The sequence below is a fragment of the Salvelinus alpinus genome, chromosome 4 (assembly GCF_045679555.1).
Source record: "Salvelinus alpinus chromosome 4, SLU_Salpinus.1, whole genome shotgun sequence".
Taxonomy (NCBI): domain Eukaryota; kingdom Metazoa; phylum Chordata; class Actinopteri; order Salmoniformes; family Salmonidae; genus Salvelinus; species Salvelinus alpinus.
In genome coordinates, this window is record NC_092089.1 from 28351065 (window position 1) to 28412012 (window position 60948).

The 60948-nt window shown below is 42.3% G+C and overlaps 6 protein-coding genes across 12 annotated transcripts; 3 read left to right on the plus strand and 3 right to left on the minus strand.

Annotated features, from left to right (window-relative positions):
• Window positions 1–7043: 7043 nt before the first annotated feature.
• On the minus strand, window positions 7044–9746 carry LOC139573216 (histone H1.3-like). Its single transcript, XM_071396433.1, has 5 exons — window positions 9447–9746; window positions 9309–9363; window positions 8322–8436; window positions 7949–8193; window positions 7044–7505 (listed from the first exon to the last, which is right to left on the minus strand). The coding sequence occupies exons 1-4, from the start codon at window positions 9744–9746 to the stop codon at window positions 7959–7961; spliced, it is 705 nt and encodes a 234-aa protein (XP_071252534.1). The 3' UTR covers window positions 7044–7505; window positions 7949–7958.
• Window positions 9747–10125: 379 nt separating this feature from the next.
• LOC139573217 (probable DNA double-strand break repair Rad50 ATPase) lies at window positions 10126–16951 on the plus strand. Of its 2 annotated transcripts, none has more exons than XM_071396434.1 (5): window positions 10126–10332; window positions 12575–12875; window positions 15040–15094; window positions 15538–15655; window positions 15844–16951. In XM_071396434.1, exons 1-5 carry the CDS (start codon window positions 10280–10282, stop codon window positions 15875–15877), a joined length of 561 nt encoding a protein of 186 aa, XP_071252535.1. In that variant the 5' UTR covers window positions 10126–10279; the 3' UTR covers window positions 15878–16951. The 2 variants fall into 2 exon arrangements, with proteins under 2 accessions (XP_071252535.1, XP_071252536.1); XM_071396435.1 differs by having other exon boundaries at window positions 10191–10332; window positions 12578–12875.
• A 1004-nt stretch (window positions 16952–17955) lies between these two features.
• Window positions 17956–20662, minus strand: LOC139573214 (putative nuclease HARBI1). 2 transcript variants are annotated; one of them, XM_071396428.1, is made up of 7 exons: window positions 20520–20662; window positions 20351–20437; window positions 19986–20263; window positions 19218–19906; window positions 19033–19148; window positions 18825–18936; window positions 17956–18730 (listed from the first exon to the last, which is right to left on the minus strand). In XM_071396428.1, exons 4-7 carry the CDS (start codon window positions 19687–19689, stop codon window positions 18360–18362), a joined length of 1071 nt encoding a protein of 356 aa, XP_071252529.1. In that variant the 5' UTR covers window positions 19690–19906; window positions 19986–20263; window positions 20351–20437; window positions 20520–20662; the 3' UTR covers window positions 17956–18359. The 2 variants fall into 2 exon arrangements, with proteins under 2 accessions (XP_071252529.1, XP_071252530.1); XM_071396429.1 differs by lacking the exons at window positions 19986–20263; window positions 20351–20437; window positions 20520–20662 and having other exon boundaries at window positions 19218–19772; window positions 19871–19985.
• A 1835-nt stretch (window positions 20663–22497) lies between these two features.
• On the minus strand, window positions 22498–26866 carry LOC139573218 (cilia- and flagella-associated protein 141-like). Of its 2 annotated transcripts, none has more exons than XM_071396437.1 (4): window positions 26637–26866; window positions 26493–26529; window positions 26239–26365; window positions 22498–22965 (listed from the first exon to the last, which is right to left on the minus strand). In XM_071396437.1, exons 2-4 carry the CDS (start codon window positions 26519–26521, stop codon window positions 22864–22866), a joined length of 258 nt encoding a protein of 85 aa, XP_071252538.1. In that variant the 5' UTR covers window positions 26522–26529; window positions 26637–26866; the 3' UTR covers window positions 22498–22863. The 2 variants fall into 2 exon arrangements, with proteins under 2 accessions (XP_071252538.1, XP_071252537.1); XM_071396436.1 differs by having other exon boundaries at window positions 26493–26533; window positions 26637–26863.
• Window positions 26867–26960: 94 nt separating this feature from the next.
• LOC139573215 (acyl-coenzyme A thioesterase THEM4-like) lies at window positions 26961–30166 on the plus strand. Of its 2 annotated transcripts, XM_071396430.1 has the most exons (7): window positions 26961–27050; window positions 27300–27448; window positions 27794–27983; window positions 28202–28364; window positions 28530–28640; window positions 28817–28941; window positions 29101–30166. In XM_071396430.1, the coding sequence occupies exons 2-7, from the start codon at window positions 27311–27313 to the stop codon at window positions 29142–29144; spliced, it is 771 nt and encodes a 256-aa protein (XP_071252531.1). In that variant the 5' UTR covers window positions 26961–27050; window positions 27300–27310; the 3' UTR covers window positions 29145–30166. The 2 variants fall into 2 exon arrangements, with proteins under 2 accessions (XP_071252531.1, XP_071252532.1); XM_071396431.1 differs by having other exon boundaries at window positions 26977–27448.
• A 3102-nt stretch (window positions 30167–33268) lies between these two features.
• LOC139573219 (nuclear receptor ROR-gamma-like) lies at window positions 33269–59538 on the plus strand. 3 transcript variants are annotated; one of them, XM_071396438.1, is made up of 11 exons: window positions 33270–33914; window positions 38775–38804; window positions 52903–52988; window positions 53112–53253; window positions 53429–53749; window positions 53853–54082; window positions 56098–56230; window positions 56371–56478; window positions 57128–57238; window positions 57499–57608; window positions 58410–59538. In XM_071396438.1, exons 1-11 carry the CDS (start codon window positions 33854–33856, stop codon window positions 58566–58568), a joined length of 1491 nt encoding a protein of 496 aa, XP_071252539.1. In that variant the 5' UTR covers window positions 33270–33853; the 3' UTR covers window positions 58569–59538. The 3 variants fall into 3 exon arrangements, with proteins under 3 accessions (XP_071252540.1, XP_071252539.1, XP_071252541.1); XM_071396439.1 differs by lacking the exon at window positions 38775–38804 and having other exon boundaries at window positions 33269–33914; XM_071396440.1 differs by lacking the exons at window positions 33270–33914; window positions 38775–38804 and adding an exon at window positions 39538–39897.
• Window positions 59539–60948: the final 1410 nt, after the last annotated feature.

Genomic DNA, 60948 nt, shown 5'->3' on the forward strand with positions numbered 1-60948 from the left:
TCCAGACACCAAAAAGAACAATTTACATTTTGAATGCTTAGCAGGAAAGAAAAATGGTCCAATCACACACTTATCAAGAGAACATCCCTGGTTATTCCTACTGACTGATCTGGGGGACTCACTAAGCACAAATGCTTCGTTTGTAAATTATATCTCGAATGTTGGAGTGTGTCCCTGGCTATCCGTAAATAAAATAAAAACGAAATTGTGCCGTTTGCTTAATATAAGCAATTTGAAATTATTCATACTTTTACTTTTGATAGTTAAGTATATTTATGCAATAAAATTTACTTTTAATACTTAAGTATATTTGAAACTAAATAATTGTTTACTTTTACTCAAGTAGTACTTTACCAGGTGACTTTCACTTTTACTTGTCATTTTTTATTAAGGTATCTTTACTTTTACTCAAGTATGACAATTGTATATTTTTTCCACCACTGCATGTATACATCACACACATGATGATATTACTCATTATCCTTAATCATATTAGCCGTTGCTTAGTGACTAGCACAAACTGTTAGTGTCTGGAAGTAATGTGGAAAGTTTCTCATTCCCAAACTAAGTCAAAGATATGATAATTAAAATATAAAAATAGCCTGCCGAAGACTTCTCGCAATATCTCTGCATAGGTAATACTGTTGAGCGACATGGATTCAGAGAGGGGTGAGTAAGGGAGAGAAGAGGGAGAGAGGGTGAGGGAGAAAAAGAGAACAACAGAGAGAGCAAGTGGGGAAGAGAGGAAGAAAGAGTGAGGGAGGGAGGAAGACAGCTAGGGAGGAAGACAGCTAGGGAGGGAGGGATGGAGGGGAAATGAGACAACGAGAGAGGAAAATATCTCAGTTTTACAGTCTCCGTGAGGTTTGATAATTTGATGTGGAGTTTTTGGAAGGCCAATCCACGTGCATCCTCTTAAATGTAGAGGCAACATCAGCACTTCCTATCTGTGGGACTGGGATGGACTGCTCTGGCCATGGACCACTTCCTATCTGTGGGACTGGGATGGGCTGCTATGGCCATGGACCACTTCCTATCTGTGGGACTGGGATGGGCTGCTATGGCACTGGACCACTTCCTATCTGTGGGACTGGGATGGGCTGCTATGGCACTGGACCACTTCCTATCTGTGGGACTGGGATGGGCTGCTATGGCACTGGACATTTACATTTAAGTCATTTACATTTAAGTCATTTAGCAGACGCTCTTATCCAGAGCGACTTACAAATTGGTGCATTCACCTTATGACATCCAGTGGAACAGCCACTTTACAATAGTGCATCTAAATCTTTTAAGGGGGGGGGGGGTGAGAAGGATTACTTTATCCTATCCTAGGTATTCCTTAAAGAGGTGGGGTTTACCTAGGATAGGATAAAGTAATCCTTCTCACCCCCCCCCCCCCTTAAAAGATTTAGATGCACTATTGTAAAGTGGACCACTTCCTATCTGTGGGACTGGGATGGGCTGCTATGGCCATGGACCACTTCCTATCTGTGGGACTGGGATGGGCTGCTATGGCCTTGGACCACTTCCTATCTGTGGGACTGGGATGGGCTGCTATGGCCATGGACCACTTCCTATCTGTGGGACTGGGATGGGCTGCTATGGCCATGGACCACTTCCTATCTGTGGGACTGGGATGGGCTGCTATGGCCATGGACCACTTCCTATCTGTGGGACTGGGATGAGCTGCTATGGCACTGGACCACTTCCTATCTGTGGGACTGGGATGGGCTGCTATGGCACTGGACCACTTCCTATCTGTGGGACTGCGATGGGCTGCTATGGCCATGGACCACTTCCTATCTGTGGGACTGGGATGGGCTGCTATGGCCATGGATCACTTCCTATCTGTGGGACTGGGATGGGCTGCTATGGCACTGGACCACTTCCTATCTGTGGGACTGCGATGGGCTGCTATGGCCATGGACCACTTCCTATCTGTGGGACTGGGATGGGCTGCTATGGCCATGGACCACTTCCTATTTGTGGGACTGGGATGGGCTGCTATGACCATGGACCACTTCCTATCTGTGGGACTGGGATGGGCTGCTATGGCCATGGCTCATAACTGTACTAAGGTGCCATTATAATTAGCCTACTGTTCACTTCTGATTAGTGCACATCGGATAACACAATCTTTGTGTAAATGCATCAGTCCCAATTTAGATATCCACAGCGGATTTGGTATATCTGCGCCTGATATCTATATAATAGTTATAAACTATTGCAGTTAGTAAAAGTCAACTGTACCCTCAGTGACCTGACAACCAGATACAATTCGCTGTACTGCCCATAAAAAGGTACATTTGCATTTGTTAATGAACAAACCGTAGTGAACTGTAAATGGTTGTTTGTTTAGTGGGCGGAGTCTGTTGGCAGCTGCCAAACTGGAGGTGCAAATATTGCGAAAGAGATGATGGATTCCCTACACACCAATACTCTGACATCAAACGTCATTAACCCTCACACCTCCGCACTTCTCATTTGTTCAATGTTTTCTGTATACACAGCAGACACGGATCTTATCTCTTAAAACACTGTGGCAACATTTTCCAATCAGTCTTTTCCAGGTTTAACCGTCTTTATTCAAAGTAGATGCAATAGCAAAGACAATATATATTTTTTTTTAACGAAATCTAAGCAGCCAAATACTACATTACATTACCTGAATGTTGTCAATTGGTTATTTTAATAATGTTAAGAGATATAAAATAGAAATGTTTGTTTCATTTTCATTTACAATATAGTCGTCCATGCTCGTCTATTCAAAAACTGGATAACTCTTTAGAATAAAGTCAAATAATAGCTCATGAATAAAGCATTTTAAAAATGATTTACAAACAATACAAACCCTGATTATCTGACTCGACTGGCCTGTTAGTATCCAGGGTCTGTAGATGTGTGCCAGGCTCTGTAGGAATATGTCTGATATTTAGTTGACTTGATTACGCAGGAGAACAACCGAATATCAAACATATCACACAGCCCCTGGCCAAACAGGACCCCGTGCAGCCATCCTGTCTTCTGTCTGAAAAGAGACAGATATGGGTGGGTTTTTAGGACAGATCATTTGTGTGCGTGTTAAGAGTTAGAGAGATGATGAAAAAGAAACATCAGGAAAAGGTGAATTTGGACATCAACATGAACAATTTATTTAAAAAATAAAAAACGGTGGTATAAACTGGTTTAAGACATTTGATGTAAGTGCACATTTAACATGTTATTTAGTTTCATAGGGAGAGGACCAGACATGAATGATATCCAGAGTTCCACCTACAGCAAAGTAACAGAGCAGAGGGAAGAGCCCTTTGTGGGGAGAGAGTAAAGGTGGGTTGGGAGGGACAGACGAAACAGATGAAAGACAGGAAACCAACTGATCCAACAGTCCTACAGAGCAAGAGAGAGAGAGAGTCTTATACTTACAATGTTTTCTATGTCCCAATAGCATAGTCCTCTTTATCTTGGTCCAGTATGTGTGTGTCATATCCATTGCCCATGTTCTGGGTTGTTGACATGAAGAGCAACAGCCGTTCAATGCATGTCCCATTCACACATCTACTCTAGTTACAAAGGTGTTAGGTCTCAGCATGTGGGTGCGTAGGTTTGTGAAGTTTCCGTAAAGTATGTAAGTACAAGTCTATGTCTTTTTAAAGTGCTGGGGTATTTGAGAACATATGTGTGTGTGTAGCTGTGTGGTGTGTAGCTATGTGTCAGTGTGTGGTATGGTTGTGGTCTGTGTGTAGGAGTTTGTGTGAGTTCCCTGTGGGACGGGGTATATATACACCCCTGTATATTTGGGGGGCTCCACACACACCCATACATAATTAGGAGTGTATTGATTGCTGTGGCCTAGGGCCCTTCCTCCCTGCATTAGCTGGATCAATACATCAGACTTTCACCCAGCTGTGAGTTCACACACTCACACACCCACATGGTCATAGACTAAAGTCAATTAACTCCATGTTTGAATATGTGTTCATAGCTGTAACTATGGCTATAACGTCACTGTAACTATGGCTAGAATGTCACATACAGCCTTATAAGTGGACTATCTTTGTGAGTTTAGTAGATAGGAAAGTTGTTTGGATTGATTGTTGCTCTCTCCAGCAGTGGCCCTGGGGTGGGCCTACTGTGCATGGATGTACTGTAGACAAGATATAAATAACCTGTTTTCTCCTTACAGCCTTTTTCTTTATTTTCAACCACCCCCTGTCATCAAGGAGCCCTGGTTGTCAAGGTGACCCTTGGTTGTCAAGGTGAACCTAGTCGTCATGTTGACCTTAGTCATCAAGGTGACCTCTGGTTGTCAATGGAACCCCATGGTGGCTTGTGATGTCATCTGGTGAGATGCTGCCGTGTGTCTGTGTATCTCTCACTGAATGCAGGTCAAGGGTCAACACTCTTGATGCGTGAAGGGCTCAATGAGAGCAGAGCAACACTTCTCTGGGTGGTATGAACCCACACCTTTAGGGGTAGAATGAGGGAGGAATCTGAAAAGGGAAAATCAACCAGTTCAACAAGGGGGTTGGTGTTGTGTCATGTGAAGGGATTCACAGTCTTATTTCACAATCATCCAAATATTCTGTTTACTTCCCTTCATTCAATCATGAGCCTGCCTCACATGTGCCATCTACTGGGTTCCTGTAGGACAAAAAGGGTACAAAGGATATTATAAAGTAAATATGAACAACAAAAAATCTGACTGTTTTCCAGCAAAACCGACCAACAGAGGGTTATTTTTTTTTAATATGAGACTCCAACTACATATACTTAAACAACATTATACAAAATGTTATCATACATTTACAATACAATTTAAAGTCTAAATGAAGTCTGGTTCAGCTTTGCAGCATGATTAAGTCTAATAGCAACGATTCTATTTATCTGTTGAGGATTTGTCATCTGTTAATTTCTAATTCTATTTATCCTGTACTGTTAGAACATGTAGTACTTTCATATTAAACTGAATGACTAAGAATCATTTAACGTCATGACTACCACCTTACATCATTTGAATTGTCCTCTTCCTCATTGCTTCGATTAAGGACAGATATTAGGCATATCAGGACATACTATATGTATTAGTGATGTTAGTGGGATGTTGGGCAGAGGTCCACTCCCCCATCCTATCCCTCCCTCCCTCCTCCCCCTTTCCCCACTCTCTCTGTCCTACAGTTGCCGGGCTAACAGTGACCTTGTGAGTTTGCTGGAGCGGAATGATAGCTCCCTAATTGGCTAGGCCTAATTTAAGCCTGAAGGGAGCATTGTCATCTGTGGAGGCAGGTAGGGGGGAATAGAAAGAGAGAAGGGGGAGGCAGAGGGGAAGAGATAGGAGGGAGAAAGGTGGAGAGGGGGAGACATTAAATGGATAGGAGAGGGAGAGCAAGCAAAAGGTAAAGATAAAAGGACAGAGAGTGAACGGGATGGAGTGACAGAAAGACAGAGGTCTCCACAGTATATTGTATGGAAAAAAATAAGGACAATTATTTTATTTTATACCAATACAATTGCACAGAGAAAAACATTTAATTCTCAAAAAGACACTTGTCTAAATTATTGGCACCCTTAAATATTCTTAGATTTTATTTTATCCAAATTAACATTTTTGTTTTTTAAGTTGATCTCAGTTTAAGGAACTGAATTGTGGTTTTCCATTGCTTCCTGTTTCACTGGGGCATAAAAATCAGGTAACACGCATGTAAAATCCCTCTGTCATTCATCACCTTGGGGAAAGGCAAAGCACTCACAAATAAGAAGAGACATGGTTGACTTTCATAAAATCAGGCAGTGTGTCAATTTTTTTCTTCTGAAAAACCAAATATACCACTTAACATTATTAAGGCAACAATATAGGAGTTTTAAACCACTGAAACAGTGGTAAACTTGGCTGGTATCGGATGCAAGTATATCTTGTCCCCAGTGGTGTAGTGGTCAAATTGCAAAACTTGGTCGCATCTTCGGGTCACCAAATCTACAAAAAGATGCCACCTCCATGCCAGTTGGCTATTTGGAAGGGCTTCAGTAAAAAGCCTTTACTAAGAGCAACCAGCATATGGAAACGCCTGGGGTTTACTAAATGGCATTGGCACTTTGACTGGAACAAGAAATAGAGCTCTTTGGCCATGCACACCAGTGCTGGGTTTGGTGTCAAAAGAAGAATGCATATGCAGAAAATAGCCTCATACCTACTGTAAAATATGGTGGCGGATCTTTGATGTTAAAAGGCTGTTTTGCTTCCACTTGTTAAGGGCCCTTGTTAAGGTCAACAGGCCCTTGTTAAGGTCAACAGCATCATGAACTCTACCAAGTAGTACTAAAATATTTTTGACAAAAAGGCTGAAACTTGGCCGCAAGTGGATCTTCCAGCAAGACAATGACCCCAAGCAAACATCAAAAATCCACAAATAAATGCTTAATTGACCACAAAAATCAACATTTTGCAATGGACATCTGTCTCCGGACTAAAAAAACCTTGAAGAGGCCAGTCCATAAGCACAGGCCAACAGATATCAGGGATCTGGAAAGATTCTGTATGGAGGAATGGTCTAAGATCCTTCAATCTCATAAAACATCCTAGAAAAAGGCTCAGAGACATTATCCTGGCTTGGTGTGGGTACACAAAGCATTGAAAACAGGTGTGCCAATAACTTTGACACTTGTCTTTGAGATAAAAAAAAATAAAAAAAATACTTGTTCAACAAAATATTTTTCTCTGAGCAATTGTATTACTATAAAGATTTTATTTATTTGAGCACACAATATACAATAGCTCAATATTTGTAATATTTATTATATAGTACTTTTTGCTCATCTTTATCAAGGGTGCCAATAATTTGAGGTGACTTCATTCTATATGAGTTTTACATCATTGTGATACTCTAACAGATCTCCAGCAGCTGTTATTAGTTATTTGTCTTGAAATGTTTAAAGATGGAGCGAATCAGGACATACAGTAAACAATGCCAATGTTTGTGCTCACATTAAATATGAAATGGTTCTGTATCAATAGTTAATAAAATCCACATTCACACATTCAAAACTTTCCTTTAGGGTTAAGCTTTATTACATCAGAATCAGACTAACAGAAATAACAGTTAGTTTAATCCACGACTTTTGATTGGTCAATGCTATGGTCGCCACCACTGCATAATACCGTCACCGGGGTAACAGAGTGAGGATGATGAGGAGTGACAGAGAGAGGCTCTGGACTTTCCAATTGGTCGATACTGGTGGCACATACACATTTGTTCAAATCACACACAAACACCCCCTGAGGGAGGGTCATACTGAGAGAGAGGAATGGACAAGGTTAACAAAAACTATTCAATATCCACTCATGTTAGATGGTAGTTAATAGACACTCTAAAGTAGCATGAAGGACAAGTTCTAACGAGTTTAAATAGAAACAGAGAAATGTCCTGCAGAAGGTCTCCATTTTTCATCCGCCTTCCTTATGTCTTTTCTTTGATTCCATGTTGCTCTTCCCGTTCTCGTCGCCCACCCTAAAAACAAACAAAGGTCAAAATGAAAGAGTCAGTCATCCTTCACACAATAAAGGAAAATACAACCAACATCCTGATAGACAGATGAGACATTGTTCCAGAGAAGGTGGATAATACATCTGTCATGCACACACCTCTGTCAACAATGAGAGATGGGGATAATAACTAGGACATCATAAAGCTGGTTAACAACATCATACTGACACTACAGTCAACTCTAATACGGTCCCAGACAGCAAGACTCAAAAGATAGTGACACTGTATTTGACTGAAATACTATCCTTTTTCATGATAGAAGCCCTTTTTTATGATGGTGTTTTTGAGTCTTATCTGGCATTTCTACATAATAACATGTATCTTCACTGCTATAAGCTGTTTCCTAATGCTATCAAGAGAATACCAATCAGTGGAATGCTAACAGAAAAAGACAGAACAAAAGATACCCAGCTCTGCTCATCTCATGTTTGGGGCCTCAGGTTTGGGTTCTTCTGGTTTGGGGGCAGCCTCTTGTTTAGGGGCTTCTTTAGGAGAATCAGGTTTGGGTTCTTCTGGTTTGGGGGCAGCCTCTTGTTTAGGAGCTTCTTTAGGAGAATCAGGTTTGGGAGCATCTGGTTTGGATTCTTCTGGTTTGGGGGCATCTGGTTTTGGAGCGGCCTCTTGTTTAGGCGGTTCATCCCCACACAGTTTCCTTTGGGAGTCAGAGACAGATAGAGCTAATGTGTGCAAGTGTCCATATACCTGTGGTGTACAGTTATACATACAGATGGACATGTATAGAGGTGTTCCATGTTCAGGGCTCCAGTCCCAGTCTCTTACCTTCCCTCTACAGAGTCCTTCTTCACAAAGACACACACTTTGCTGCGCTGCTCCACCTGCTGTTTGAGAGACATCATCTCTGCTACCCAGGCAGCCTTTTGCTTCTCAAACTCAGCTACAGGACCAGACAGAGAGGGGGTTAGATGCTACAGGACACAACATGGGGCCAAAGGCTATAGGACAGAGACAGAACATGGAGCTTAGAGGCTACAGGACAGAGACAGAGCATGGAGCTTAGAGGCTACAGGACAGAGACAGAGCATGGAGCTTAGAGGCTACAGGACAGAGACAGAACATGGAGCTTAGAGGCTACAGGACAGAGACAGAACATGGAGCTTAGAGGCTACAGGACAGAGACAGAACATGGAGCTAGAGGCTACAGGACAGAGACAGAGCATGGAGCTTAGAGGCTACAGGACAGAGACAGAACATGGAGCTTAGAGGCCACAGGACAGAGACAGAACATGGAGCTAGAGGCTACAGGACAGAGACAGAACATGGAGCTAGAGGCTACAGGACAGAGACAGGGGGATACTAGAAGACAGATTAGTGAATAAAACATATTCAATAAGACCAGTCGCATATACAGAATACTACTAACACTACTCTTAATCCCAGCGACCTGCAATGAGCTTATTCCACCACAAGATGTCTCTTTCATCCACCAAAATATTTAGAAGAGAAAACAAAGCTTGCACCTAGAACTGGTCATGGACCAGTTTTAAACCTGTTTTTAAGTTATAGTTCACTGTGAAAGGGAATACCTAGCTAGTTACACAACTGAATGCATTCAACAGAAATGTGTCTTCTGCATTTAACCCAACCCCTCTGAATCAGAGGTGCGGGGAGCTGTCTTAATCGACGTCCACTTCATTGAGGAGCAGTGAACGATCATACACGTTATCATTGTCGTATCAGTAATAAGGCGAAGATCCTTTCAGAACAGTGTTGATGTAACCATGGAGTTTCAGGTGTTTAAACACTCACTTTTGGAGTTACTGTTCTCTGCCTCAACGGCCCCCACCTCATCAGCGACATGTTTCTGTGACAGGAGAGAGAGAACACACACACACACAGGAAATCAATTGTGTACACTAAACCCCAGACATACCCCTCATTCCTTACCTTTTCTCCCTGACATGCCTCCAGTTCACTCTTCTTCTTGGCCTCTGCAGCCTGCAGTGGGGTGAGTTCTGACCCCAGAGTATCCACCTGAGCCTTGGTCTTGTCCAGCAGGTTGTGGGCTCTGATCACCTCGTGTTGGTACTCTCCCAGTACGTCTCTGGTCACACGCAGTTTAATCGTCTCGAACGATACATGTTTCTGCTCCTTCATCTCTTCTTTCCGACGCACGTTTATCAGTCCCAGCAGAGCTACGCTAGTCAGCAGAGACACCCCCACCAACACACCCGGTGTCTTCATCATGCCGTGGAGTTTGACCAAGGAACAGTCGTTTTCGCTGGTCCCTGTCGACTGCTCGGCAGAAGTGTTGACGACGTCCTCGCAGACTTACAGCGGCAGTACCAATGGAGTGTGAAAGGACAGGTGGCCACCCACTGTACTTGAGCGGAGTCCGTGATTCAGTTTTCAGGTGAAACGGAAGTCAGGTTGAAAATACTATATCCACTATATCCCTGAAAAACAGAAACATCTGATCTGTCGACTCCGCGGAGAACGCACTTCTTCTTCCTCTTTTTTCTTTTGGAGAGCGCTTCACCAAAACCATCCCCGTGCCCGCCCACCTGTCACGGTCCATGCTATCTGGGATCCTTGGGACGGACCTACTTCCCTTTGAAGTTGACATTTAAAATGGTTAATAATGCTTAAGGTTAGGTAAGGATTATGGTTAAGGTTAGAGTAAGGGTAGGGTTTAAGGTTAGGATTTAGGGTATGGACGTCCCAAGGCTCCCAGATAGCACTAGCATACCTTGCACTGCTACGCGGAAGTAAGTGGATGAATGCAAAATGGTCATCAGCACTCCGGAATTCAAGGGAATATAAACGTAAAAAGGTAACGTGATAATACTGTATAACATGCGGAACTCGAATTAGGAATGATATCATAATTTGTTATAACACGCCCTAGCCTATAGGCTACGGCTACCTTTGATTTAGTTCTAGTATAAACATTTAGTCATGACAAACCTATTAACCGATAAAGCTCTGCCAGTTTGAGGTAAGGCCACACTAGCTATGTTTCCAGTAACTTGTCAAGTAACTAGGAATTTACAGTAAAACAAAAAGCAGAGCAAAATCGTTGGTAAAGTCAATAAAAAAATCTTATCTGGTGCATTACGTTACAACCAATAATTTATATACAGTAGATGACAGACATGGGGCGCTGTGTTGAAGCCACTTGCGCCTCCATCTTAGAACTCCCCCGCCGTTGTAAAAAATATTTAAGGAAATATATAAATGTACCAAGCTAAGGACCCTGGGACTAAACACCTCCCTCTGCAACTGGATCCTGGACTTCCTTACAGGGTGCATGCTTATTGATGAATTGGATAAAAAAAAAAGTAATCTATATTAGAATAAGGCTGTAACGTAACAAAATTTGGAAAAAGTCAAGGGGTCTGAATACTTTCCGAATGCACTGTATATTTTCAGTTTGTGAGTGTGTGATATGCGGGTTGGAGACCTGTTTATTTTGACATAATAAAGAACAACTTTTATAAACAATGGGAACACTGCCATGTTGCACTGAGCCTTGCTGTTGGAAAACCACATCAGTGTCTGACTTTCGGCTGTCGCAGATGCACCTCCCCCAACTTCACTCTACGACTTTTGTCTACAGTCGGTTGCTTTCCCCTTCCCACTCAAATTATCCCAATGTCTTACTGGCCTCTTGGAGACAGGCCCTTTATATCGTAATCAGACAGCACCAAAGTAAACACCGGCCTCTTGGAGACAGGCCCTTTATATCCTTATCAGACAGCACCAAAGTAAACACCGGCCTCTTGGAGACAGGCCCTTTATATCCTTATCAGACAGCACCAAAGTAAACACCAGCCTCTTGGAGACAGGCCCTTTATATCCTTATCAGACAGCACCAAAGTAAACACCAGCCTCTTGGAGACAGGCCCTTTATATCCTAATCAGACAGCACCAGAGTAAACACCAGCCTTTTGGAGACAGGCCCTTTATATCGTAATCAGACAGCACCAGAGTAAACACCAGCCTCTTGGAGACAGGCCCTTTATATTGTAATCAGACAGCACCAGAGTAAACACCAGCCTCTTGGAGACAGGCCCTTTATATCCTTATCAGACAGCACCAGAGTAAACACCAGCCTTTTGGAGACAGGCCCTTTATATCCTTATCAGACAGCACCAGAGTAAACACCAGCCTCTTGGAGACAGGCCCTTTATATCCTTATCAGACAGCACCAGAGTAAACACCAGCCCGTGAGGCTGGAAGGAAGTCAAAACAAAAGGCTGCTACTTTGCCAGCTCTACAGAATCATACAGTGTTAACACAATGTCATCAATACAATATGAATAATCAGTGTGTCCTCGGTCCTTGTACATCCAGTCTGGCGTTAATCACTATCAACAGATATGAGAATAATCCATAACATTCAGTATCAAGTCTAGTGACCATCAACCCGCACCTTGAGTGTCACATACACTGGAAATCATGTGTTTTACAGAAGGAACATAATATATACTAATATGCTAAACATTGTGTTAATGACTCTAAACTGAATATGAACTTTAATGATCTTAAATCTCCCCATTGCACACACTGCACCCTAAATGATGACTTACTACATGGAACAATTTCATAATCTCTGGTTGTCTGTGTACCCTCTAAGAGGAAGAGGGAGGAGAAATTAAATGCAAATGAAAGAGATAGATAAACAATAGAGAGAGAGCATATCTGTTAACCATGACCTCTGAAACAGAAGGTGAGAGAGCAAGAGAGGAAGGGAGGGAGAGAGAAGTGGGGAGGGAGGGAGATAAAAGCGGTGGGAGTGTGGTAGTTAAACAAGGAAGTAGATTTCGCTTTGTCTACCAAACATTCCGCCTAGCAGGACGAACCGGTTACAGGTGGACAGACTGCCATCAGCAACCAGAGGGAGGGAATGTGAACACACACACTCTCCAACACACACAGGCTGACTACGGGGATGGTTGAGGAGTGACCGATCAAGACAGAAGCCAAGAAAGACAAACTGGACCTGACTTGAGCCTCATCTCTTCCTCCCTCTCTCTTTCTCTACCTCCTTCCTTCTCTCTGTCCTGTCCCAGCAGTATGCGGGCTGTGTCTGCGCTAGTGTTCCTGGCCGTGGGTGTGATGGTGGTGTTGATTTACCAGGCGGTCCGCCAGGAGCTGACTCTGCGGGGTCTTAAAGCCCGCGCTCTGGAGAGCTCCTCTCAGGTCAAGCAGAAGGAGAACGACATCGTCCAGGTCAAGATGAAGATCCAGAAGCTGAATGGTGAGCTGGAGCCCATCAACACCAAGAGAGACGAGCTGACTAAGAAGAAGGAGCAGTCTGCTAAAGCCACAGGCGAGGCGGACAAGAGTCTAAAGACCTGTCATACAGAGAAGGTAGGCCCACACACACACCCACACACGCGCACACACACACACACACACATTATGCAAACAGACACCTGCTACATAGAGAACTGTTTATAGTCGTGTTATGATCTATAATAATCCATTAACAGAATGCCTGTACCAAGTCTCACCAGAGACACAGAACCAGAGAATTAGGAATTAGAACACTGAAACAAAGGCAGCACTAAAACAATCTTCCTATCCATTGTGAAACCATTGGCAACAGACTGGCTTGTGATGTTTATAGGTCAAATTCACTTACAGTGGGAGTGTTGGATATGATGATGGTCAGTTGACTTATTTTCTGTAGATTCATTAGTCCTCCTAACCCTCATGTAAGGGCCCTGTATTCACCGATCACCATCAAATCAAATCAAATGGAATTTGTCACGTGCGCCAAATACAACAGGTGTAGTAGACCTTACCGTGAAATGCTTACTTACAAGCCCTAACCAACAATGCAGTTCAAGAAATAGAGTTAAGAAAATATTTACTAAATAAACTCAAGTAAAAATGTTTTATCAAAAGTAACACAAGAAAATTACATAACAATAACGAGGCTATATACAGGTTGTACCGGTACCAAGTCAATGGGCGGGGGTACAGGTTAGTCAAGGTAATACGTACATTTTTACATGTAGAGGTGTATATCAGGTGAGGTGTGTTAATGTTTTGTGTTTCATACTAGAGGGCAACTTGATCTGATTAGCACAACAGCACATCATTCACCACTGTGGCAGATTACACACACTAGAAGGTAAACTGACATGGGATGTATTACAGTGCCTTCAGAAAGAATTCACACTCCTTCACTTTTTGTTGTTTTACAACCTAAAGTTAAAATGGATTCAATTGAGATTTTGTGTCACTGATCTACACACAATACCTCAAAATGTCAAAGTGGTATTATGTGTTCTGAAATTGTAAAAAATATCAAAAAAATGAAAAGCTGAAATGTCTTGAGTCAATAAGTATTCAGCACCTTTGTTATGGCAAGCCCAAATAAATTGAGGAGTAAAAATTATAAGATGGCCATACCATGGATTATTTAGCTATTTGTTTGGAATTGTTTATACCTTTAGGTATATAAAGAAAAATATAGCACATAGAAAGGCATTGAATAACGCATTCATAAATGGTAAAACAGACAGTCAAAAAATAAATAATAAGGAATAAGGTTTTGATGTGTCTGTCCTATATCTAGGAGATATAAGAAAGCTCAGGAAATAAACAATTTTTTGGCACAAAACTACTTCCATACTTCCATTCATTTTTTGACCCGTTACAGGGTTACGTTCAGATGAGCCCCATGACAGTCGTGAGGAGACCGATTTTCGGGATGTATGCTGATCTGACAAACAGCATTGTAGCTCTGCCACTTTCCACTGCAGATGCTCAAGGTGGATGCAGTGGATTGAGACACAGCCCATACAGTATCTCCATCTTAAACAGACAGATTTTGATGGGGATTTTTTATATTATGATAATTAGATTGAATCAACTCTAAAGGATTAACAGGTCACATAATAAGTTGCATGGACTCACTCTGTGTGCCACAAGTGTTTAACATGATTACCCCACATAATGATTACCCCATCTAAGTACCCTACACATACAATTATTTGTAAGGTCCCTCAGTCCAGCAGTGAATTTCAAGCACAGATTCAACCACAAAGACCAAGGAGGTTTTCCAGTGCCTCGCAAAGAAGGACACCTTTTGGTAGGACACCTTTGAGCATGGTGAAGTTATTAATTACATTTTATATCAATATCAATACACCCAGTCACTACAAAGATACAGGCGTCCTCAGTGGCTGTTGAGGAAGGAAACCGCTCAGGGATTGTATCACAACAAAATTTGGAAAAAGTCAAGGGGTGTGAATACTTTCTGAAGGTACTGTATGATTTGTGTTGAGTGGCATGTGAGAGGAATTCTGCCAGGTATTCTCTTAGCAGTGATCAGTCAGGAATTACATTTTGTTCTCACTTATTAGTCACAAAAATTATTAGTCACACTTTAAACAAAGTGCATATTATGAAGGACTCATTGTATGCCTTATGTAGCCCTTAATAAGGCCTAGCTAGATAAGGCCCACAATGCTTCAAATACCGGTCCTCATCTTCTTCATCTCCCCTCTTTTTTTCTCCTCAGGCCGATGTGGAGAAAAAGAAGACTGATGCGTCGGCGGCCCTTCAGAAAGTTAAAGGTACGATGGCTATTTTACTGCAGTGATGGGAGACCGTCAGCTCAGTCATGAATTGCTTCCTTTTATATGGTTGTAGAATTTAACGTCTCTTTTCTGGATTTTGATCATTAGTGGGTATCAGCCTAATTCTGCTCTGCATACATTATTTGGTGTTTTACATTTTACACGTGGGATATTTTTGCAGAATTCTGCATGCAGAGTCTCAATTTGGTGTTTGTCCCATTTTGTGAATTCTTGGTTGTTGACCGGACCCCAGACCTCACAACCTTTCTCTCTCTCAATACATTTTTTCCTGCCCTCCCCATTTCCCTCCATGTTTTTCTCTCCTCCTTCCTCTCCTCTCTCTCAATACCCTTTCCTCCTTATCTACCCATTTCCTTCTGTCTTTTTTCCTACCCTCCCGCTTTCCACCCCTCTCTCATTATCCCTCGCTCCCCCTCTAGATGAACAAGAAGCACAGAAGAAGAAAGCTCAGGAGGAGATTCAGGTGTTGAAACAGCAGATTCTGGACCGGGACAAGGCACTGTGTGCGTTTGTGGACCAGACCAATGAGGAAGGACGGTAAGAGCAGATACACACCCAGGCATTCAAGCACACTCACACACACCCAGTAACACAGTCTTATGGTCACCATTATGAAAGACTTCTATGGTCACGGTGTACTGTGTGTCATGTAGTTCTGTGGTTACTGGGTGCTCACATGCTATTGATAACTAATGGTTGTTGTTGTTTTCTTTGTTGTTTTGCAGGAAGCTGTGTGGAATCACAGAGGCCCCAAAATGAAGACTTGGACTACACTATCAGCCTCCATCCCTCCCTCATGCTTGCCGTGATGCACACACACCCATACACATCATCGTTGTGCAGCTCATAACATTCACCACCTACAACCACCTTCACTTCACTGTACCTCTCAATACTCAGGAAAATAAAAAACAAGAAGGGTTTGGAAAACCCAGTCTGAATGTCATGTCTTCATTACATACAGTACACTGTTAGTTTATGTATGCAGGTAAGGAAGGGAGACATTACATTATTTAATTAGTGAGTTTCATCCTATGGTACAGTACATTAATGTAGGAATGACTGAAAGAGGTTAGAGCTAATTCCCTCAGAGATGGAGCAAGGTGTCTCTGAGGTGACTTCTGAATGTTGCAAAGGTTCTAGAGAAGAGTTCTAGAGAAGTGTGCAGGTGCATGCTCATCTGGTTCAATTGTCTATTAAATATTTATTATGCATAGATGTATGATTGACCTTTATAGTGCATAGATCTATGAAGGACCTTTATAGTGCATAGATCTATGATTGACCTTTATAGTGCATAGATGTATGAATTACCTTTATTGTGTATAGATTTATGATTGACCTTTATTGCATTTGGGTGTGGTGTGCGTTAATCAGAGTATAACATTGCCCTGTGTGCGTGCGTGTGGGTAATGGGAAAATTTAAGATGAATAAAGTGAATATTCAGTTAACAGTAATTAACACAATGATTAGCATATTTATATGTTTTCCGTTTCTATAATACACATGATTTCCAATGTTCTATTTGTGACACACTTTTGTATGGGTTGATGGTCACTAGACCTGAGCTACTGAAGGTATAAGGACCGAGAACACACTGATTATTATTGTATTGATGACAACACTGTGTGATTCTGTAGCAGCCGGCAAAGTCACTGTCTTTGTATTGACTCCAAGCCTCTCTGGTTGATGTTTTAGAGAACATTTGGTACTGTCTGATTAGAATATGAAGGTTCTGTCTCCAAGAGCCCCGTTGGACATTTTCTATGCTTCTGTTCTGGAGGTGTCTCCCTGAATGATTGTATTAAACTGGATTGATCTGATTGATATTATCAACGACTGCTCTCCTTGTTGTTTATCTGGAAATTCCAGGTACTTTCTCAGGCTGTGTTAGAATCTCAAACCCTGCATGACCAAGTGTCCCAAATATGGCTAGAGAGATTGGACCTGTCATTGTGAGCTACAATACAGTATGTTAAATGTAGTGAGCTCATATGTTACATAATTACTCCTCAAAGACTGAAGCAAATGACCAGTAGAGAGTTCTACTTAATGGACAAATGCCAGACTGTGTATCGGTAGATGTTTTTGGTCTTGCTTGCTGTTGACAAGGAGACCTGGGGCCTGTTGCACAAAACTAGGATAAGGGATTAAGCCAGGATATCTTGGTGATCCTGGCTCAATTGATCCGTAATCCGGTTGCACTAAAGATGGATAGGGGGCAGGAGGATATGTTATGGTATAAATTACCATGGAGATTTATTCTGTGGAGCTAGCCTGCTCCAGACCAGGCTAAATTCCAGGATCTATTTAATCTCATCCCTAATGTCAGTCAGCAGTCACCACAAATGGAAACCAATAGTTATTTCACTGCTCACTATACATTGTTATCACATATAACTAGACCCACTGTTATTATTTAAACGTTTGTGATCATTAATTTCAATGATTTTGGATAAAAAATGATTTTTAGATGATGTTGCTATCATTAGATAATTTACAGTTTCCCGTAGACTATAAGGCTATATATAAAATGATAGAATATTAGGGCCACAGAGGGGAAAAAAACACAAGTCATAACCAGTTGTTTTAAAGGAGGACAGTTGTTAAAATGACAGATGTGGGGCATTTCGTGAAATTGTACTTCAGTATGGTTTCATAAACAAAGACATGCTGATGTGCCAGAATATTAAGTATCACATTGTCATAAGTATCAAAACTGTAAAAACAATATGTAGCTTTTCTGCAGAAAGAACCAGCCTCATAAATTTATGACTTTATCCTTTTTCTTCAGTGTGGCCCTAGTACTCTGTCATATAAACAAATACACATTCCATATGAATATAAAAACACAATGTGTAACATTATGTTCCTTTATTGAATAAGGACAAAACAAAGCAGGTAAACCATCAGCTCCTTTCGAAACTGAAGTCACAGTGACTCTACAAGATGGAAAGCACAGAATCCAAGCATATTATACAAAATGATACATACACATTCAAAGGTCTGTATATAACACACCCTGCATGTCTGCACACTAAAATAAAAGCAGGACAAATCCATACACATCAACTGAACAGACAAATGAATGGATGCAGTAGCCTCCCTGCAGCCTTGTATTACACACAGTATACCGCACAAACATCATAAGAGGCCAAATTCGTCAAAAAACGAACCCAAAAAAACCCAAATTCCTCTGCCACCGCAGGACATATTTAACCAAAATTGAAAGCACACATACTAACTAAAATAATTCAACACATATTGGTCCCTCAGCAGCCGACCACTGTCGTCATCAGGGAAGATTGCCGGATTGTCCCAGTCCATGGCTGGTGGCACTCTGGGGGCCCTCTCCTTCCTCAGGCAGGCCACATTGTGGAGGACAGCACAAGCCACAGTAATATCACATGCCCTAACAGGGCTGACCCTTAATTTGTGAAGGCAGTGAAAGCGTGCCTTCAGGAGGCCAAAGGTCATTTCAACTCTGGCCCTGGTCCTGGCATGGGCATGGTTGTAGGCCTGCTGTGCTTCCTGGGGGTCTGTGAAAGGTGTCAGGAGAAAAGGCTGGCAGCCATACCCCCTGTCTCCCAGCAACACACCAGAGAATTCACCTGTCAACACAAAATCTCATCATTACTACCTCATAAACACAGTGATATTCTTGACACAGCCATGATGGTTATAAATAGGGGTTGTGTGGCTTACCTTGTGATAGGCACTGATAGATTTCAGAGGCCCGAAAGATTCTGGAGTCATGGACTGAGCCAGGCCATTTTGCCACAACATTGCTGATCACACAGTCAGCATTGCAGACCATCTGAAATCATAAGATGAGGAATATTACACCAATCAATGCACATCACTGGCAATGCAGAGTGTTCGTCAATGGACAATATCAAAAAGTTATGTTCACCTGAACATTAATGCTGTGAAAGGATTTCCTATTCACAAAATCGGCCTCATGGGCACCTGAGGGGGCTTTTATCCTTATGTGTGTGCAGTCCACTGCACCAATGACATTGGGGAAACCTGTCACACAAAGTAATGAGTATCCTACTATGTGTTAACAGTTGTCCTGTAATTTGTAGATCCTCTTACCTGCAATCCTATAGAACTCCTCTTTGATGTCACAGAGTCTTCTGTGGCCAGGGAAGGAGATGAAGACATCTGCTAATGCTTTGATAGCCAGACACACACTCCTTATTGTGCGGCAAATTGTGGCCTTGTTCAGCTGTTCTGCATCCCCCACTGAGTACAGGAAGGCTCCACTAGCAAAAAAGCGCAAGGCCACACAAACCATTTGCTCCACACTCAGTGCATGGCTCCGTGCAGTGCGGTGCTTAATCCTGGGACCCAGTAGTCTGCATAGATACCTGATGCCATCTGCAGAAAACCTGTATCTTTCATATAGATGGTCATCAGGGAAGGCCAGTGGGTCCAACCGGTCCCTGAAGACCCTTTCTCGCCTGAAGGCTCTCCTCAGCACAAGTGCTTCTTCATCCACCACATCTCGCACGAATGGGCATGCCATTGTCAGAGCAGAAAGGAACACACAATTTTGGGCCTTCATATAGGCTAGTGGCCACACCTGGTGCTGGGGGGGTGGGCAAAAGAGGGCGATGCCTTATAACGATGACTTGGTTGTACTGATTGCTGGGAAAATAAAAAAAACCTTAGAAAGATGCCACCGTCCTGTGTGCTCACAATAAGAGCTCATATGTCATGGCTCACTTGACTTTACGAGAATATACCTAATTTTTATTTTGAGCTGTGTCATCTTCTTGGAGCTGGGGGAGGAAAGAAAAATAATGATTAATACATTTGTGTTACAGTTAGCATACAGTGTACATTGAAGGCATATCTCACCTCCCTCTCAAGTTTTTTTATTTCAAGGTTCCTAATTGTCCTCTTTTTTATTTCGGACTCCAGTGCAAGATTTTCCATCTTTTTCTTCTTGTACTGAATGTCTATGTCTGCCAGTTCTATTTGGCGCCGGAGGTGGTTGCCATACAACTTTCTGATAGCTTGTGAGCTCTGTGAACACAATACAATTAGCGCAGCTGGAATTTGGCAGGATGTGGTGTCCTTTTATTAATACGCACTATGTTGCCAGGCTGGTTTTCCCACTGTATAGCATCTGGGTCCTGTAAAAGAAATTAGATTTTTTGATTTTGATGAGGACTCCTCACCATTGTAGAGTAAATAGTACTTTCACAGTCTTAACATGATACCTCATGCCTTCTGGAATCCAGAGAGATGGTCTCCTCCTCATCATCGTCTCCATCATGTGCTGTTGCTGCTGCACTGGGGCCTTCACCCTATCACATTTAATCGGATTCATATTGAAGCTAGTAGACAAGACATGCCAGGCCTACAGTATGCCTTTGATGGAGTACTCACTGGATCAGCATCGTCTGGTGCTTGTGCTGGTGGCTCTAACAGGAACACAGTGCTGCCAGACACTGCAAGGCAATAGGTAAACCAAAGTCAGACAGTCCAAATTGATTCAATATGATTGTGGTTGTATCCCATGTAGAGATGGAAGGACATACCTTGAATGAAGCGGGTGGCATCTTGGGAGGAACCTATGCTCGTCTCTTTCCCCCCAGGGATCCCCTCTAAGACGGGCCTGCCTTTATTTAGCTCCAAGGCCATGTCCTCTGCTGGGGTAAGGTCAGCCTTTGGTGACCCACCACCCGTGCCTTGTCTGTGGGTATTCTTTTTCACTGCTAAAACAGTACAGACAATGTGTGAGCAGGCACCTTCTGGGTACAATATATGCTTGTGCTTTGTTAAATATTAGTCAGGGACCATACCATTCTGCAGAATGTTCTTGTATTTGATTTTGACCTGCTGCCATGTCCATTTTGGACCGTTCATGTTTAATCTACACACACACACACACACACACACACACACACACACACACACACACATTTAATGGAGTCACACTGCAAAAAATTACTTGGTATTTTTGTCTTGTTTTCAGTAAAAATATCAAAAAATGTATCATAGCTTTATACAGTGTGATGGAGTTACTTTACACAATTTCACTCATATCTGCAGTGCATTTCAATTAAAAATTTAACCGTTTCATAATTACAGTACAATTTGTAATAAATATCATTTATTATAACACAAGCATATTTGCTAATACATTGTTATAACTAACTTCTTTCCAAACAGGGTTTCTCACAAACTCATAGCAGATACGGAGACCCACACACACCCAGAGACAGATGGCTGACACAGGCCTTTTCATAAAGACTGATAAGAAAAGTGGTGCCTGGTACTGCATATCACGAGAAACTGAGACACACACATACCCAAGGACAGAGGGCTGACGTAAACCTTTCATAAACACAGATAAGACAGGAACATCTTCGCACACACAAAAACTCCTCTTCAGTCTGAACATTTTACAGAGACACACAGAAATGTCAAAATAGGAACATCTACGCACACACCTAATCTCCTGTTTTAGCTGAACATTTCTGAAGACAAAGAACTCTACTCAGAGCCAATGGGACAGTGATACTGGCCTGAAGGAGACCTCGCCCAACTCATCAGAACCAACCAGAGGACCAGAACTTCCAGACTCAACCTACTTTCTGTACTGTATAAAATGTATATGCACTCTGTTATCTGGGCTTCTTTCGGATAGTTCCATTTGAGCTTGATGAAAAGGGTCCGTGCACGCTATTTCAGATATCTTTACCTCTGAATAAATTGCATTTAATTAAACCTCATCCACCCTGTCCAGAGTCTCTACTTCGTCTCAGTTCTCCAGTAAACATGTTTTATCAACAAACTGCATTTTTGGAGATGTGAATTAAATATTTGAATTGTAATTGTGATGTTTCAGCGGAGCGGTGAGTGTGTAATTGTGCACTACTTACGCATTCAGGCGGTCTGCAATACTTTGCCACGCTTTTTCTCTTTGCTTTATCACTGTGGCGGTGTTGCCTTTCTTCTTAATTATATCTTTTACCTCCTCGTATGCCTCCATGAGGATTTGTGCTTCCGACGGGGAAAAGTACGCGGCTCTAGTTGCCATGGTAAATCAGTTAATCTGTGATCTGTGGCGGGGTCTATTTGAGTGAGCCGTGAGCGCGCACCTATCCAGGATTGGTTTCACCTGGCTTAATGAATCCGTGTCTGCTCATCCTGGCTTGGTCTTTGTGCAACCAATTAAGCCTGGACGCACATGTTTTGGCTTCATTGAGCTCAGCTGAGTCATTTATCCAGGATGTCTTAATTCTACTTTTGTGCAACAGGCCCCTGTTTGTTAACCAAATATGTGTTTTGTTTATGTACAGTGCTACCTCCCTGACTGTCACACAAAATCTTGTTTTGTTAAGGTGACATGAGTCATGAGGCCCAGTAATTAGTTTATTGCTTAAAAGTGTACTTTTACAGAAGCAGTTTATCCACTCTGCTTCTGTACAGATCAGACCTTTTTTTATTTATGCAAATACAACGACGTAAAACTGTAATCCTACAGATAAAACACACATTAATATGTTTTTTATCTTTAGGATTACAGTTTTACGTCGTTGTATTTACATAAATAAAAAAAGGTCTGATTGTAAACAAGGTGCTTGTAGATGGCTGTGAGTAAATGTTTTCACATTAATACTTCAAAGTATTCTATAGTTGTTCACACATCCTAGCTGCTAGATGGCTTTCAGCATAAACTTCAGATGGTCTTTGGTGTTGTTATGGGTCTAGTGGAGACTAGAGTCTAGACTCTCTGTTTGTAGATGGTCTTGCCCAGTCTGTTGAGCTCTATGACGTACTGCTGTCTCTCATGCTCCAGGAGGGCCTGCAGTGCTGCTCTACGGACCTGCACACACACAGAAAGCAGACATCATGGAGAGCATGTACTGTAGATACAGGGGAAGCCGTAGTGGAAGTTCTGGTACAAATATGGACAATGCAAGCAATTCATAAGTTTGATAAGTTGGTGTGTCCTATATGGAAAACCTGCCAATATGTAGCCTACGTTTACCCCTACCTGGTGTTACAAATGTGTAATTGCTCTGACAGTGTATGTGTGTGAAGGACACTGCAACACAAATGAACAAGAATAAGACCATTAATTTTCCTCAGTCAGAGGAATAGGTTAGAGATATGATGCTACGAACCTTCATGAAAGGGCTGATAATAGGTTATTTAATAACGTCCCCTAAGAGAACGAACCTTCATGAAAGGGCTGATAATAGGTTATTTAATAACGTCCCCTAAGAGAACGAACCTTCATGAAAGGGCTGATAATAGGTTATTTAATAACGTCCCCTAAGAGAATGAACCTTTATGAAAGGGCTGATAATAGGTTATTTAATAACGTCCCCTAAGAGAACAAGGTCTCTAAAATGGTATGGAGACAGGGATTAGCTTCATGGCAACAACACTAGCTGGATCCTATCCACATGAATTTATACTTCAGGTTTCCTGATTCTGCCTTCAAAATAAAAGTCTGCGGTAAAAACGCTGTGTCTGCCACAAAACACAAAATTGCAGCTTTTTGCATAATGTTAAAATTAGGAGAATATAATAACTACATGGGGTAAAAATCTAAACTATAGAGAATTAGTACTTTATATAAATCAAATCAAACATGCCCCGAATACAACAGGTGTAGTAGACCTTACAGTGAAATGCTTACTTACAAGCCCAAACCAACAATGCAGTTTAAAAAATTATAATAATTAATAACAAAAAAAAAACGAATATATAAAAAAGTTAAATAAATAATGATTTAATACATTTAAAATACAAAAATTAAGTAACATATAAAAGTAACAAATAATTAAAAAGCAGCAGTAAAATAACAATAGCGAGGCTATATACAGGGGCTACCGGTACAGAGTCAATGTACAGTAAGATAAAGAATATTATAAGGTGGAGCATATTGAGAAAATGGTTGGCGCTTAATAATAGCCTACTGGTAAAGAAATATACATTAAACATAAAAAAGATCTATATATATTTTGACTGTATGATTCTTGTTTATTTACTGGTGCTATTGTTTAAGGATGCAATTTGAAATGTAATGTTTAAGGAAAAAAGTACTGTATTTTTGTTGTATTGCACAGACAAATTGCACACAGGAAAAGCGATTGATTGTGTGTCCATAAAACCAGGGCCCAGTCTACTCACTAGAGTTCCTAGAATACAAATCAGATGAGTTAGAACAAAAAACTAGGTCATAGGAAGTGTTGCTGTACTTTTACTGTGGTCAAACATCTTAAAATGGGGTGCCTGGACACTATACGATTATTTGTGCAGAAGTAAAAATGGGGTGGGGAGTACTCAGGGTCTGTAGAATGTAATGGTGTTATTTAGTGTTGCTGGCCTTTTACTCCACCCATTCCATTGGCCACGATGCAAATCACTGTATAAGGAATACATGTTGGCTTATAGAGCAAGAACTATTCTAGGTGTCGCAGTAGAAGCATTGTAGGGAATACTCAGTATGGTCTGTAGAATGTATATATGGTGTCATTTCATTGGGCTCTGAATAATACGGAGTGTTACAGTGCTATATTTGTACCTTATAGTGTCTAGGCACCCCAATTTAAGCTGTTTGACAACAGTGAAAATTAAATTAAATGTTATCTGTCACATACACGTGTTTAGCAGATGTATTGTGGGTGTAGCGAAATGCTTGTGTTTCTAGCTCTAACAGTGCAGTAATATCTAACAGTAATATCTAACAATTTCACAACAATACACACAATCTAAAGTAAAGGAAAGGAATTAAGAATATATAAATATTTGGGCAAGCAATGTCAGAGCGGCATAGACTAAGATGCAGTAGAATACAGTATATACATATAAGATGAGTAATGCAACATATGTAAACATTATTAAAGTGACTAGTGTTCCATTATTAAAGTGGCCTCTAATGTGCTACTGATGGCTATTTAACAGTATTTAACAGTTTGATGGCCTTGAGGTAGAAGCTGTTTTTCAGTCTCTCAGTCCCAGCTTTGATGCACCTGTACTGACCTCACCTTCTGGATGATAGCGGGGTGAACAGGCAGTGGCTCGGGTGGTTGTTGTCCTTGATGATCTTTTTGCCCTTCCTGTGACATCGGGTGCTGTAGGTGTCCTGGAGGGCAGGTAGTTTGCCCCCGGTGATGCGTTGGGCAGACAGCACCACCCTCTGGAGAGCCCTGCGGTTGCGGGCGGTGCAGTTTCCGTACCAGGCAGTGATATAGCCCGACAGGATGCTCTCAATTGTGCATCTGTAAAAGTTTGTGAGGGTTTTAGGTACCAAGCCAAATTTCTTCAGCCTCCTGAGGTTGAAGAGGTGCTGTTGCGCCTTCTTCACCACACTGTCTGTGTAGGTGGACCATTTCAGTTTGTGTACGCGAGGAACTTGAAGCTTTCCACCTTCTTCACTGCGGTCACATCGATGTGGATAGGGGGGTGCTGTTTCCTGAAGTACACGATCAGCTCCTTTGTTTTGTTGACGTTGGGTGAGATGTTATTTTCCTGGCACCACACTCCCAGAGCCCTCACCTCCTCCCTGTAGGCTGTCTCTTCATTGTTGGTAATCAGGCCTACTACTGTTGTGTCGTCTGCAAACTTGATGATTGAGTTGGAGGCGTGCATGGCAACGCAGTCATGGGTGAACAGGGAGTACAGGAGGGGGCACGCATCCTTGTGGGGCCCCAGTGTTGAGTATCAGCGAAGTGGAGGTGTTTTTTCCTACAGTACCTTCACCACCTGGGGGCAGCCCGTCAGGAAGTCCAGGACCCAGTTGCACAGGGCGGGGTTCAGACCCAGGTACTATTGTGTTGAATCCTAAGCTATCTTGATCTGTGTTATTCAGAGCCCTATGAAATTACACCATAAATACATTCAACAGACTCTTCTGAGGATTCCCTACAACACTTCTACTGCGGCATCTAGAATAGTATTTGCTCTACAAGCCAATATGTATTCCATACACAGTGATTTGCATTGGGGGCATTTAGGCTATTGACACTTTTCTGCTATTATGTGCAGACATTTATTCTGAACATTCTGAAATTCCGTGACCCGGAAATACTTTTTTAGTGTTGCTGAGGAGAGAGGGCCCTGTTTCAGCACCCCTCCACTCCCTCACCATCGTCAGAGCAGTCTTTCCCAGCTCAGTCTCTCTCTGCTGAGTCAGCTCTCTCAACTTCAGGGTCTTCATGGAACCAGCCTGTGTGGAGCCCTCAAACTCAGCCTTTTGCATCACACCACAGATACTGAGAGAGAGAAAGAGAAGGGGGGGTCCTTTCACTACATTGAGAAGTGAAAGGACTTTCAGGGAAAACGTATCAAACGTTGCAGTTACAATTAGCCCAACAGTACAGAACTGTATAGTTTACACACCTGTCCAGCTCTGCAATGCGGTTAGTCATCTCGCCATCTTTCTATAAAAGAGGGAAAATGCAGACTATAACACATTTCCAGCCACTTAGCTATAGGTATCTGACCACTTTTTTGTCTGTGTGTTGCTAGTATTGACACGCTTACCTTGATTCTGTCTCTCGCCCTCTGCACACGTTTGTTTTTGGAACGTCGTTCCTCACAACCAAACATCCTGCTGGCAGTTTATTTGAAGTAAATAGTCACAAAGTATCTTGCTTTAACAAAAACTGCACAATAAACTAATAAATGGTCAAAAAAATGTCAGCGTCTCAATAGATGAATTAGAGTCTGTCTACGTTGGCATGGTAACTAACCTATGTAGCCGGAAATATCATTCCTTCGCTGCCAATTACAGTGAAAGATACAGATCACATGACCAGGATGACGCGTGTTGCCCGTCGTCGTTCCTTGTGCAGGAAGTGGTAACATGACCAGTATGACGCGTGTTGCCCGTCGTCGTTCCTTGTGCAGGAAGTGGTAACATGGGGCGATGAGATACACATGAAAGTCATTCTACCGGTAAAACCAGAGGCGAGACAAAATTGACAAAAGCTCCGTATTTATCCTCCTGTTGTTAGTTTGTTACAGTAGAAAGTTATAGTTCTATGTTAGGTTTGATACTGAATCTGTATTGCTATCATACAACAGCCACTAGTCAGTAAAGCTGAAGGGCTGGCTATTAGTAACCGTAACGTTACAGTAACTTGTAGTTACATCAGAATAGGGCTTGGCAATCTTACCCCAACATTGTCATCATGATACGAACAGGAGTGCAGCAGATGGCCAGGGGACTGTGCCAAATAATGGGACGTGAAATCTCAAAGGGAAATTTCAACACCAACATCAGACAACAAATGACTCCAAGAGGGACTTTCCAGCTTCCCTGGTCCTCTATCAACAGTGTCCGAACCATGGCGGTAGGTCCAGAAACACACACACAGTCACACACATTTAGCTAGCTACAAACAGCCATGACATTAGTGTAGCCTACTGTCAAGGGCAATGTGAGTGAGAACATGTGAGTCATGATTCGTCTTACCTAAACATTTGTCATGGTTCCCTTTTCCCTAACGTTACTGCCGATAGAAACAGTATTTTTTCCCCACAATGTGCATTGTGAACTGTGCTGTAATGTATTTCGTTCTGGATGTTTCTGCCATGTCATGCTGTTCTGTTGTCATACAGTGGGACCCCATGAACTCGGTCAGATAATACTGTAATAAAGTATGGATGAGGGTGTAATAGTAGTGATTGTCCACTAGGTGCTGCCCTGGCCTTTCTCTTTCCAGCCACGGGACTTCAGCCTGCCCAACTTGTCCTGGGGCTCCGACATGAGGCGTCTGTATGAGCACTATAACAGCCAGTGTGAGGTAGAGACAGATGACGGAGAGAAGAAGTGGGGGGTCTGGAGAAGACTGCCCAGCTATAACCGCTCCCTCAAGTACGCCACAGGTACAGGAAGGGTTTCTTTCACATGGATGGAGTGTGTGTGTGTGTACGAAAATGCATGCACTCACTACTTACTGTAAGTCGCTCTGGACAAGATAAATTACTAAAATGTGGCGTAAAAAAAAGTGTTTGTATAACCCTGTCTCTCTCATATCCTGGGCATAGTGTCTGAGTAAGATGTTGTGTGTATGTGTGTAACTCTGTGTGTCTCTTCTTCCAAGGTGGGGTGTATTTGAGTAAGATCATTCAGTCGAAGGCTCGTCTGTTCACGCGGAACATCAGGGAGCAGGGAGCAGCGTTCGAGTACGTCGTGTTTGTCAACAAGCAGGAGCAGAAGTGTGTGTGTGTGTTCCAGGCTGGCCACCTACTGGAGGGACCCCCGGGGTGAGCTGTTTGTGTGTGTGTGTGTGTGCTGATGGCATGTGTATACTGTGACAATGTTTGTCCTTGTGTGTGTATCTCTGTAAAAATGACACAATCAACTGCTAGCATTCAAACATCATATTTAGTCAGAAGTGTAATGTTTATAAATTATGTGTGTGATTCCAGGCACGTCCATGGGGGGGCAATAGCTACCATGATTGACACTGTAACGGGGACCCACGCCACCTACCTCTCTGGGCCTGTCATGACTGCCAACCTCAACATCAACTACCGCAGGTACACACACTTTCTCCCTCTCCATCACTCACTCACAGCTTATTAACCTCTAAAAACATGTTTTCATGTTATTGTGGTCATTATTGTAGGGCTCTAAGTGAGGTTCTAGATTTTTCCTGACCACATTTCCTGGTTATGACACATACTGTATCCCGCCCCGCCTCTCCTCCCCAAAGCCCCATCCCATTGGGTAGTACAGTGCTGCTCACCTGCTCATTGGATAAGAAGGAGGGACGGAAAACCTTTGTTTCCTGTCAAGTGACCAATACGGACAGCTCCAAACTACACACAGAGGCCACAGGTACTGTCACCCACCCTCACGTGTTGGTTGTGTTTTTAGATGTGTGTCATTGGACTTTCAGTCTGAAGTGTTCTCTCAGTCTTAGTATGTTTCTCTCTTTTCCCTCATCCTTCTCTCACTCTCCTTCTCCCTCATTCTCCCTCGTTCTCCTTCTCTCAGGGCTGTTTCTGTCAATCACAATGGGAGACCTATTAGGAGGATGATGGATAGGCCAACTCATCGACCAACCAGACGCTACAAACACACAACATCAGAAACAGCACTGACTTCCTAGGGGGTGTGTTTGTCTGCACTCAACTGTTTGTGTGTGTGTGTGTGTGTGTGTGTGTGGTTCTGACTGTCAGATCCAGTAATCTTCTTAACTCTAGCAGTTTGCCTGAGACACCTGATGCCTTGCGCTCCACTGACATAGCATACAAATACTGTATATCATAGACACAACCGGTTGTGGATATTGTACCTCTCTTTCTCCACTGTTACACACTCCTGGACAACCAGCTCCAGTCAGAGTGAAGGACATAACCTCTGGTATATTATATTTAGGTCGAGGCTGTGGATACAACTTTTCTGAACCCTTCTTCCCGACAGCTAAAGGTCCCGACACTTCTGCATGTGCAGGATTCTCTACTTTACGCACCTCCCTTCACATTTCTCAGTCAATTGTGAATGATAATCTTCATGTTTTACCGGTGAAACATCCATGCAGCATCTGCATACCTGTGTTAGGTTCAATCATAGCACATATTTTGCCTAGTGGCACGTGCTGTTGAGTTTTGGCCACATGAGAGGAAAATGTGCCCATTTGCACAATCATCCTAAAATGTCATAAGAAATGAGGTGGTGTTTTGTCTTACAGTAATTTTATACTACACTATTATATTGGGTTCTGTTATGTAGAATACCATCATTGTGTGATCTGGCAGACATTGATTCAGCTTTGATCTAACTTTATTAAACGAGCACCATTCACCAGAGTAGCTTGTTCTGTAGTAGAACAGAGACTGTGTGTAAAGAAGCTTCGGGACCTTTAGCTGTCGGAATGAGGGGTCTAGAATAGTTGGATCCACAGCCACTCCGATATATTTAATAGATAGTTTATTTTTTGTATTTTATTTGTATAATTATTAATAATTTATTGGGCCTTTTACAGTTTGAGATTTTAATCATTGCTGATGTTATTTTGTGACCAGTATGACCTCTTGAATAAAGCCTTACCTCTTGGGTACTGTAGACTGTTTTTCTATGGTATCTGGCTCAATGTGGGATACCTTTTCCATTCTCACTGGTCCATGTGTTATAAACAACCTTCAAACAGACTGATGTCATACAGACCCTTTTCTCTTCATCTGTCGTCCTCTCTCTACGAATCTACATCTCCCTCTCACCTCTTCTTCCTTCTTTCCACTCTTCTTTCCTTCCTCTCTCTCTCTGTCACTGTCTGTCTCCCTCTCGCTCTTTATTTGTCAGTCTATCTTGTCTCTGACCCCTCCCTCTTTGTGAATGATCCCCTTCCAGTAAGAAATGAATGACAGTCAGCATTACCGTAAAAACGGACACATTGTCCACATCACAGAGTTCAGAGGATTCTGTCAGCATAAACCCAGCAGACCACATAGCCTTAACCAGCACTCTCACTACTGAGACTGGCTCTGAGGACAAAACATAGACACTATGGTCCCAATCTGGCCCTTTCAAAATGCTACTTTATTAGACTCTTAGGGTATCGTAGGCACCCATAACACATAGTAGGCATGGTAACGAACTCATAATAGTAGGCATGGTAACGAACTCATAATAGAGGGCATGGTAACGAACTCATAATATTAGGCATGGTAACGAACTGATACTAGTAGGCATGGTAATGAACTGATACTAGTATGCATGGTAACTAACTGATAATACTAGGCATGGTAACAAACGGATAATAGTAGGCATGGTAACAAACTGATACTAGTAGGCATGGTAACAAACTGATACTAGTAGGCATGGTAACAAACTGATACTAGTAGGCATGGTAACAAACTGATACTAGTAGGCATGGTAACTAACTGATACTAGTAGGCATGGTAACTAACTGATACTAGTAGGCATGGTAACTAACTGATACTAGTAGGCATGGTAACTAACTGATACTAGTAGGCATGGTAACTAACTGATAATACTAGGCATGGTAACTAACTGATAATACTAGGCATGGTAATGAACTGATACTAGTAGGCATGGTAACTAACTGATAGTAGCAGGCATGGTAATGAACTGATACTAGTAGGCATGGTAACAAACTGATACTAGTAGGCATGGTAACTAACTGATACTAGTAAGCATGGTAACTAACTGATACTAGTAGGCATGGTAACTAACTGATAATAGTAGGCATGGTAACTAACTGATAATAGTAGGCATGGTAACTAACTGATAGTAGCAGGCATGGTAACTAACTGATACTAGTAGGCATGGTAACTAACTGATACTAGTAGGCATGGTAACTAACTGATAATACTAGGCATGGTAACTAACTGATAATACTAGGCATGGTAATGAACTGATACTAGTAGGCATGGTAACTAACTGATAGTAGCAGGCATGGTAATGAACTGATACTAGTAGGCATGGTAACAAACTGATACTAGTAGGCATGGTAACTAACTGATACAAGTAGGCATGGTAACTAACTGAAACTAGTAAGCATGGTAACTGAAACTAGTAGGCATGGTAACTAACTGATACTAGTAAGCATGGTAACTGAAACTAGTAGGCATGGTAACTAACTGATACTAGTAGACCTGGTAACTAACTGATAATACTAAGCATGATAACTAACTGAAAATAATATGTCTGGTAACTAACTGATACTAGTGGCCCATTTCTCTGGAGTTTCTGATATAATTAGTGTTTCACAGGAACCCTCCTCATGAAATACATGCACACAGTTTACTGGTGTGGTTTTGGAGTATTTTGCTGTGTGTGTGTGTGTGTGTGTGTGTGTGTGGTTAGGTGTGAACTCCCCCATCCCCCTTCCCTTAGGCCCCTCGAGTTTCTGTCCTCATATTGGAGAGAGATGGCTGCAGAGCAGCTGTGTGTGTGTGTGTGTGTGTGTGTGTGTGTGTGTGTGTGTGCGTGCGTGGAAGACACAGCCAGAGCGGCGGTAGGGAGAGCCTGAGACTCAGGTGTGGTCAGATGGGCTTTGAGGAGCGAGGGTGCAGTGGAACTGAGGTGGACAACTTTCCAGTCATTTCATTTTGTTAAAACCACCTAAACACACATACATTGTATGTCCAGAGAGTAGTATTGCTTTCTTTCACTGAGAGATTCGATTTTTGTCTTATTTGATCTCATATTTGATTGCCATAATCTGTGGCCCTGGCATATTGTCAGTTATGTATTGATCTGGTTTATCTCTTTACAGATTGATGGCCTTGCTCACACAAATGCCATATCATATAGACTAAATAATAAGCAGATCACCTCACTGAGACAGTTAAGCCTGTAACTCTGGTCCAGCCGAAAGAAACCGACAGTTGCTAAACCGCGCGGCTGTAATTAAAAAAGGATAGCACTGACGCACCTTTCTTGCGCAATCAAATGTGCAAAAGCGCAACAGTCGCTCTACCCCAGAGCTTCAAACGCAGAGGTCGAGATTTCCACGGTCATCTTCTTGAGACCACACCAAAATGAACGGGAACACACTGTTCATCCCGGGTGAAACCTGAGTAGCCTGAACTGAACTGAAAATGAAGTTGGCTGATGTTACCTTTACCTGAAGACAAGGCGGAATAGGGAGAGGGACAACAGAGAATGACAAAGACGTTCTCAGAGTAAATGAGTTGAGTATCTATAACAGAGATGATAGTGCATGTTGTAAAGCGCATGCGCAGGTCACCACTGTTGCTTTAGTTTAGGATGGTTGGTTACAATTTGTTCCCAACTATTGCAGCTATTTATAGCCCACACATTTTTTTTTTATTGCTTAAATCTGATATGACCTGAGTTAGAACCATCAACAACAAGCAGGTTAAGTAACTGTAGTGGTTAAATACAGTAATTTGTTTACACCGGATAATTCAGTACGTTGTAGATTATGTAACAGGTAAACCGGGCCTTGGTAACCCTTTACCATTCACACTGCTGGAGACTACATGCGCTTCTATTAATGACCTAATTAAAACCGAAAAGGAAAGCAATAAAATAAAATTCAACGTTTTATAATTAGTCTATAATGACACATTTTCTTATATTTCCATATGCCTTATCATATATCAAGCTCCCCCAGACAAACATATAGGCCTAGCCTATAGGCCTAAACGTTTTGGGTTTTGCTTGCCTGCCCTCATATTTATTTAGGCAAATGCGTTGGTTGGGCTATGTTTAAACCGGGAACTACAGAATAAAGACCGACCCACTGCAACAAACAAACGGCCGTGAGTTATTACATAAGTCCTGGTGACATAACCTCTGAGCGCGAGCTCGGGACAACAGCCAGGGCGCAAAGAGCAAGCGGGTTGAAACCGGAGTAGCCTGAACTGCTTGTACAAGGAAGTTCGTTGTAAAAATGAAGTTGGCTGATATTATACTCACGTGAAGACAATACGGAATATGGAGAGAGAGTGACAACAGAAAATGACAAAGACGTTGTCAGAGTAAATGAGCGTACTGACTCTAACAGAGATGGTAGTGCATGTTTTAAAGCGCATGCGCCGTCCCTGCCTCTAGAACAGCAGGTAGTTCTATATATTTAGAAATAAAGATCCAAAGTTTTTGAAGTTATTTATGGTGCATTGTGCATAGCAAAACGCGCGGTAGAATAGACAATAAAAAGGGGTGTGTAGACACGCTTGTCCCAGGAGTGTGAAGTGGCGTAGTGTGTGTCAGAGCCAGGTGCAAGCACACGCAGTTTGTTTTGACGGGGGGAGTTATGGAATATGAGGAGCCGGAATCACCCGAACACATCACTACAGAAGAGCCAATCAAAAGAGGTGAGATATATTATCTTGATTATTGATAGGTTAGGCCTAGTGTATTCATGTGTAGGCTAGGCCTAGTCTATTCAGTCATTTACATTTCACAAATGTCAATTATTTGCAGATGGAATTATTATTGTTTTAGCTATACATTGTGGATTGGGTGAAATGAAAAGGTCACAGGTTTGCATTATAAATGAATGCACATTTAAAGGTGAATGCATGTGTATGTGTGCACATTGCAATATACTCTGTGTGTGTTTGTGTGTGTGTGTGTGTGTGTGTGTGTGTGTGTGTGTGTGTGTGTGTGTGTGTGTGTGTGTGTGTGTGTGTGTGTGTGTGTGTGTGTGTGTGTGTGTGTGTGTGTTCTTGTGTGCGTGGATGCACATGTATGGACACACACAGACACACCTGTTTGCCAGTCTAGAACATTGACTATTGTGTAGCGGGAGCACACCTAGGGATGACAGAAGTGCTGTATGAGTGTTGGTATACAGTCACTGCCCCCTTCTCCCTCTCCTCCCCTATCACCCTGTCCCCTCCTTTAAGAGAGCCTCATTCTAATGCTTATCTCTCCCCTCTCTCCTCCCGTTTCTCTCTATCTTTATCTCCTTCTCTCTTTTTATCTCTTATCTATCCCTGTCACTATGTCTCTCTCTTACACATTAGTTGTCTCGTTCTCTCTCTCTTACCCCCCTCACTCTGTCTTTGTCAGATCACCAAGGCTCCCTCCCTCCAAGTTCTTTCTCTGCCTTCCCCCTCACATCCTCCACTTTCTCATCCTGCCTCATTCACTCTCCCTCCTCCCATCTTCCCTATCCCTCACTCTTTTTCTTCTTACCCCATTCACTCTCCTCCCCTTCTTCCCTCCCTCCCCCCTCTCTCATTAACTCACCTCTCTTCTGTTGTGCACCTGATGGTGTAACTCTTGCTCCTTGAGGGTAAACATGGCAGTAATCCTCTATAAAACCAGGGATTAGCTCTTAGCTGTGTGGGCCTGTTTTGGGCCTGCTGCATTTCCCAGCCCTGCACAGTCTAAAATCGAACCATGGCTTTCAACTTAGATTCCTTCAGTCTCTATCACACGTACTCCATACGTCATTCATGAAATGACGTCATCCACCAGGCCTAAACCACAGGTGTCAAACTCATTCTATGGTGGCCGAGTGTCTGCGGGTTTTAACTCCTCCCTTGTACTTGATTAATCAATGAAGGTCACTGATTAGTTAGAAGCTCTACTCACCTGGTTGTCTACTCTAGGTCTTAATTGGCCACAAATTGAAATTCAATAACAAGAACCAGCAGACACTGGGCTCTCCATGGAGTGAGATGGACACCATAGCTAAATATAGGCTACAGACTCAGATGGATATTTTCATCTTTATTCCCTACATTTAACCAGGTCTGGCTGAGAGGGTGCACTGATACAAATATCCTGCAATGATGCCGCAGTTGTCCTCTAGATACTTATCTGGCTTTAGAACACATTAAAACCCTTTCTCACGGTGCCGTGACACTGCATATTACTCTCTCCGTTACTCATTGACAGGACATCATGATAGCTATACACTTCTGCACCAGAGAGCTACCCTCTTCTATACTGTGTACATACATGCACGCACACACAAACACGCACACTCACACACACGTGAATGCACCAGCAGTCACTCCCTTATTACATCACAGTGTGTGTGGGGAGCTGATAATGTGTAACATGCAGCGGTTATATCTGTGCGTGTTCTTCTGTCACTCTCCAGCCTGCAGCTGCTATATCTCCATACAGAGTAGGATAGAGAGACGGGGAGAAGAGAAACCCTTGGAAACCGCTTTTGATTAAATAGCGCCGTCTAAATCTTAGCAAGACATCCATTGTTAGATAAAGTATTGATTGAAAAAGACAGAATGCTGCTGTTTGATTGGATTGAGAGAGCAAAGGAGATAGACAGATACGGAGAGAAAGAGAGCGATAGAGAGAGATAAGATGGGGTGGGTTGGTATTGATGCTGACAGACCAGTCTTTCTGAAAAGTAGAGCACATTGAGGAGTTAGAAGAAGATAGCGGTTTCCATTGCCTTCATGTTGGTCTTGTGTAACATGGCCTCTTAGTCCCCACACTGTGGCTTGGGCTGATACTCAGTGGCATGGGTCAGGTGTCACTGCAGTTCTCACTGGAATCAGATCATTAGCACTTAGGTTTAGGATTTAATTTAGTTTGGAATCACATGAAATTGACTCATGATCTGACAGCATGACGTTCTTAGTCCACTGAAGGTTGAAAAGCGACTCAAATCCTTACTTTTTGCGTACAATCGCAAACGGCAGTGTGTGTGTCTATGCGTTTTCTGAGTCTAGGTGTGTATGTTTTCTGTGTGTGTGTCAACTGCTCTGCTTTCACCAGACCTCTGTGTTCTGCTTATGAAGCAAACGTGATTTGATGAGGAGGGGAAACGGAGGGAAGCAGTGAAAGCCGCAGCAGACCTTCTCTACCCCAGACACAAAGACCCAGGCTACCTCTGCCTCTGTCTACCTCCACCCAGCGATGCTTATCTCCCCTGCCCTCTCTCAACACACACGCACACACACTAAAAATACACACCTCAGCTTGGAAACAACCCCCACACACACATACACACACCCAGTCTAATATGAACTTTCTCACAATTGTGGTCAGAAAGCTAGACTCCCACCTTCCTCCACTATAACTGTGTCTGTCTCTTACTCACCAAGGTGTGTGTGTCTGCGTGTGCCTGAGAGAGAGTTCAAACTCCATCCACACTCTGCTTGTGTCAGCTCCTACTCTCCCAACTGTCTCTTTTTCAAGGCTCTTCCACACCAATTCATTTCATACAACAGACACTATAAACACATCAGGCCCTGTGTGCAGAGGCCCAGCATCATCCTGGAATAGATTCAGTTCTCCTCTGTTGTGTCAAAGAGACATGGACTCAGTCCTCCTCTGTTGTGTAAGAGAGACATAGACTCAGTCCTCCTCTGTTGTGTCAGAGAGACATGGACTCAGTCCTCCTCTGTTGTGTCAGAGAGACATGGACTCAGTCCTTCTCTGTTGTGTCAGAGAGACATAGACTCAGTCCTCCTCTGTTGTGTCAAAGACATAGACTCAGTCCTCCTCTGTTGTGTCAGAGAGACATGGACTCAGTCCTCCTCTGTTGTGTCAGAGAAACATGGACTCAGTCCTCCTCTGTTGTGTCAGAGAGACATAGACTCAGTCCTCCTCTGTTGTGTCAAAGAGACATGGACTCAGTCCTCCTCTGTTGTGTCAGAGAGACATAGACTCAGTCCTCCTCTGTTGTGTCAGAGAGACATAGACTCAGTCCTCCTCTGTTGTGTCAGAGAGACATAGACTCAGTCCTCCTCTGTTGTGTCAGAGACACATAGACTCAGTCCTCCTCTGTTGTGTCAAAGACATAGACTCAGTCCTCCTCTGTTGTGTCAGAGAGACATAGACTCAGTCCTCCTCTGTTGTGTCAGAGAGACATAGACTCAGTCCTCCTCTGTTGTGTCAGAGAGACATGGACTCAGTCCACCTCTGTTGTGTCAGAGAGACATAGACTCAGTCCTCCTCTGTTGTGTCAAAGACATACTCAGTTCTCCTCTGTTGTGTCAGAGAGACATAGACTCAGTCCTCCTCTGTTGTGTCAAAGACATAGACTCAGTCCTCCTCTGTTGTGTCAGAGAGACACAGACTCAGTCCTCCTCTGTTGTGTCAGAGAGACATAGACTCAGTCCTCCTCTGTTGTGTCAGAGAGACATAGACTCAGTCCTCTGTTGTGTCAGAGAGACATAGACTCAGTCCTCCTCTGTTGTGTCAGAGAGACATAGACTCAGTCCTCCTCTGTTGTGTCAGAGAGACATAGACTCAGTCCTCCTCTGTTGTGTCAGAGAGACATAGACTCAGTCCTCCTCTGTTGTGTCAGAGAGACATAGACTCAGTCCTCCTCTGTTGTGTCAGAGAGACATAGACTCAGTCCTCCTCTGTTGTGTCAGAGAGACATAGACTCAGTCCTCCTCTGTTGTGTCAGAGAGACATAGACTCAGTCCTCCTCTGTTGTGTCAAAGACATAGACTCAGTCCTCCTCTGTTGTGTCAGAGAGACATGGACTCAGTCCTCCTCTGTTGTGTCAAAGACATAGACTCAGTCCTCCTCTGTTGTGTCAGAGAGACATAGACTCAGTCCTCCTCTGTTGTGTCAGAGAGACATAGACTCAGTCCTCTGTTGTGTCAGAGAGACATAGACTCAGTCCTCCTCTGTTGTGTCAGAGACATAGACTCAGTCCTCCTCTGTTGTGTCAGAGAGACATAGACTCAGTCCTCCTCTGTTGTGTCAGAGAGACATAGACTCAGTCCTCCTCTGTTGTGTCAGAGAGTCATACACTCAGTCCTCCTCTGTTGTGTCAGAGAGACATAGACTCAGTCCTCCTCTGTTATTTTTACATTTGAAATGTAACCTTTATTTAACTAGGCAAGTCAGTTAAGAACAAATTATTATTTACAATGACGGCCTACACCGGCCAAGCCCGGACGACGCTGGGCCAATTGTGCGCCGCCCTATGGAACTCCCAATCACGGCCGGTTGTGATACAGCCTGGAATCGAACCAGGGTGTCTGTAGTGATGCCTCAAGCACTGAGATGCAGTGCCTTAGACCACTGCGCCTCTCGGGAGCCCTATTGTTATTGCCAGAGAAACATAGGCTCAGTCCTCCTCTGTCAGAGAGACCGAGATGAGCCCAGTTGGGAGTGAGTGGGATGATAAGGGACATGGGGCTGAAGCTACAGTAGAGCATTGAACTAAGATGTGAGAGAGGAAGTGTGTCTTGTGTTCAAGCAGAATTTAACTTCTATTTTCTTTGCTACAGGAGACACTGTGTCCAAGAAGACTCATTTGAGTAAGTGTTTGTGTTTGTGTGTGTGTTTGGTTATGTGTCAATATGCCTGTCTGTACATGCCCATGTGTTATGTGTGTGCTAGTTATATGAGCATGCAGTGTGGTTATGCCAGGATCACTAGTATTTGCACACGTTTGCACCTGTGCTGAAAAACGCGCATGCACACACACCACACACACACAGGTTTATCTGTGGTGCCAACATCAACATTATAGCTCTGTTATGCACCTGTGGTACTTTGTGTAGACAGTATTCTCCTGTTTGCTGGATTTAGGTTTGGAGATAAACTCTATATTGGTATTCTGGCATCTGGATGCAGATAGTATCAGATAGCATCTCCTTCACATGTGGTGGTGTTTCTGGGCTGTTTCTGCTCCTGACTACAACACACCTGTTACTTTTGAGTGTAGGGAGAAAATTGAAAAATGTTTGGTCGGTTTTCATGATACTAGTTTTCACTTTGAATAATAATCATACGGATGATGGAATGTGTATCATCAGAAAGCTCTCTCTGTAATTGGCTGTTTCAGATGTCAGTCCATACTCAACTGGCTAGTTAGGCTGTCACTCTGTGCTGTGGGTACAGTCCTATCTTCTTGATGTGTTAGAGAAGTACAGTAAATGTCCTTTCATGCCAATAAAACTTTTTTGTATTTCAATGTATATTTGAGGGAGATAGAACGGTGGGTACAGAGAGGGGTTAAGGCTTTGAGGGTGACTTGGTGAGTGGGTTACGCACAACAAAGAACGGGAAAAAAGTACCGTAAGAAAAGAGAGAGAGCGAAAGGGGAAAGGCCCTCTGTCTTTCACACGCACACAAACACTGTGTGACTGACAGAGCGCTTGAGCAGTGACTAGCGGAGACTCTGAGGCCTAAACATGCTGTAGGTGCACTAAGATAGTCACTCTGCAAGAGAAAGGACAGACAGCAAGAGAAGAGAGGAAAGAGAGAGAGAGAGATCAAGACAGTGACAGTGACAATTTGACAGTGATTGTGAATTGAGGGTGAGGGTGACAACAAGAAAGAGAGAGAGAAATAGAGTTTGTGAAAGTGGGACAAGAAGACTGAGAAGTGGAGTGAAGATGATGCGAGGTAGGAGTGATGGCCTTGATTTAATGTGTGTTACTCTGTACAGTACCGTATCTGTGTGTGTGAGAGAGAGAGAGTGTATACTGTACTGTAGCCTACATTTGAAGTATGTTTGTTTGGCTTTTTTTCGTCCCCCATTCTCCTTCCGTATTCCTCCAACTCTTCAAGTACAGCAACAGCAACGTATCCGCTCACAGTCATATTCATTTCTAAACTCAAAACATGATCATGTAAATATATTTTTCAGAATGATGATAGTGCATTGTGTTTCAGCCTGTTGGCATGTCCAACATCCTCACCAGATTCTGGTCCTGTTTCTTTCCAAAACCTCCAACAACTTGACTCAGTAGCTGCTCTTCAAGTTTACATTTGACATTTGAGTCATTTAGCTGATGGTTTTATCCAGAGCCACTTACAGGAGAAATGAGGGTTAAGTGTCTTGCTCCAGGGACAGGTTTTTCAGGGGGTTCAGGGGTTCGGGGATTCCAACAAGAGGTTAAGTGTCTTGCTCCAGGGACAGGTTTTTCAGGGGGTTCAGGGGCTCGGGGATTCCAACAAGAGGTTAAGTGTCTTGCTCCAGGGACAGGTTTTTCAGGGGGTTCAGGGGCTCGGGGATTCCAACAAGAGGTTAAGTGTCTTGCTCCAGGGACAGGTTTTTCAGGGGGGTCAGGGGCTCGGGGATTCCAACAAGAGGTTAAGTGTCTTGCTCCAGGGACAGGTTTTTCAGGGGGTTCAGGGGCTCGGGGATTCCAACAAGAGGTTAAGTGTCTTGCTCCAGGGACAGGTTTTTCAGGGGGTTCAGGGGCTCGGGGATTCCAACAAGAGGTTAAGTGTCTTGCTCCAGGGACAGGTTTTTCAGGGGGGTCAGGGGCTCGGGGATTCCAACAAGAGGTTAAGTGTCTTGCTCCAGGGACAGGTTTTTCAGGGGGTTCAGGGGCTCGGGGATTCCAACAAGAGGTTAAGTGTCTTGCTCCAGGGACAGGTTTTTCAGGGGGTTCAGGGGCTCGGGGATTCCAACAAGAGGTTAAGTGTCTTGCTCCAGGGACAGGTTTTTCAGGGGGTTCAGGGGCTCGGGGATTCCAACAAGAGGTTAAGTGTCTTGCTCCAGGGACAGGTTTTTCAGGGGGGTCAGGGGCTCGGGGATTCCAACAAGAGGTTAAGTGTCTTGCTCCAGGGACAGGTTTTTCAGGGGGTTCAGGGGCTCGGGGATTCCAACAAGAGGTTAGGAGCCCAACTCATAACCGCTAGACTACCTGCCCCCCCAAGTGTCTGCTGATTTTTGTTCTAGTTCTTCTAGAAGCATAATGGAGTCAGAATAGAACCGTTTCGTCTGATTCTACAGGGCTGTAGAAGTGATATAATGTAACCATCTATTTTGATAATACTCTTGAAAATAATGTATATATTTCAAAACATCTTGCACAGCATTATCACTTATTGTAAAAATACACAAGTGATGTAGTTATAAAATGTCATGGTGGAAGTTGGGCCTAATCAGTCTTCAAAATATTTGATAGTTTTTGTCTAAATATGTAAATGGTTAACTATGACTACTTGTTTAGGTTGTTTTGAAACCAAATGAGGGATCTTTGAAGCCTCTCATTGGTTAGTAAGTGGGCACTAGGACATTTATGTGTCATTACTGTGGTCGTGGATACTGTCCTGATATGACTAAGTATTTTACCTGCTTATGTTTCAAAGACTTAAATTACAGCAACACATTTCCATGTTCTCTCACTACCACTCACACAGTCTGTGATGTGACACACGAGAACTACCACTCACACAGTCTGTGATGTGACACACGAGAACTACCACACACAGTATGTGATGTGACACACGAGAACTACCACTCACACAGTCTGTGATGTGACACACGAGAACTACCACTCACACAGTCTGTGATGTGACACACGAGAACTACCACACACAGTATGTGATGTGACACACGAGAACTACCACTCACACAGTCTGTGATGTGACACACGAGAACTACCACTCACACAGTCTGTGATGTGACACACGAGAACTACCACTCACACAGTCTGTGATGTGACACACGAGAACTACCACTCACACAGTCTGTGATGTGACACACGAGAACTACCACTCACACAGTCTGTGATGTGACACACGAGAACTACCACTCACACAGTCTGTGATGTGACACACAAGAACTACCACTCACACAGTCTGTGATGTGACACACGAGAACTACCACTCACACAGTTTGTGATGTGACACACGAGAACTACGTGACACACGAGAACTACCACTCACACAGTCTGTGATGTGACACACGAGAACTACCACTCACACAGTCTGTGATGTGACACACGAGAACTACCACTCACACAGTCTGTGATGTGACACACGAGAACTACCACTCACACAGTCTGTGATGTGACACACGAGAGAGGAACAGGGACTGTGTAGGCAGAAGGGGAGAGAGGAACAGGGACTGTGTAGGCAGAAGGGGAGAGAGGGATAGTGAGTTTGGCATGAGACTGTACTGTGTTGTGAGATGGTCCTCTCAGAGCATCCTCTGCACCAGTTTCTATTCACGCATCCATATGGCGCCATAGGGACTGTGTAGACACACACACACACACACACACACACACACACACACACACACACACACACACACACACACACACACACACACACACACACACACACACACACACACACACACACACACACACACACACACACACACACGCGCGCGCGCGCACACACCGTAGCACAGCTGCCCCTCTGTGGTTGGCGCCTCAGTGTGTGTGTGTGGTAGTGTGATATACACTGAGTGTAGAAAACATTACCAGGTGAAAGCTACCAACCCTTAGGTCACTTGTTAAATCCACTTCTATCAGTGTAGATTGAGGGGAGGAGACAGGTTAAAGAAGGAGTTTTAAGCCCTGAGACATGGATTGTGTGTGTGTGCCATTCAGAGGGCGAATGGGCAGTTTAAAACATTTAATTGCCTTTGAACAGAGTATGGTAGTAGGTGCCTGGCGCACCGGTTTGTGTCAAGAACGACAATGCTGCTGGGTTTTTCACACAACAGTTTCCCGTGTGTATCAAGAATGGACCACCACCCCAAGGACATCCAGACAACTTGGCACAACTTTGGGTAGCATTGGAGTCAATATGGGCCAGCATCCCTGTGGAATGCATTCGACACCTTGTAGAGTCTATGCGCCGACAAATTGAGGCTGTTCTGACGGCAAAGGGGGTGCAACTCAATGTCAGGAAGGTGTTCTGAATGATTTGTACACTCAGTGCATATCTCCTGTGTGTTTGTCACTGAATATAACATGATGCAGATGTCATTTCTAATATTACACACACTGGGTTCTAATTTTAATGTCAAGGAAGGAGAGTTTTCATCTTAGCTCCTAAACCCTGTTAGAATAATTAACACAACTGTAGAATGTTTTACAATGATGACATTACTTAAATACAACAGTGAACATTTCTGCATTTCGAATCATTTTTCTCTGAGAGTGGCCCACCACCATAGTCATAGGCTTGGTTCAGGCGGCGTTCTCCGTTCACAAACAAGAGTCTGCTGATGCTTCTGGGGGATTCCTGTTCAGATTCCTGTTCTCTTACTTCAAAAGACTTTCCTTACGCATACATACAGCTGCGCACACATACACACTTCCAAAGCACCTCACTTTACTTCAAAGAGTTGATACCAAAATCTGAAGTAACACATTCACCCCCAAACATGAGAAATGAAAGAGAGCAGTCACACAGTCACACGGTCACACACCCATCACCATTACTTGGTTTACCTCACAACTCATTATTGTTCCCCTTGGACTCAGTCTGGGGTTCAAAACAGCCTTTCTAAAATGCTTATGTTGAAATACGTAAGATGTCTTTGTTATTGATTGTGAAAATTTCCGTTTTTTTTACTCACTAGAGCCACAGTTCTACTAACCAGACAGCATGGTATTACTCACAAATGACACTTTCCAAAATAACTATTCAGAGGCTCCACTCAAAACAAATTCAGTGTGATGCGTATCATTTCATTTAAGACGTAGTCTTCAAGCTTGTCATGTAGAGAATACTCATGGCAATACTGTAAAAAAAACAGTGTTATTTATCTAGCATTATCTTGCATAAAAATGTTGTTTTACACTATCTCTCAAAGCGCTTTCAATTGTATAGCTCCCACATCCACTTTCAATATAGCACCCACCTGGGTGATGCACAACTTCCATTTTGAGGCATACTGTCCCCACATCAGCTATCACCGCTCAATAACCTACCAATAACAAATACCTTACATTAAATGGGTCTCAAACGGCACAAGAAACTTCAAAATATACGTTAAATTAAATGTGTCTTAAATTCCAGAGATTCCTTTAATTAAGTTATATTAGTATTATAAATATGTTATAGCACATTTACAAAAGTTTTAATTGTAAAGCATTAAGAGCATATTAAGGTTAAGTGTGATGGATACGTAATTGATATTTACAGCATATATAATTCTTAGTCTCAGATGTTTCATTTAAAGTCATTTCATTCTAATTATGATATTTGCTTCTATATTTTGTCATGTTTCATATTAAGGTTTTTCAAATCTGGAATTGATTCATTTATAGCAAATTGTTGAAATCTACCAAGAAGTAAGTAACATTAAGGATCAATAATCACCCTAAATACATTTACATTTATAGCTATTTTATTCTTTGATCATATTTAACCAACATTTCTGATTCCCTTTGGAACATTTTTATTGTCATACTTGTCCAGATACTGCTTGTCAGTAATAAGAAATGTATTGATATGAATAAAAAATCATATCAAGTAACATTTTTTGACAGAAAAACACAAGTTATTTTTGGTTGAAACATGTCAGTGTGCCGTCAATTAGATTTGAGATTTTATTTCAAAGTATTCACACAATGTTCCAATGTTATCTCAAGTAAATCTCTTACTCTCTAAGGATAACCGTATGCCCTGTGTTCTCTTTGTCATGCATCTGTATGTTGGAGGGTGTAATTCTGCGGGGTGTTTCCGGTGGAGGAAAGTTGAGGTTTTTGTCCGTTTACAGAGCAAAATGCAGAATGCTGACAGGGGACTTTATACAAAGACAAGGGAAAGGTGCTGAATGGCACTCGCTGCTCACGTCAGAGATATTCAACCCCGTATGAAGGACAATGGACATTTTATATAAAAGGCCCTTTTTTATTAGGCTGCATAGCCTCTGATAGTGGCTTTCTACTGCCCTTCTGCATTAGCTCAATGAACCTTGTCGCAGAAACCATCACAACCTCACTGTATTTGATTTGACTCTCGCTTGTATAATACAGTGCCTTCAGAAAGTATTCACACCACATTTTGTTGTGTTACAGCCTAAATTCTAAATTGATTAAAGTAAAATGTTTTGTCACTGTCCTACATACAATACCCCATAAGGTCAAAGTGTAATTGTGTTTTTTGACATTTTTACAAATTAATTAAAAATGAAAATCTGAAATGTCTTGAGTCAAGTATACAACCCCTTTGTTATGGCAAGCCTAAATAAGTTCATGAGTAAACATTTGCTTAACAAGTAGCATAAGTTGCATGGACTCACTCTGTGTACAATGATAGTGTTTAACATGATTTTTGAATAACTACCTCATCTCTGTACCCCACACATATAATTATCTGTAAGGTCCCTCAGCCGAGCAGTGAATTTCAAATACGGATTCCACCACAAAGACCAGGAAGGTTTTCCAAGTATTGACTCATGGGTTTGAATACCCATGAATAGTTGAATGTATGAACTTTCCAATTTGTAAGTCGCTCTGGATAAGAGCGTCTGCTAAATGACTTAAATGTAAATGTTAAATGTAAATGTTGAAGTCGGAAGTTTACGTACACTTAGGTTGCAGTCATTAAAACTCGTTTTTCAACCGCTCCACAAATTTCTTGTTAACAAACTATAGTTTTGGCAAGTCCATTAGGACATTTACTTTGTGCATGACACGAGTCATTTTTCCAACAATTGTTTACAGACAGATTATTTCACTTATAATTCACTGTATCACAATTTCAGTGGGTCAGAAGTTTACATACGCTAAGTTGACTGTGCCTTTAAACAGCTTGGAAAAGTCCAGAAAATGATGTCATGGCTTTAGAAGCTTCTGATCGGCTAATTGACATAATTTGAGTCAATTGGAGGTGTACCTGTGGATGTATTTCAAGGCCTACCTTCAAACTCAGTGCCTCTGCTTGACATCATGGGAAAATCAAAAGAAATCAGCCAAGACCTCAGAAAAAATTGAAGACCTCCACAAGTCTGGTTCATCCTTGGGAGCAATTTCCAAATGCCTGAAGGTACCACGTTCATCTGTACAAACAATAGTACACAAGTATAAACACCATGGGACCACGCAGCCGTCATACCACTCAGGAAGGAGACGCGTTCTGTCTCCTAGAGATGAACGTACTTTGGTGCAAAAAGTGCAAATCAATCCCAGAATTGATTTGCACTTGTGATGATGCTGAAGGAAACAGGTACAAAAGTATCTATATCCACAGTAAAACGAGTCCTATATCGACATAACCTGAAAGGCCGCTCAGCAAGGAAGAAGCCACTGCTCCAAAACCGCCATAAAAAAGCCAGACTACGGTTTACAACTGCACATGGGGACAAAGATTGTACTTTTTTGAGAAATGTCCTCTGGTCTGATGAAACAAAAATAGAACTGTTTGGCCACAATGACCATCATTATGTTTGGAGGAAAAAGGGGGAGGCTTGCAAGCCAAAAAACACCATCCCAACCGTGAAGCACGTGGCTGGCAGCCTCATGTTGTGGGGGTGCTTTGCTGCAGGAGGGACTGGTGCACTTCACAAAATAGATGGCATCATGAGCAAGGAAAATTATGTGGATATATTGAGGCAACATCTCAAGACATCAGTCAGGAAGTTAAAGCTTGGTCACAGATGGGTCTTCCAAATGGACAATGACCCCAAGCATACTTCCAAAGTTGTGGCAAAATGGCTTAAGGACAACAAAGTCAAGGTATTGGAGTGGCCATCACAAAGCCCTGACCTCAATCCTATAGAAAATTTGTGGGCAGAACTGAAAAAGTGTGTGTGAGCAAGGAGGCCTACAAACCTGACTCAGTTACACCAGCTCTGTCAGGAGGAATGGGCCAAAATTCACCTGTGGGAAGCTTGTGGAAGGCTACCTGAAACATTTGACCAAAGTTAAACAATTTAAAGGCAATGCTACCAAATACTAATTGAGTGTATGTAAACTTCTGACCCACTGGGAATGTGATGAAAGAAATAAAAGCTGAAATAAATAATTCTCTCTACTATTATTCTGACATTTCACATTCTTAAAATAAAGTGGTGATCCTAACTGACCTAAGATAGGGAATTTTTACTAGGATTAAATGTCATGAAGTTTGAAAAACGGAGTTTAAATGTATTTGGCTAAGGTGTATGTAAACTTCTGACTTCAACTGTATGTAAATGAGATATTGCTGTATTGCATTTCCCCAAAAATTGCAAGAATTTCTAAAAACATATTTTCACGTTGTCAATATGGGGTATTGTGAGTCGATGTATGAACATAAATTATATTTAATCCATTTTGAATTTAGGTTGTAACACAACCAAATGTGGAATAAGTCGAGGGTTATGAATTTATTTATTTTTATTGAACCGTTATTTAACTAGGCAAGTCAGTTAAGAACAAATTCTTATTTACAATGACAGCCTACCAAATGACAAAAGGCCTCCTACAGGGATGGGGGCTGGGATTAAAAATAAGTAAGTAATAAGTAATAAATAAAATATAAATATAGGACAAAACACACGTCACGACAAGAGAGACAACACTACATAAAGAGAGACCTAAGGCAGCAACACATGACAACAACATGGTAGCAACATAACATGGTAGCAACATAACATGGTAGCAGCACAAAACATGGCACAAACATTATTGGGCACAGACAACAGCACAAAGGGAAAGAAGGTAGAAACAACAATACATCACACAAAGCAGCCACAACTGTCAGTAAGAGTGTCCAGGATTGAGTCTTTGAATGAAGAGATTGAGTTAAAACTGTCCAATTTGAGTGTTTGTTGCAGCTCGTTCCAGTCGCTAGCTGCAGCGAACTGAAAAGACCAGAGACCCATGGATGTGTGTGCTTTGGAGACCTTTAACAGAATGTGACTGGCAGAACGGGTGTTGTATGTGGAGGATGAGGGCTGCAGTAGATATCTCAGATAGGGGGGAGTGAGGCCTAAGAGGGTTTTATAAATAAGCATCAACCAGTGGGTCTTGCGACGGGTATACAGAGATGACCAGTTTACACAGGAGTATAGAGTGCAGTGATGTGTCCTATAAGGAGGATTGGTGGCAAATCTGATGGCCGAATGGTAAAGAACATCTAGCCGTTCGAGAGCACCCATACCTGCCGATCTATAAGTGATGTCTCTGTAATCTAGCATGGGTAGGATTGTCATCTGAATCAGGGTTAGTTTGGCAGCTGGGGTGAAAGAGGAGCGATTACGATAGAGGAAACCAAGTCTAGATTTAACTTCAGCCTGCAGCTTTGATATGTGCTGAGAGAAGGACAGTGCACCGTCATAGGCATACTCCCAAGTACTTGTATGTAGGGGCGGCTAATGCAATCCAGTTGTAGCCTAGGTGATTTCTGATGCTCATTGACAGAGAGGGAAGATGATGAGGGAGGGGAATAGAGATTATATGTGTATCTGTCGACTAGTGTTGCATAACATTTATCTATCTCGCTCTCTCTACATTATTTCTTGCTCTCCCTCACTATCCCCACTCTCCCTCTCTCCTTACCAGTCACTTCTCTCTCGCTCACTGTTACTCTCATCTTCTATTATCTCTCTCTCCCGCTTTTCTTTCTTAATTTAGATCAGTAATTCCCTCTTTTTTCTGAATCTGGCCTATAGCTGGTTTGGCTCAAGAGATCAGGGATGGGATGAGGGGGGACTGAGAACTCGGTGTCAATAGTATCATGTCAGTAACTGTCGAGACCATATCATAATTTACTACACTGAGGGGAGATTGAAAAGTCAAGTAAAGGTTGAGAACAGTAACATGGATCCACCTGCCATCCCTAGACGAGCTGCTGTTTGTTAGTGTGTAGGATGTCCCAGGCCCATAGTGCCGTAGCAGACACTACCATGGTGACTAGTCAGAGGAGACGGAAGTGTAGGAGGTCATGTTATATTAGCTAGCTGCCATCGCTCCTCATCCGTTCCAGCAATACCACCACTGGTGCTATCAACAGATGTGGAGGAGGCTGGGTAAATGACGGCTCTGATGAAGTTGGAGCCAGGTTAGCTGTTAGCCGGGTTAGCAGTTAGCCAGGTTAGCTGTTAGCCAGGTTAGCTGTTGATCTTAACTAGATGGATAGGCCTGCCTGGGGTAGAGATGCCTGTAACAGTTAAAGATAGGGCTGCTGTGCACATCACAGAAGATCACTGACTGGTCTTGGTGATGGAGATCTATAGATATATTTGAGAGAGAGATTTATCTAGAGGCCTGTGGTCTGTATAGGTGGAGAGATATGAGAATAAAGGACACATAGAGGAAATAGACCAATATCAGCAATGTGGCTTCAGAATAAGATGAAGAAAGAGAATAGAGAGATAGAGGGTGAGTTTGAGAGATAGGGACCAAGATGGAAACACAGTTTGCTGTGGCAGTTGCAAATTATTCCTAAGTGTTTTAAATCATCAATGATCTAATGTGGAGATGAGTCCACATCCCACACCATATGTTGTCTATGGTATTGCTGATCCTCATACAGCCCTGCAGTACATACTGGTCCTCAATCCCAAATGAATGGAAAAGATAGAAACATACATGTGTGTATGTGCGTCAACAGTGAAAGGTTGTGGGTCAGGTTGGTTTCCTGTTGTTTGAGGTTGAGAATCAGAACTGAGAGAGCAAAAAACAGAGACCACTGACACTCTCTCTCTCTCTCTTGCTCTCTCTCTCTTTAGCTCTCTCTCTATACAGTTTTGCAGGCAGTCACTCTACTTGTTCTATCTACCCACCCATCCATTCTGTCTATCCACTTTCCCATTAACATTCTCACACAATTAGTCAGTCTTCATGAAGTGTTGTTCAGTTGTTTTACTGCACATAGACAATATCATGCATGCAGTCTTTAGGGTTATAGTTTGTTACTCTTTTCAGATGTGCAGTATAGTGTGTATTCTATCAGATGTTCAGTATAGTGTGTATTCTATCAGATGTGCAGTATAGTGTGTATTCTATCAGATGTTCAGTATAGTGTGTATTCTATCAGATGTGCAGTATAGTGTGTATTCTATCAGATGTGCAGTATAGTGTGTATTCTATCAGATGTGCAGTATAGTGTGTATTCTATCAGATGTTCAGTATAGTGTGTATTCTATCAGATGTTCAGTATAGTGTGTATTCTATCAGATGTTCAGTATAGTGTGTATTCTATCAGATGTTCAGTATAGTGTGTATTCTATCAGATGTTCAGTATAGTGTGTATTCTATCAGATGTGCAGTATAGTGTGTATTCTATCAGATGTTCAGTATAGTGTGTATTCTATCAGATGTGCAGTATAGTGTGTATTCTATCAGATGTTCAGTATAGTGTGTATTCTATCAGATGTGCAGTATAGTGTGTATTCTATCAGATGTGCAGTATAGTGTGTATTCTATCAGATGTGCAGTATAGTGTGTATTCTATCAGATGTTCAGTATAGTGTGTATTCTATCAGATGTTCAGTATAGTGTGTATTCTATCAGATGTTCAGTATAGTGTGTATTCTATCAGATGTTCAGTATAGTGTGTATTCTATCAGATGTTCAGTATAGTGTGTATTCTATCAGATGTGCAGTATAGTGTGTATTCTATCAGATGTTCAGTATAGTGTGTATTCTATCAGATGTTCAGTATAGTGTGTATTCTATCAGATGTTCAGTATAGTGTGTATTCTATCAGATGTTCAGTATAGTGTGTATTCTATCAGATGTGCAGTATAGTGTGTATTCTATCAGATGTGCAGTATAGTGTGTATTCTATCAGATGTTCAGTATAGTGTGTATTCTATCAGATGTGCAGTATAGTGTGTATTCTATCAGATGTGCAGTATACTGTGTATTCTATCAGATGTTCAGTATAGTGTGTATTCTATCAGATGTTCAGTATAGTGTGTATTCTATCAGATGTTCAGTATAGTGTGTATTCTATCAGATGTTCAGTATAGTGTGTATTCTATCAGATGTTCAGTATAGTGTGTATTCTATCAGATGTTAAGTATAGTGTGTATTCTATCAGATGTGCAGTATACTGTGTATTTTATCAGATGTTCAGTATACTGTGTATTCTATCAGATGTTCAGTATAGTGTGTATTCTATCAGATGTTCAGTATAGTGTGTATTCTATCAGATGTTCAGTATAGTGTGTATTCTATCAGATGTGCAGTATAGTGTGTATTCTATCAGATGTTCAGTATAGTGTGTATTCTATCAGATGTTCAGTATAGTGTGTATTCTATCAGATGTGCAGTATAGTGTGTATTCTATCAGATGTGCAGTATAGTGTGTATTCTATCAGATGTGCAGTATAGTGTGTATTCTATCAGATGTGCAGTATAGTGTGTATTCTATCAGATGTGCAGTATAGTGTGTATTCTATCAGATGTGCAGGAGGTTTCTCAGTTTCACCGCTGACTGCCCTCTCTTACGGCCTCTGGGAGATTCCTGTGGCACCTGAAAAGAGGGCACAAACACTTGACACACAGACACACACACACACACACATTTCACACAATTAATTGCTGTACTGTAAACACAAGGGATTGTCTCACTTCTTGACAAACTAACTTACACACACCAGCACAAAGAAAGACAAACACTCTTCCCGAACTCTAAAATCACGACGGAATAGCGTATTTATTTTCATATGTTCTGAATGTAATAATGTATGATTTGTTGAATGATGAGGAGGTGGGGGGGAGGGGGGGGGGGGGGGGGATGGACATTCCTGGCAGTGTCAACCAAGATGAAAGACACTATTACTGGCAGCACTATCCTTTATGAGACAGATAGAGAGAGAGGGATGGAGAGAGCGAGAGGTGAGATGAAAGAAGGATAGTCAGAGCAAAAGAGAAGCCAGTTAACCACTTGAAAGACTGAGGTTGACACCTTCACCTCCTCCTCCTCTCTCCATTCGCAAATATTCCCCCTCTACTGTTGTCTCTTCTGTCTGTCGCTGCGTATTTGATGTCATTCGGTTCATTTTTAACAATGTAAGAAATGCTAATGAGAGGAAAACAGAATATTCATTCTTTCACTCTGATTGCAACGTTTGATGACAACCAAGCAAATTGCCTCTTTTTTAACAAGACCTTATTATTGTAGCAAAGCTGCAATATGTGTGTGTTCATGTGAAGTGTTGTTGATTTGTTAGGGGAATGGTCAAACCTCAATGGGATAGATATACTGACATACCTGCTGAACACACACAACGCAGGTGTCACGTAATCAGGTGTCACGTAATCAGGTGTCACGTACACAGACCAAAAACCTGTTTTCCACTCCATATTTGTGTGGTCAACCAACTTTCTCAGTCTGATTTTGTGTTAATGTTACCTCTCTGCAGTCTAGGTTTCTCTTTCCCCTTCCTGCCCTCAATTCTCTTTACCATCATCTATATTTCACTTTCTCTTCTCCCCCTAAGTCTCCCTAACTCTCCCTAAGTCTCCCTTATCTCCTTGATAGACAGTTCTGAATGGGCTCACACTGTAGTTCTGAAGGATCTGGGTTTGGACATTGGCTACATTGGCTCTGCTGGCCAACGTAGTCCACAGGTATTTGTGTTACTGTGAACTGTAATGTGTGTGTGTTAACTGTAATGTGTTACTGTTAACTGTAATGTGTGTGTTAACTGTATTATGTTACTGTTAACTGTAATGTGTGTGAACTGTAATGTGTGTGTTATTGTGTGTGTAGCTCAGATTGAGGTGATTCCCTGTAAGATCTGTGGTGATAAATCATCAGGAGTTCACTATGGAGTCATCACCTGCGAGGGCTGCAAGGTGAGACTGCAGCACTACACACCGGATTTCACTCTGACCAAGCAGACATAACAAACCGTGTGGTCAGATGACTTATTTCCAGGGGTTTCATTGGTTATGTCAATGGTCCTCTCTCCCCCTCAGGGTTTTTTCCGGCGTAGCCAGCTGCCGTCCGTGTCCTACTCCTGTTCCAGACAGAGTAACTGTCCTATAGACAGAGCCAGCCGCAACCGCTGCCAGAGCTGCCGACTGCAGAAGTGTGTGACCCAGGGCATGAGCCGGGATGGTGAGACACGCATGCACACATAAAAGAAAAGATGGCTACTGGTAAAATAAAGGTTGAATAAATACAAATTTTCAAATCACTTTACTTAAAAATATATATTTTATTTAACCTTTAATTAACTTTATATGAGGGTAATTCAACTCATCTCCACCACAAACTGTTTTTGTTTCCCCAGCGGTGAAGTTTGGTCGGATGTCGAAACGTCAGCGTGAGTCTCTGCGTGCCGAGGTGGAGAGACACCGTCAGCAGCAGCAGCATCTCCAGGCAGAGGCCCAGCCCGCCCTGCCCTACCCCAGCAAGGCATGCCGTTTCCGGACACCCCACCTGCTCCAGGCCCCGGCTCCGGCCTACTCCTTCCCTGGAGAGCCAGAGCTGCCACCCTGCCCGACAGATGTGCTCCCCTACCTGGTGTGCTCCCCAGGCGAGTCCCAGGCTCCAGGTCTGGCCTACCAGGGCTCCTGTGTGTCTCCTGGCAGTGGGCACTCAGACGAAAGAGGTAAGGGAGTGGACACATACTGTACACACACTCGAAACACATAATCAGACTAGCACTGTTTAATATCTATTACCCTTCCTCCTTCTCACTCCGTCTTCTTCAGGGTTCGACTCCCGTCAGCCGTCTCCTGACCAGATGATAGGGATGGGAATTAGATCGTATGACCCAGAAGACCCCTACTGCCCTTACCCCCACTCCCTGCTACACATAGAGGAGCTGTGTGACAGTATTGTGCGGTCCCATAGGGACACCAGTCAGTTCAGACTGGAGGAACTGCAGGCTCTGAGATGGAAGTTGTTCAGCAGAGAGGAGATACATGCCTACCAGAGCAAGGTACTGTACCAACACATCACTGGTCTCTTACAGTGGGGCAAAAAAGTATTTAGTCAGCCACCAATTGTGCAAGTTCTCCCACTTAAAAAGATGAGAGAGGCCTGTAATTTTCATCATAGGTACACTTCAACTATGACAGACAAAATGAGGAGAAAAAATCCAGAAAATCACATTGTAGGATTTTTAATGAATTTATTTGCAAATTATGGTGGAAAATAAGTATTTGGTCACCTACAAACAAGCAAGATTTCTGGCTCTCACAGACCTGTAACTTCTTCTTTAAGAGGCTCCTCTGTCCTCCACTCGTTACCCGTATTAATGGCACCTGTTTGAACTTGTTATCAGTATAAAAGACACCTGTCCACAACCTGAAACAGTCACACTCCAAACTCCACTATGGCCAAGACCAAAGAGCTGTCAAAGGACACCAGAAACAAAATTGTAGACCTGCACCAGGCTGGGAAGACTGAATCTGCAATAGGTAAGCAGCTTGGTTTGAAGAAATCAACTGTGGGAGCAATTATTAGGAAATGGAAGACATACAAGACCACTGATAATCTCCCTCGATCTGGGGCTCCACGCAAGATCTCACCCCGTGGGGTCAAAATGATCACAAGAACGGTGAGCAAAAATCCCAGAACCATACGGGGGGACATAGTGAATGACCTGCAGAGAGCTGGGACCAAAGTAACAAAGCCTACCATCAGTAACACACTACGCCGCCAGGGACTCAAATCCTGCAGTGCCAGACGTGTCCCCCTGCTTAAGCCAGTACATGTCCAGGCCCTTCTGAAGTTTGCTAGAGAGCATTTGGATGATCCAGAAGAAGATTGGGAGAATGTCATATGGTCAGATGAAACCAAAATAGAACCTTTTGGTAAAAACTCAACTTGTCGTGTTTGGAGGACAAAGAATGCTGAGTTGCATCCAAAGAACACCATACCTACTGTGAAGCATGGGGGTGGAAACATCATGCTTTGGGGCTGTTTTTCTGCAAAGGGACCAGGACGACTGATCCGTGTAAAGGACAGAATGAATGGGGCCATGTATCGTGAGATTTTGAGTGAAAACCTCCTTCCATCAGCAAGGGCATTGAAGATGAAACGTGGCTGGGTCTTTCAGCATGACAATGATCCCAAACACACCGCCCGGGCAACGAAGGAGTGGCTTCGTAAGAAGCATTTCAAGGTCCTGGAGTGGCCTAGCCAGTCTCCAGATCTCAACCCCATAGAAAACCTTTGGAGGGAGTTGAAAGTCCGTGTTGCCCAGCAACAGCCCCAAAACATCACTGCTCTAGAGGAGATCTGCATGGAGGAACGGGCCAAAATACCAGCAACAGTGTGTGAAAACCTTGTGAAGACTTACAGAAAACGTTTGACCTCTGTCATTGCCAACAAAGGGTATATAACAAAGTATTGAGATAAACTTTTGTTATTGACCAAATACTTATTTTCCACCATAATTTGCAAATAAATTCATTAAAAATCCTACAATGTGATTTTCTGGATTTTTTTTTCTCATTTTGTCTGTCATAGTTGAAGTGTACCTATGATGAAAATTACAGGCCTCTCTCATCTTTTTAAGTGGGAGAACTTGCACAATTGGTGGCTGACTAAATACTTTTTTGCCCCACTGTATAAATCATTAGTCAGTCGTCAGTAGTAAATAACAGTTTCATTAATAAGTTAAAAGAAGTCTGACCCCTGAAATCAAGTTTTTCATTTAATTTTTTATTTGACCTTTATTTAACTAGTCAGTTAAGAACAAATTATTATTTTCAATGACGGCCTAGGAACAGTGGGTAACGACAGATTTTTACCTAGTCAGCTCGGGGACTTGATCTTGCAACCTTTCAGTTACTAGTACAACGCTCTAACCACTAGGCTATCTGCCGCCCCAGATGTGAAGACATCTTGTTTCTCTCTTCTCCTTCTCACCTCTTTCTGGAATTCCCTCTCCCCTCACATCTCTCTTTTTCTCTTGTCTCCCTCCCTCCCTCTCCTCCCTGTCTCCAGTCAGTAGATGAGATGTGGCAGCACTGTGCCGTGATGCTGACTGAAGCGATACAGTACGTGGTGGAGTTCGCCAAACGCATCCCAGGGTTCCGTGGGCTTGGACAGAACGACCAGATCACCCTGCTCAAGACTGGTGAGCCGAATCCACCTGTCAATCACTACTTACTCTACTGTCCTCTCTCAAGAAAAGTCTTCCTGTAAGAAGTGCACATTGCCATTATTAAATATTCTCTCCCCTCTCTCTCTCTCTCTCTCGCTCCATCTCTCTCTCAGGTTCGATGGAGGTGGTTCTGGTCAGAATGAGCAGGTGTTTTAACACAGAGAACAGCACCGTCTTCTTCGATGGGAAGTTTGGCAGCACTGAACTTTTCAAGTCTCTGGGTTAGTCCATTGGTTCCTAGTCTTAGCTGTTGAATGGATGCTACACTGCCCTCCATAATTATTGGGACAGTGAAGGATTTTTTATTCTTATGGCTCTGCTCCAAAAGTTTGGATTTGAAATCAAACAATGACTGAGGTTTAAGTGCAGACTGTTCGCTTTAATTTGAGGGTACATAGCACCCCCATTTTAGGGGACCAAAATGATTGGGACGAATTCACTTATATGTGTATTAAAATAGTAAAAGGTTAAGTATTTGGTCCCATATTCATAGCACACAATGACTACATCAAGCTTGTGACTCAAAACATTTATTGGATGCATTTGCTGGTTGTTTTGGTTGTATTTCAGATTATTTTGTGCCCAATAGAAATTAATGGTAAATAATGCTTTGTGTCATTTTGGAGTCACTTTTATTCTAAAGAATAGAATATGTTTGCTAACACTTATACATTAATGTGGAGACTGTATGATATTTGTGTGTCTAACCTTCTGAACTTTAACTTCAAATACAAACTTTTGGAGTATAGAGCCAAAATATTAAAAAATCCTTCACTGTCCCAATAATTACGGAGGACACGATCTCATATTAACTTCACCAATTGGTTCCTAGTCTTAGTGGTGCTAACTATGCTAACTGTGTTGTTGCAGGCTGTGGTGATCTGATGGTGGCGGTGTTTGACTTCGCTCACAGTGTGTGTGCCCTGAGACTGACTGAGCAGCAGATGGCTCTCTTCAGCTCACTGGTGCTCATTAACCCAGGTAAGACACACAAATGCACACACATTCTGTAAAATGATATTGTTTCAGATAATCTTAGTACAATAAAGTTATAGATCAGCAAAGTCATAGATCCGTAAAGTCACAGAAACGTAAAGTCATAGATCCGTAAAGTCATAGATCCATAAAGTCATAGATCCGTAAAGTCATAGAACATAATAAGCTGATTAATGGTATAAAATTATCTATTTTATCTCTTTTAATCTTTTTTTGTGTGTATTTTTGTTTGTGTGTGTGTGTAGATCGCCCCTGTATTGAGGATAGAGGCAGAGTACATAGAATGAGGAGAGACTTGGAGGTATGCCTCAACCACATGCTACGCAGAGACAACCAAGAGAGCCTTCAGCACAAGGTAACACACACAGGCACTTGCACATACACGCACACACACAGGCACACACACACAGGCACTTGCACATACACACTCACAGACACACACTCACGCATTCAAGTTTGACGGAGTAGTGAGTGGAGAGCGTTACCAGTGGTGTAAAGTACTTAAGTAAAAATACTTTAAAGTACAACTTAAGTAGTTTTTGGGGGTATCTGTACTTTACTTTACTATTTATATTTTTGTCAACTTTTACTTTTACTTCACTACGCTCCTAAAGAACATAATGTACTTTTTACTCCATACATTTTCCCTGATACCCAAAAGTACTCGTTACATTTTGACAGGAAAATGTTCCAATTCACACACTTATCAAGAGAACATCCCTGGTCATCCCTACTGCCTCTGATCTTTCAGACTCCCTAAACACAAATGCTTAATTTGTAAATGATGTCTGAGTGTTGGAGTGTGCCCCTGGCTATCTGTAAATGTTTTTTTTATGTTGCCATCTGGTTTGCGTAATATAAGGACATTGAAATGGTTTATTCTTTTACTTTTGATACTTAAGAACATTTGAGCAATTCCATTTACTTTTGATACTTAAGTATATTTTTAACCAAATACTTTTGGACATTTACTCAAGTAGTATTTTACTGGGTGACTTTAACTTTTACTTGAGCCATTTTCTGTTAAGGTATCTTTACTTTTACTCAAGTATGACAATTGAGTACTTTTTCCACCATTGGTGTTTACACTCTATGACATCACTGGACTGTGTGTAGAACTGATTTGACTAGCTCTCTGTGTGTGTGTTGTCCCCAGCTCTACCAGAAGGTGTCAGTGTTGCAGTCTCTGTGCAGTCTTCATGTGGAGAAGCTGCACTGGTTCAGCCAGCGCTACCCGCTCACCGTCCACTCTGTCTTCCCTCCTCTATACAAGGAGCTGTTCACCTCCGACCTGCCTTCTGTGGACTCCCTGTGAACTCCCTCTGAACTGCACCGTACATGTTGACAGATAATTAGACAAAGAAACTTGCATACAGTAGTAGACAGACACACACACACAAACACACAGACACACACATAGACACAGACACTTAGAGACACACAGAGACACAGACACATGAGAATGCATTGATAACATGAGATGAAATTACTTTGAATGCTTCACTTGTTGAATAAATATATTTTTTGTCATTTCAGAGAGCAATGATTTGATTTGATTAAATTATTTCAGTAGCCTATTAGTGATTGGACGTTGAAGCGATTTTCATGCAAAACAATGTTTTATAGGTTGTTGTTTTGTTTTTCCTTTTTGAGAGTGTTATTTCGTCCTTGAGATGATGTATGTTATTTTGACTCAGGGCGGTTGTTGTGACTGTTGGGGCGGCTGTTGTGACTGTATCCAGACCAGTTTCTAGCTGGTATAAATGACCATATTTAGATGATCACTATGAAATCTAATGGGTGTTTTCTGAGTTGTTTTTAAATGTGTGACTTTACAGAGTTGGCAAACCCATCAGACTGAGTACCTGAGCTATAGCCCATGGGCCCCACGGTTCAGAACCCAAACACACAGTCAAGTATATAGCTAGTCTTCTCAATGAACTGTGTGTGGATCGAATTTGACCAACAATCCTATGTGTCTCTATCGAGCTTTAAATGAGGCTGTGTGTTGCATTAAAACAGAGTCAGAAATCCTAGACAGGCAGAAATGTAAATATGAGTAATCTACAACATATAAAACTTTGATGCTGGGTAATATTGCTGTAGGCCTACAGTATGTAGGCATTTGAATGACTAACTTTGGGCATGACTGTTATTGTAAACAGATTTTACAAACATTACCGTTGTGTTTCTTTAACATTCTCTCTCTGTTAGTTTGTCTCCTAAGTGTTACCATGGTGATTCCCATGGCTTCCAATAAACTGCTGATATGATTTAAAAAATGACTGGTGTTCCTGTATTGTCTGTTTTCCCAATGTACAAAATAGGATGTTTATTGCATACCAGGAAGGGAAAGAGCTTGAAGAAACATAGCTGGGGAGAGCTCAGTACATGCAGCTGCACACTGGTAGAATTGACATGTTTTAACGTCACATCTATGACAAAACACACACAGACATTCCAGCTTTGAGCCGTCCTCAACGGTGTGTGTGTTTGATTCATAGACTATCCAATGAGCTGAGTGTGTTCTATCGACATCTGTGTGTATTTGTGTGTGAGAGAGCGTGGTGAAAGCAAAGTAGACCCCAGCACACTGCTGAATGCTGCGGCTGTTCATCGAGTGCAATGTCCAGGCTTGAATCATCATTTCCACTTGAGTTTCAAATGTAACTTAGTCACGCATTGATGTCATTGAGGGTCAAAATTCAACTTAAGTGGGAGTTAAGATTCACCCCTTGATGAACTGCAGAGGCATTCAGCAGTGTGCGGATGTCTGTCTTTCTTTCATGACTTTACCTTCGGTACCTCGTAGCTGAAAGTATCCTAACTGGATGTGGGTACAGAACACCACTTCTTAACTTTTACTGCCTCAGAAACCCGGATCCGGGAGCACCCCCCCCCCACTGACTAGCATAGCTAGCATAGCGTCACAAGTAAATTGTAGCATCTAAATATCATTAAATCACAAGTCCAAGACACCAGATGAAAGATACACTTCTTGTGAATCTAGCCACCATTTCTGATTTTTAAAATGTTTTACAGGGAAGACACAATATGTAAATCTATTAGCTAACCACGTTAGCAAAAGACACCATTTTTTTTACTCCACTATTTTTCCACTCCATCACTAGCTATCACCAATTCGACCAAATAAAGAAATAAATAGCCACTAACCAAGAAAAAACCTCATCAGATGACAGTCTGATAACATATTTATTGTATAGCATAGGTTTTGTTAGAAAAATGTGCATATTTCAGGTATAAATCATAGTTTGCCATTGCAGCCACCATCACAAATCTCCCCAAAGCGACTAGAATTACTACAGAGAGCAACGTGTATTACCAATTTACTCATCATAAAACATTTCATAAAAATAGACAAAGCATAGCAATGGAAAGACACAGATCTTGTGAATTCAGACAATATTTCAGATTTTCTAAGCGTTTTAAAGCGAAAACACAATAAATCGTTATATTAGCATACCACATGTGCAAACGTTACCCCAGCATGAATTCAAGGCAAAGGGAGCGATAACGTTATCATCACCAAAATATATTAATTTTTTCACTAACCTTCTCGGAATTCTTCCGATGACACTCCTGTAACATCATATTACAACATACATATAGAGTTTGTTCGAAAATGTGCATATTTAGCCACAAAAAAACGTGGTTATACAATGAGAATAGTAGCA

What these genes read in the sequence shown, in the direction of transcription:
- LOC139573216 (XM_071396433.1), bottom strand. Translation starts at nt 9,746, where the DNA reads ATGATGAAGACACCGGGTGTGTTGGTGGGGGTGTCTCTGCTGACTAGC. An exon ending in AGGCATGTCAGGGAGAAAAG is followed by an intron (nt 9,364 to 9,446) that starts GTAAGGAATGAG and finishes CTCCTGTCACAG; the next exon opens with AAACATGTCGCTGATGAGGT. An exon ending in AGAGAACAGTAACTCCAAAA is followed by an intron (nt 8,437 to 9,308) that starts GTGAGTGTTTAA and finishes CTGGTCCTGTAG; the next exon opens with CTGAGTTTGAGAAGCAAAAG.
- LOC139573217 (XM_071396434.1), top strand. Translation starts at nt 10,280, where the DNA reads ATGCAAAATGGTCATCAGCACTCCGGAATTCAAGGGAATATAAACGTA. An exon ending in GGGAATATAAACGTAAAAAG is followed by an intron (nt 10,333 to 12,574) that starts GTAACGTGATAA and finishes GTCCTGTCCCAG; the next exon opens with CAGTATGCGGGCTGTGTCTG. An exon ending in CAGACCAATGAGGAAGGACG is followed by an intron (nt 15,656 to 15,843) that starts GTAAGAGCAGAT and finishes GTTGTTTTGCAG; the next exon opens with GAAGCTGTGTGGAATCACAG.
- LOC139573214 (XM_071396428.1), bottom strand. Translation starts at nt 19,689, where the DNA reads ATGAAGGCCCAAAATTGTGTGTTCCTTTCTGCTCTGACAATGGCATGC. An exon ending in GGAGTTCTATAGGATTGCAG is followed by an intron (nt 19,149 to 19,217) that starts GTAAGAGGATCT and finishes TTTGTGTGACAG; the next exon opens with GTTTCCCCAATGTCATTGGT. An exon ending in CTATCAGTGCCTATCACAAG is followed by an intron (nt 18,731 to 18,824) that starts GTAAGCCACACA and finishes TTGTGTTGACAG; the next exon opens with GTGAATTCTCTGGTGTGTTG.
- LOC139573218 (XM_071396436.1), bottom strand. Translation starts at nt 26,702, where the DNA reads ATGTTTGGTTGTGAGGAACGACGTTCCAAAAACAAACGTGTGCAGAGG. An exon ending in CGCATTGCAGAGCTGGACAG is followed by an intron (nt 26,366 to 26,492) that starts GTGTGTAAACTA and finishes TCTCTCTCTCAG; the next exon opens with TATCTGTGGTGTGATGCAAA. An exon ending in GAAAGACTGCTCTGACGATG is followed by an intron (nt 22,966 to 26,238) that starts GTGAGGGAGTGG and finishes GTGTGTGTGCAG; the next exon opens with GTCCGTAGAGCAGCACTGCA.
- LOC139573215 (XM_071396431.1), top strand. Translation starts at nt 27,287, where the DNA reads ATGATACGAACAGGAGTGCAGCAGATGGCCAGGGGACTGTGCCAAATA. An exon ending in ACAGTGTCCGAACCATGGCG is followed by an intron (nt 27,449 to 27,793) that starts GTAGGTCCAGAA and finishes ATTGTCCACTAG; the next exon opens with GTGCTGCCCTGGCCTTTCTC. An exon ending in ACTACACACAGAGGCCACAG is followed by an intron (nt 28,942 to 29,100) that starts GTACTGTCACCC and finishes TCCTTCTCTCAG; the next exon opens with GGCTGTTTCTGTCAATCACA.
- LOC139573219 (XM_071396438.1), top strand. Translation starts at nt 33,854, where the DNA reads ATGGAATATGAGGAGCCGGAATCACCCGAACACATCACTACAGAAGAG. An exon ending in TCACCTGCGAGGGCTGCAAG is followed by an intron (nt 52,989 to 53,111) that starts GTGAGACTGCAG and finishes TCTCCCCCTCAG; the next exon opens with GGTTTTTTCCGGCGTAGCCA. An exon ending in ACTGGTGCTCATTAACCCAG is followed by an intron (nt 57,239 to 57,498) that starts GTAAGACACACA and finishes GTGTGTGTGTAG; the next exon opens with ATCGCCCCTGTATTGAGGAT.